Source organism: Lithobates pipiens, unplaced genomic scaffold, assembly GCF_037356315.1.
Source record: "Lithobates pipiens isolate NorthernLeopardFrog02 unplaced genomic scaffold, aLitPip1_a1.2 Scaffold_16, whole genome shotgun sequence".
NCBI classification, from domain to species: domain Eukaryota; kingdom Metazoa; phylum Chordata; class Amphibia; order Anura; family Ranidae; genus Lithobates; species Lithobates pipiens.
In genome coordinates, this window is record NW_027507748.1 from 212,270,073 (window position 1) to 212,342,161 (window position 72,089).

General features: G+C 43.8%; 2 protein-coding genes across 3 annotated transcripts; one reads left to right on the forward strand and one right to left on the reverse strand.

Moving 5' to 3' along the window:
- Positions 1 to 2,284: 2,284 nt before the first annotated feature.
- Positions 2,285 to 21,126, reverse strand: LOC143984124 (CTP synthase 1-B-like). The gene is made up of 7 exons (XM_077484436.1): positions 20,973 to 21,126; positions 17,646 to 17,816; positions 12,749 to 12,919; positions 12,083 to 12,183; positions 9,262 to 9,378; positions 2,560 to 2,643; positions 2,285 to 2,419 (listed from the first exon to the last, which is right to left on the reverse strand). The coding sequence occupies exons 2-7, from the start codon at positions 17,809 to 17,811 to the stop codon at positions 2,285 to 2,287; spliced, it is 774 nt and encodes a 257-aa protein (XP_077340562.1). The 5' UTR covers positions 17,812 to 17,816; positions 20,973 to 21,126.
- Positions 21,127 to 21,291: 165 nt separating this feature from the next.
- Positions 21,292 to 51,364, forward strand: RCC1 (regulator of chromosome condensation 1). 2 transcript variants are annotated; one of them, XM_077480981.1, is made up of 10 exons: positions 21,292 to 21,441; positions 28,324 to 28,426; positions 30,680 to 30,870; positions 30,986 to 31,165; positions 37,384 to 37,480; positions 40,578 to 40,700; positions 46,621 to 46,773; positions 49,333 to 49,452; positions 49,539 to 49,691; positions 50,265 to 51,364. In XM_077480981.1, the coding sequence occupies exons 2-10, from the start codon at positions 28,348 to 28,350 to the stop codon at positions 50,432 to 50,434; spliced, it is 1,266 nt and encodes a 421-aa protein (XP_077337107.1). In that variant the 5' UTR covers positions 21,292 to 21,441; positions 28,324 to 28,347; the 3' UTR covers positions 50,435 to 51,364. The 2 variants fall into 2 exon arrangements, with proteins under 2 accessions (XP_077337107.1, XP_077337108.1); XM_077480982.1 differs by having other exon boundaries at positions 21,309 to 21,427.
- Positions 51,365 to 72,089: the final 20,725 nt, after the last annotated feature.

Here is a 72,089-nt window from a genome sequence, read left to right on the forward strand (position 1 = left end):
AGGATTTTAAATAGTGAGAGACAGAACAAAAATATCCAGAAAAAGGCTTATAAAAAAAAAAAAGTTATGGATTCCAGGAAAGGCCACTTGATTGAACAAAAGAGCGGATGCTCCAAAAAGTGACTGGATTGGCTGAGCAGCACCAGAATCCAGAAATGCACCCAGAAAGAGGGCAGCCAGAGCTGGACAAGGGAACACTAAGGGGTATGATGTTCCACAAGAGGCTTATGTTCCAAAAGACAGGGGCACGTCCTGAGGAAGGGATTGAATCAAGGGGTCTAGGTGTGAGGGGAACCCAGAAAAAACGGAGAAGGTCCACAGTTATGTGCAGAAGCACAGGGACAATGATAAGGAGAAACCAAAGGGGGCATCAGAGCCAAGAGGATAACTTGTGGGCAAAACGAGGGGCTCTTTGCACGTGAGTGTTGGACAAACTATCCAAGGATCCATCAGGTTGCACAATCAATCCCCACCTGTAGAAGTGGAGGCACACCTTTTAGATTAGACATTTAGAAAAATTGGTAGAGAACTTAGATGACCTCTGAGTTAAAACCCTGCAGGCCGAGTGGAAATTAAGCTCTGTATAGAAGATACCTGGGAGCCTACTTCTGCAGAAGTAGAAGAGGGATGGCTTTGTCAACCTTTCCTAGACCTCCTGCCTGGATGCAGAAGCATGCTGTGACCTCCCATGGTATTACTAATTACTAGGGGTGCAACGGATCAAAAAACTCAGGGATCGGATCATTCCTCTGATCAGAGTCACGGATCGGATCATTTTTCAGATCAGCAAATAATTTAATTTGCAAAAACCTGTGAAAATTCCACCACCATATAGTCCCCATTGTAATATCCACAATCTCCCCCACTGTAATATTGGCTGAGCATGGCAGGGCACGGCAGAGTATGGGCTGGCAGGGTATTGCTGGGTACTTCAGGATATGAAGAGATGGCTACTTCCATCCGATCTCTCCCCTCCACTGTACGGATTAGTACAGAGAGGGGAGAGAGGAACCGGCGTCATGCCATGACGCCGGTTTGTTTACAAGTGATCGCTCCGTCTGAGCGATCACAGTGTAAACAGCCTGGGTGTAGAAAGATGGCCGCCGCTTTGGAGCTAGGCCGAAGCCGTGGCCTTTCCTAAGGCCGAGACCGCGGAGAGCGGCATGTGCCAATCCGGGCATGGTGACCCATTCGGATCGCGGATCGGTGACGATCCATTGCACCCCTACCAATTACTGTTCCAGTACAGGACTGTAAAGGAAACATTCCTTTGAAGGTCAAGCGAGTCAAATGCTTCTTCTTAGGAGTGTCGTCCACTTTCCAACAGCATAATCAGAGTGCTTTGCAAAACTGTACAGACATCAGACCTATGTGGACACTAGGCTTGGATCTTGTAACAAGCCATCGTAATTTAAGTATAAGGCTCCAGACATTTGTTGTATATGCTTAAATAATAAACTTGTGGTATGCCGATGGTGGAGAGGATCCTTTTTTTGAGCAAACTAACCCAATCTGACACAGGTTGGCATGATAAAGTCACTGCCAGCACAGGACAGAGGGCATAACCAGCCAGTTCAAACTGGGACTTGAATTATAGTTGTCTGTTCATAGAATACGCAAAAGGTAAGCAAACTTACCTGTACAGTGGTGTGCCTGCTGAAGTGGATCCACAATAGGAACAGACTACCGTAGAATTCCCTTCCAAGGAGAAACGTTCTAACATATGCTCAGATAGGGTCCGAGACCTATCCACAAAGAGAAAATACCCAGCATGCAAGGGGAAGGTCTTTGAGCAATAGAAGCTCTAAAAAAGGATGCAAGGTTGGGTGCAGCAGGCCAATCCTCCAAATGCAGGATACTATGCATTTGGAGGATGCATAGAAGAAGACTTTACTATAACTTTAAGTTTCCTTGGAACAGTATTCTTTTCTGACTGGGCTGTAACATTTTTTATAAGGTACCCTACAGTGAAGTTCATTTGACTAGCTCTTATAGTTTGATGCTGGCACATACTGAGTTCCAGCAGTTTCATATGGTGTTGCCTATACACCTGGCAGCGTTACAAAACTTCTCCAAGAGGAGACATGCAATACATTGCATAAACAGGCTTTTATCACAGTGAACAATGAAGAGCCTGTCACCTTCCATGTCTGAAAGGAGTTAGGCTCTGTTATTCTCTATGGATAAAAAGCTAATCATGTGTGAGTAGCCTGTGTTTCTATCTAGAAAGATCACTAATGGAGCAACGTTGTGGAATTATGCTTGGACTCCATTAAAAAGGAATTCATGAAAATGGCACACTTTTAGTATCAGGTATACAGACAATAGAAAAACAAACCTGCTGCGGTTCCACGTGGCAGAACATGGATATCTTCTCCTTTACAGAGGTATCCAAAGGTGTAGTACACCTACATACAACCTGCAGGAAAGATTAGTAATAAAGCAAAAGCAAGTTAATTTAGTTCTCTCATTCTTTCATAAGAGCAGGGAAAAACAAGCTTTAAAAAAAAAAAAAAAAAAATAATAAAAAAAAAATTAGGCAAAAATGTCACCACATACTAGATCTGGAGAAAGACCCAATCCTCGAAGCTCCCTGACACTGTTCTGAGTGGGCTTTGTTTTCTGTTCTCCCGTAGCACTGGGCTGCAAACACAATAGGAATTATTCACTTAGAAATGTATGATAGCTAGCTAGGTGTCCTACGCAGTAGTTAAGAGACAGCTTAAAATGTATCAACAATGAACGTCATTAAAGAATGGTCATTATCAAGTTATTTACATTATTCTGTGTCCCACGAGACAGAATACATGTAGTACTTTGTCCCATGTAGCTAGGTGCTTTTTAAGTCTAGTCAAGGAGTCTAACCTTTTAAAAGAGATCCTTTTCTTAGTAAGCTGTAGAAAGAACAGGGCTTTTTTTTTCATCCAGCAGGAATGCAAAGTAAACACAGTTCCAGAACCTGTAGCCAATGTATATAATGCAAAGGTGTGCTGGGCTACTGTTGCTGGCTGCAGGGGATTTTATTGCTTTTATTGTTTTTTTAATTTCCATACAAAATTACTTGGTTCTAATTAATGCTAGATACAGAATTATACTTGGCTTTTTTTTTTTTTTTTTTTTATCAAAAAGCCGCTGTGATGGAAGATGAGTAGGGGGTGGAACAAAGACAGTACTTAGAGGTGGGTAGGGGGAGGAGACAAGGGGTTACTCAGGGAACAGGGGATCCATGCAGCTTTTTTCTGGGGGGGAAAAAAAAAAAAAAAGCCATGAGCAAAAGCCCTGTAGAAACACAGAAACCCCTCCTGTCCCCTCTGCATTCCTCTTGTCTCAGGGAAGTATTCTGAACTAAGATATAAGATGCATCTGTCTTATCCTAGCTGCTGTCAGATCGGTCACAGGGGAGGGGAGCAGGCGAGGCTCCACAAGTAGACGTAGGAAGCATCTAGCACCATGGCACAAAGTACTAAATGTATTCAGTTCAATGACGGGGCAGAGCAACGTAAAGAAAATATGATCAGATTTAGGTATGCTTAAAAGAACAATAGAGTTCTCTTAACTGGTCCATTTCAATCTATTACATTCTAATACAGTGCTATTAAACCCAAAACCAACAACAAAATCCTTAGATGTGATGGTTGCATTTGTTATCCATTTTAGGCTTTAGGGCCAAGTCACACCATATGCAGGCCAGTGCATTTTTTTTCTGCATCAAAAACACATGTAAAGTAGGTTAAATATTTTTCAATTGGGTTCCACTAATACTAGTATTGGTGCCGATACAGTATTTGTACGAAGGCAAATGCTCTGATGCTTTATCCAATACCTGGGCAGTCAGGGGATGATCAGTGGAGCACACGGAAGGAGACTGGAGGCGTACACAGGGACAGTCAGGGGTGATCGGTGCGGCGGTGGGTTGAGTTGCAAGCACCAACCCCCATGTATAGATTTCAATAAAGCACCTGACAGCAACTTCTCCTCCTCTCCGTGGCTTCCAGCTGCTTTATTGAAATCTATACAGGGGGAAATCGGTGCTTGCAGCTCATCTGAGGCTTGAGAGCAGAGGAAGGAGCTGGTAAATCCATCAGCTCCTTCTATTCAGGTTAAACAGAGTCTGTTATCACTGACTCTGTCCATTCATGACGGAGCATCATAAACTAGGTTTACGATGCTTCAGTTTATGAATAGAGGGCAGCCGCGGTCTCCTGGCCATTCATCTCCAGTGCAGCTGAGGCTGCTGAGAAAGGACTGGGTAATCTATCCTCAGTCCCTTTCTGTGTCTCAAAAGAGATGTCAGGGGTCAACAGGGCTGATAAAAAAAAAAAAAAAAAAAAGTATAATATATATATATTTTACAAAAACACAAAACCTGACAGTCCACGCATCATCAGTGCCACGGTCACAAAAAGTTAACAGCAATCGGCATTGGCGAGTACTTGGAAAAAAAAAAAAAAAAAGTATCAGTACTTGTACTCGGTCTTAAGTGGCAACCCTAGTTTTCAATAGCATAGTTCACACCAGTGCTTGCAGTTCCAGTAAAAAGTAGAACAAGCTGCATTTTTCCTGCACTGGAGCGCTGTAAATCACATCACTACACGTCCTTATTTAAAGTTAAGAAAAAGAGGGGGTGGAATAAAAAAAAAATAAAATAAAAATAATAATAATGCACTGGACTGCATCTGGAATGCATCAAAAACGCACATGCAGAAAAGCATCTGGACTGCGTTTCTGTGGCGTGAGCTGGCCCTTATTTTCACCTAGTGATATGGTCACTAACATTTCATTTTTAGGGCCAGTTCACACCACGGAAATGCAGTCCAGATACTTTTCTGCATGCGTGTTTTTTGTGCAGTCCAATGCATCCCCCCCACTCTTTTTCTTAAACTTAAGGACATTTGTGCTCAAGTGCGTTTACGATGCTTTTTACAGCATTCCAGTACAGTCCACTGCAGGAAACATGTGTACCACTGACCCCCGAAGGAGTGGCTGGTTTTATTGGACTTACCATTACCTTCTTGACCTCATATACGTCTAGGGGTTTCCCGAGGTAGATGGCCCAAAGATTTGCAGAAACTGACACTGGATCCACTTTTGGGATTTTTATTTGACAACAAGCAGACAAACAGTCTCTCAAAGAAGGGTAGAAGGTTGGGTAGGAAGTTCAGGTACTCTTGGAACTGCAAAAGACAGGAAGTCTCTCACTATAGAAATCCAGAGAATTACCGCTCACAAATGGATTCTCACAGCTACTGGATAGACCTCCTCTCACCAGGCCTAGCAGCCGATGGAGTGTTTGAGTAAAACAAAGTCTCCGCCAGACTTGAATGTAGAACACTTGAACAAAGTCTCTGCCACAGACGGACGTAGATAAATTTAGAGAGCCATCATACGGTACCAGTATCTTGCAGCCGGTCCGGCAATACCGTATGAGTGTAGATTCACTTGGTGTCTTTCAACTGAGCCTCCAGGCTCCTTCTGAGAAACCAGCCTTATGCGTGGCCTTCTCCCAAAGAGTCTTCCCCTGGTTGCTTCTCCAGTTGCTGGGCCTCTCCACAGAAGAGACGGCACCGAAACCAACTTTTGAATCCTCCTCCCAGCTTCTTTGCCTCGGGCTAGCCAGCCCTGAGACTTGAAATTTGATGGATCCACACCCCAGGCCATGAGGGCCATGGAGGCTGGTCAGGAGGACGAGGGCCATGGGGGCTGGTCAGGAGGACCAGGACCAAGCAGACAAAGATCTTCTGGACCGGAACCCAGAAGCACGTTTTGTCAGTACCTCAAGTACCCTCTCCCAAAATGCACAGCAAGATGACACGCCCACTGGGCTAAATCCGAGAATGAATAGCATGCAATACGCCTAGCTAAACTGTGTTCTCACACTTGCCAGTGGTGACAGCGACACCTGTGACCAAGCAGAACCCAGTGCAATCCAGATAGAATGATACTGAAACCATAATTTGGTATAATTAACCCTAAAACTATGGCTTTAGGAACTTCAAATAGAAGGGAAAAAAAAAAAAAAAAACACATAGCGCGCGCTACATATGCAATAATGTCAATTTTTTTCTGGTACTGGAACTGCAAGCACTGGTGAGAACTATGCCACTGAAAACCATATAACTTACTTTCCATGTGTGTTTTTTTTTTTTTTTTAAATGCATCAAAAACACACTTGACTGCATGTGGTTTGAACAGGCCCTTAGAGTGGCTCCATTTCACTGTATGAGCAACAGACGTGCCTTCAAGCACCAACACGGTCACCCTGTTGGATGGGTAGTAGCAGGATTACGGCTTCGGATGGACTTGACTAAACAAAAGTCAAACGTAACACCTTTTAAGATAAAGGTTTTACATGAAGAAATATAAGCTGGTCACTGAGCACGCTGCCAGTGTTAAAGGTTTTGTTTTAACACCGACTGTCACTTTCACTGGACAGTTTAGTCTGGTAAAGAGAGAACAACATTTACTGGCCAGATTAACCACTTAAGGACCGCCGACTGTCAATGTACGTCACCACAATGGCACCGACAGGCACAAGCACGTACATGATCCGGGATGAGGGGGATGGCCATTGGTTTCTGGCCATCCCCTCTCGATCACTCCTGGCGAATGAGAAGCTTCCCCCGCCTGTGTAGTGTAAACACAGGCAGGGAGGAAGTGATGTCATTCTCCTCGGGCGGTCTTTTTAACCAAACTGCAAGGAGAACACATAGTAAGTGCACCAAACACTACACTGACATGTAGGTACACACAGGCACACAAATTACCCCCCGATCACCCATCCCCCCCCACCGGTCACAGTGTCACTGATTGCAGTGATCATTTATTTACTGATCACTGCATTTAGTGTGTTGTGACAGAAAAAAAAGTGTCAGGGCAGTTAGTGTTAGGTCCAGGGTAGCCCCCTACCCCCCCTAATAAAGGTTTAACCCCCAATTGCCCCTAGAGTTAACCCTTTCACTAAGCAATCGTTTTTCTGATCGCTGCATTAGTGTCACTGGTGCTGCTAGGTAGCTAGTTATTTTTTATGTTCACCGCCAGGTTTTTATAGCGTTAGGTACCCCCATATACTACCTAATAAAGATTTTAACCCCCTGATTGCCCCTAGAGTTAACCCTTTCACCAGCGATCACCGTATAAGTGTAACTGGTGACTCTGGTTAGTTTGCTTTTTATAGCATCAGGGCACCCACCATTTATTCCCCAATAAAGGTTTAACCCCCAGATCACCCGGCGGGTGATATCGATTAGGTTTTTAGGGTCAGGGTCTGCGTCGCCTCAGGCAGCGCTAGGTTAGTGCCAGTACCACTAACACCCACGCGCAAAGCATACACCTCCCGTAGGGGTATAGTATCTGAACAGATCAATATCTGATCAGATCTATACTAGCGTCCCCAGCAGTTTAGGGTTCCAAAAAAAAAAAAAAAAAAAACGCATTGTTAGCAGGATCAGCCCTGCGTTTTTCCCCTCCACCCACCCCCACCCAAGTGCAGTATCGATCGATCACTGTCACTTACAAAACACTAAACACATAACTGCAGCGTTCGCAGAGTCAGGCCAGATCCCTGCGATCACTAACTTTTTTTGCTAGCGTTTTATATTTAAATCCTGAAGGCAGGGCTTGGTTTTCGGGGTCCTGTACGTGGCTAGGCTCCCAAAAAGTCCCCCACATGTGGTATCCCTGTACTCGGGAGAAGCAGCAGAATTTATTTTGGGGTGTAATTTCACTTATGCCCATAGCATGTGTGAGCAATATATCATTTAGTGACAACTTTGTGCAAATAAATAGCTTGGGGTGTCTACTTTCCAAAATGGGGTCATTTGGGGGGGGGGGGGGGGGGGGGTTTGTGCTATTTTGGCATTTTATGGCCTTCAAAACTGATAGGTAGTGAAGAGTGAAATCAAAAATTTGCACCCTTGTACTGCCCTGCCATTTTAGCGCCTCAAGAAATGAGATATGCAGTCATAAGTTAAAAGCTATGTAAATTCCAGAAAATGTACTCGTTTGTAGACGCTACAACTTTTGCGCAAACAAATAAATATACGCTTGACTTTTTTTTTTTTTTTTACTAAAGACATGTGGCTGAATACATTTTGGCCTAAATGTATGACTAAAATTTAGTTTATTCGATTTTTCTAATAACAAAAAGTAGAAAATCTTTTTTTTTTTAATTTTCAGTCTTTCCTTTTATATCGTAAAAAATACAAATCGCAGAGGAAATCAAATACCATCAAAAGAAAGCTCCATTTGTGGGAAGAAAAGGACGCAAATTTAATTTGGGTACAACATTGCATGACCGCGCAATTACCAGTTAAAGCAGTGCAAAATTGTAAAAAGACCTCTGGTCCTTAGGCTGACAATTGGTCCGGGGCTGAAGTGGTTAAAAAAATAAAATAAAAAAAAAGGTCGGAATTGGTAAAATTGCAATATAGCAGATGTTCATCTTTCGGTTTATTACCACTTTAAATTATACCATTTAAAGGGTTTTGTGTTTGATAAGTCAAAAAGAGAAATCCTGTTGATCCTAATGGTAATCTTGTGCACAGATAACTTCCTGTGCTGTTATCACTGACACTGTTCTTGGTTAACTTTGAGGATTACAGAACCACGTCCATCTACATTATTGGCAACAGGAGAGGGGTGGGGTGGGGTTCTGTTGCCCTGACAGTATGGTAAAGGAGCACTGTCATTGTAGGACTAAATTGTATTACTAGCCGAATCACCAAGAAAAAAATAAATAAATAAATAAATTAAAAAAAAAAAAAACAACAGAGAAAAGGCAGCTAATGCAGCCACATTAAAGACTGCTGACCTGCAATATATTACCTTTTTGTTTTTGGATTTAAGCATGCTATAATGCAACATTTTACTATTACTTAGTGCCCTGCAAGCTGTACAATCTTAGAATGTCAGATAAAAAAAAGCCAACTGGTTATGCTTCACATTGATCACCACATTTGTGATACAAGATCTGCTTTCGCAAATAGCAGATCATTTCGCTTTTATACAGAGTAAAGATTTAGCAAAAAGGATAACCTGAAAAGAAAAAAGGCATAAATGTGTGCTGATGGAAGCTTATTTAACAGGCTATGAAATTAACATCCTGACTAGGGAATACATTTCATAGTTGGTAAGGTTGAATAAAGACACCAGTCCATCCAGTTCAACCTGAGTGTGTCCACAATTGTCCCTATCCTTGCACACTCAGATCGGTCCCTACCCTCAATGAGCCCATAATATCCCTCATTAGCCATACATTCTTACCTGAGGTACAAGACTGACATGGATATTGCAGAAATTCTCTCTTTTAGCTTTAAACTGGAACTGGCGGAAAGCTTCCACAAATGGCATACTCTCAATATCTCCCACTGTTCCCCCTAGCTGCAAAAAAGTTTATTAGTTGAATAGGAAAACATTAATTTCAAAGAAAATACATGCAACTTTCCTCCAACTGTGATAAGAATACAAAGGTGGAGATCTACTAAAACTGGGGCACGAAAGCTTATTTTAAATTCAACAAGCTAAAATTAGAAGCCGATTGGTTACTATGCACAGCTGCACCAGTTTTAGTAAATCTCCCCCTAAGAAAAGCAGTGAAGCTGTGGAATGGTTCTGTTATTGATAGCAAACTAGGTAGATCATAGCTGGATTGCTAAAATTATCCATCAAATGTGACTACAGTTCTAGGTCTGAAGTAAAAAAAAAAAAAAAAAAAAAAAATAAAAACTGAGGAAGAATGGTTGAGAGCTTTTCAATAACCAGCAAATACTGCCGATCTGAAAACAAAAAGGTGTTAACATTTTTCTTCAGGTGATCTAAGAGTTAAACTAAGACCATGTTTTCATGAGTGCCAAAAGAGGGAGCTTGTTGGGCTCATTCAGCACCTTCCAACAACCACTGGCCTTGAAAAAGTAAAATGAACCCAACAACCACAAATACACACTTATGCATGCACCATATTGATACACTGTAGAGGTCGACCGATATGGGTTTTTCTCTGGCCGATGCCGATATTTAGAAATCATGGCGGCCGATGACCAATATATAAATGCCGATTTTTAATTTTTTTTTTTTTTTATTTGGGCCGATGTTAGGCCGATTTTTAATCTTCCCCCTTCATCTCATACAATCTAACAGAGACCTTTCACACTGAGGCATCTTTCAGGCGCTTTTGCAGGCACTTTACAGGCGCTATTTTTAGCCCAAAACGGCTCCCCTGCAGTCTGTGTGAAAGCCCGAGTGCTTTCACACTGTGGCAATGCGCTGGCAGGACGTTAAAAAAATCCCTGCAAACAGCACGTTTGGAGTGGTGTATACCGCTCCTCCACCACTCCTGCCCATTAAAATGAATAGGCACCACTGCCGAAGGGCATGCAATGCGATTGGGCAGCGGCGCTTCATGGGCGTATTTAACCTCTTCCTCGGCTGCTAGCTGGATTATAAGTGCCCCGCTAGCAGCGTTTTACCGTCAACTACTGCCTGTGAAAGCAGACTTAAGTAATAAGTGATACAGCACATTTCTTACATTTAAAGATTTATTAAACAAAACAAACCTCCAATCAGTTCACTTTTGTGTTTTTAATCTAAATTATACATACAAAAAAAAAAAAAAAAAAATATTAAATACACAAACAGGTAATCAAAACTTTTTTTTTGTCCAAAAAAGGGCTAACTTTACTGTTTTATTTATTTATTTTTTAATTCATTAGTGTCTTTTTTGCACAAAAATTGCATTTGAAAGACCTCTGTGCAAATGCCGTGTGACATAAAATATTGCAACAACCACGATTTTATTCCCTAGGGTCTAAAAATATATATATTAATTTTGGGGGTTCTAAGTGATTTTCTAGCAGAAAATACAGGATTTTTACTTTTAAGCAACAAGTGGCAGAAAAGATTTAGTCTTTAAATGGTTAAACTGAACTCCTACACACAGAGTTCAGTTCATTCATATGTGTAAACATTGTATCACTTTGCTCTTTTCTTGGCAGACTGCCCAGAGAGGAAACAAGTCTTCAGGCAACTTGCATTGACTTCTATTACAGAAGTCATTTGCAAGTGGTGCTGAAGATATATCAGCCTTTTTATCAGCACAATTGGTTGATGCTGATTAATTTAAAAAAACGCCAAATATCGGCCGATATATAATACAGTGACCTAAGTGTTGTATGTGCAGGCTGCCATTCCCTTCAACGTTTCCCCAGGGTGGCTACCCTAATAAAACAAAAAAACTCAGCATTGCAAGCTGACCTCATTTATAAGCATCTTGAAAATACACCTTACCCATCCTCCAAAACATTTTTGTACGCAAAATGCATTTCCCAAGTGCATATGTACTTCATAACACATTCTCTGCATACGGCCCATATTGAGATGTGAACAGAGCCTATGCCATGACAATATTATAGATCTCTAGCATAGGCACTTGGGATTTGCAGATGGCGTCTGTCCAAGGAAGAAGGAATAGAGGAAATAAACGCCAAGACATTTTTCAGACTGTCTGTGACAGTAGTTTTAGAACAGCCTGTACCAAAAAACAAGGTAAGGGCTCAAATACACGACTTTAAAGCATTTATCAGTCATTTTCTTAACTTAAAAAATAAAAAATTGGGTTTTGCGCGAGAAGATTCCAAGATAGTGTTCAGTTCTCCTTTACCAAAGCAGGAGCATTTGCCAAGTTTGAGAACAGATTACCCAGCTCATCGATCAAACTCTGATCAACCCTCGAACTTTAATTGCAAGTATTCTTCCTCCTCAATTCTACCTCATTTCTTTGTGGCTGTATATTGGCTTTATCTCTTTGAAACATTTTTCTGTAGATATTTTATTTGCACCAATTTTGACCTTTTCATTATTAAACCCTTATTTTGAAAAGGGTTAACCTTGCCCCTAAGGCTCTTAATGCAAGCTATAAAAGAACCTGTCTCTTTAAGAGCGCTACTGTCTGGAATAAGGCCTCTGAGCAAACCTGTCTGGTGGCAGTGTTCCTTACAGATGATAAATAGAGTAACGGAGAGATAAGTAGAATGCCTAATACAATCCACAGAACTGATCCACATAGAAATGACAGCTAGGATATGTATACCTCAATGACACAGACTTCAGGTTCTATGCCATCTTCATCCACAGGAATCAAAGCCTGCCGCATCACCCATTCTTGGATGGCATCTGTGATGTGAGGGACAACTGGAAACAATAACCAACCATTATCCATCGTTCAATTTTTAATATACAATTCATTCAACAAAGAATGCTGTTCTAGCAATTCATAGGTGTCAACATACGTGAAAGTCCTGGATAAGGATGAGCTCAGGCGTGTTCGCATGCTCCACATGCAGACCCTGCCATGAAGTCGACGCAGCGCTGCGCTAATCACAGGCAGTGAGACACTGCCCCGGTGCGCGGCTGCAGAGAGCGGCAAGGTCTTGCTGCCTGTGATAAGCACAGCGCTGACTTCCTGGCAGGCTTTGCACGTGGACCATGCGAACACGCCTGAGCTCATCCCTAGTCCTGGACAGCATTTTAAAAAAGGTAAATGTCTTAGAACACTACCAAGATCTACAGCTTTCATATCTGCCACTGTCTAATGCACAGTATATTCAAATTATGCCAGTGTCACAATGCTGCTGACTATAGAAGGTAACTGGCTGGGACTCATAACATGCCACTCCATTCGGTAGATCAGTTCTGGTATATCTTTGACAGCAACAGCTGCACTTAACACAGCAACCTTGTATAGGTCAAACCTCACCTTGTACAGTTTTCCCAAGGTAGTCTCCTCTTCTCTCCTTGTTAATAACAGACTGATAAATCTTTCCAGTTGTTAGGTTGTTGTCCTTTGTTAATCGTATATCCAGAAAACGCTCATAATTGCCAAGATCTAAATCTACTTCACCTCCATCATCCAGTACGAAAACCTCACCTAAAATACAAATAAGATTCAGTTATAGCTAATAAAGTGTTCTAGATATTACACACCTATGACAAGAACAAAATGTCAACAACCAAAAGTAAAAAAAATAAATAAAAAAATAAATAAATAAGAAACAGATGACAGAAAGGAGAATTAAAAAAAAGAAAAAAAAAAAGAAGGGGGGTTATTTCTGTTGGTAAATAAGTATGTTTTCTCCTTCACTGATGGCCACTTATAAGCTGTACTGATGAGGCACTAATAGGCACACATGGGTGGCAATGAAGGCATTGATTGGCATACCTGGTGGTCCTGGGTGGAAATCCTCAGGGGGGGGGGGGGGGGCTTCTTATGCTGTGATTGGACAGCTGATCACATGGTAAAGAGCATACATCAGAGGCTCTTTACCGAGAACGGTGATGCGGTTTGTCAGACTGACAACACCATCGATGGGCATGCGATCACGGCTTATCCCGCTGGACATCCAGTCAGAATAACTTAACCACTTTGCGCATGTCATTTTGCTATATGGCGGGCAGGAAGTGGTTAAGAACTTCCTGCCCGCTCATCTTCTGAGCCCTGCAAAAGTGATCCAGTGGCGCTGTAGAGCAGGGCTGAAACTACTAATCGATTAATTGGCCAGTAACATACTGGGATTAAAAAGAAAAAACTAAAATGAGCCCCTTCCAGTAGTGATTATCTGCTTTTTTGTACTATAAAAGGGCCAATTTTCGTTTTTTTAACCCCATTATGTTACTAAACATCTTAGACCTGGTTCAAATCTATATGTTATTGCTTTTTGCAGAAACGCACTACAGTTCATTTTACATGGTTTCCTATGGGACACGTTCATATCTGTGCTTTTTTCAGCCGCTGCATATTTGGAAAGGGTCAGGGACTTTTAACACAAAACTGTGCTTTTTTGGTTCTATATATTTCAATGGAGAAGCTGCAGAAAAGAATGTAATGCGTTTTTGCAGCAATTTGTTTTTTTTTAACCACTTTCAGACCGGACCAATTTGCTGGTCAAAGACCAGACCACTTTTTGCGATTCGGCACTGCGTCGCTTTAACTGACAATTGCGCGGTCGTGCGACGTGGCTCCCAAACAAAATGAACGTCCTTTTTTTCACACAAATAGAGCTTTCTTTTGGTGGTATTTGATCACCCCTGCGGTTTTTATTTTTTGCGCTATAAACAAAAATAGAGCGATAATTTTGAAAAAAAACGCATTATTTTTAACTTTTTGTAATAATAAATATCCCCCAAAAATATATAAAAAAACATTTTTTTCCCTCAGTTTAGGCTGATACGTATTCTTCTACATATTTTTGGTAAAAAAAAAAAAAAAAAAAAAAAAAAATCGCAATAAGCGATTATTGGTTTGCGCAAAAGTTATAGCGTTTACAAAATAGGGATAGTTTTATAGCATTTTTATTAATAATTTTTTATAATTTTTTTTTTTTACTAGTAATGGCGGCGATCTGCGGTTTTTATTGTGACTGCGACATTGTGGGGGACCCATCGGACATTTTTGACACATTTTTGGGACCATTGTCATTTATACAGTAATCACTGCTATATAAATGCAGTGATTCCTGTGTAAATGACACTGGCAGTGAAAGGGTTAACCAGTGGGTGGCAGTGTAGGGGTTAAGTGTTCCTAGGGGTGTGTTACTAACTGTGGGGGGGTTGGGCTTTCATTTAGTGTACACTGATCTCTGCTCCAATCACATGGAGCAGATATCAGCGTCACTAGTTGCTAGGCAGAATGGAAAAATGTTGTTTATACAGCATTTCCTCCATTCGGCCGCTCCGTGAGACGATCGCGGGGATGCCCGCGGCGATCGAGTCCGTGGGTCCCGCGACCGGACTCAGGGGGGTCCCGACCAGCGCAGGTGCGCTCCCGATGGCACGGCGGCAACGAATATTGGACATACATGTACGCCAATATGCCTGCCCGTGCCATTCTGTCGACGTACATCGTCGTGCGCTGGTCGGGAAGTGGTTAATCTGCAAAAAAAAACGCAAATTGCAGTAAAAAATCACATGCGCAAAAATCAAAACGCACAGCAAGAAGCACTGCATTAACAGTTCAAAAGTAAAAACTGCATAGGTGTGTACCGAGCCATATGCTGGCCTCATGGATCAATTTTCAGGTGAGAATATTCAGATGAAAAATCTTTGTACATTCGCTGAACGGAAGAATTTTGTTTGAAAGTTTCACTTAATTTCTAAACAAAAACCACATACTGTCACAAAATTCCTTTGACCAAGAAGTTTTCTATTATTTCCAAATTTTCCCATCACTGTGGTTGAAAATGAACGTCAATTTGACCCCCCCCTTTTTTTTTTTTTAAGTTCTTAACCGACTAATCGAAACAATCTGCCAACTAATCGATTATGAAAATAATCGTTAGTTGCAGCCCTACTGTAGAGCCACTAAAAATCACTATTTTTACCAGATGAAAAATGTGATACCAGGTTCACAGCTCTAGCTTGCAGCCATACACACCATCTCACAAAAGTGAGTACACCCCTCACATTTTTGTAAATATTTTGATACATTTTCATGTGACAACACTGAAGAAATGACACTTTGCTACAAGTTAAAGCAGTGAGTGCACAGCTTGTATAACAGTGTACATTTTCTGTCCCCTCAAAATAACTCACACAGCCATTAATGTCTAAACCTCTGGCAACAAAAGTGAGTACATCCCTAAGTGAAAATGTCCAAATTGGGCCAAAAGTGTCAATATTTTATGTGGTCGCCATTATTTTCCCAGCACTGCCTTAACCCTCTTGGGCTTGGAGTTCTCCAATGTCAACCTATGAAGCTCTGGAGTCCTCTTTCACTCCTCCATGTCGACATCACAGAGCTGGTGGATGTTAGAGACCTTGCGCTCCTCCACCTTCCATTTGAGGCTGTCCCACAGATGATCAATAGGGTTTAGGTCTGGAGACATGCTTTGCCAGTCCATCACCTTTACCTTCAGCTTCTTTAGCATCCTGGAGGTGTGTTTGGGGTTGTTATGTTGGAATACTGCCCTGCGGCCTGGTCTCCGAAGAAAGGGGATCAGTATGCCACAGTACATGTTGACATTCATGGTTCCCTCAATGAACTGTAGCTCCCCAGTGTTGGCAGCACTCATGCAGCCCCAGACCATGACACTCCCACCACCATGCTTGACTGTAGGCAAGACACACTTGTCTTTGTACTCTTTACCTGGTTGCTGCCACACTCTTGACACCATCTGAACCAAATAAGTTGATGTTGGTCTCATCAGACCACAGGACATGGTTCTAGTTATCCATGTCCTTAGTCTTGAGAAAACTGCTTGCGGGCTCTTGTGCATCATCTATGGAGGCACACTAGCTCATAATGCCTTTGTCTTGCAGGGGTTTTTTTTTTTTTTTTTTTTTTTTTTTATTATTATTATGGGTTTACAACCACTTTAAAAAGAGGTTGTAAATATTCCTGTATTTGTACCTATAGGTAAGCCTTATTCTAGGCTTATCCTATAATTATTGTAAACATCTCCTAAACATGCGCAGTTCAAGAGATATTTACTTTATACTGCGCAGATGATGTCATCGCACATGCGCTCTGAAGGAATGGCCACCCGTGCCAATTTTTCAGGGCCATGTGCAGCAACGTCACAAGGCTCCAGCCAGTCACACAGCTGGAGTCCGCAGCCCCAGAAGGAAGACGGGCAAAGATGTATTCGGCTTGCAGTGGGGACGACACGGGTTTTGTTTGCAGGTAAGTTTGCGAAGCATACTAGTATATTATGCCTTTACTTTGCAGGGGAGGGGGAAAAAAAAAAATATTTGAGAGTTTACTTCCTCTTAAAAGCAGTTACGACCTCCCATAAAAAAAAAAATTTTTTATATATATATATATATATATACACACACTGCAGAATTTAATTATAATTGTTTTTGCATTTCCAGTTTTGTTTTAGTCCCTCTGCAAAGTCCCACAAATACCCATTGATCCTGCAAGTGAAGTACACCTAATGCAGCTTCCTATGATGATCTGGGTTAATGATTCTGCACTGCTCCTGTGGCAGTAGTTACCACTTATGTAGGCTGTGCCTGCTTGCACTACAGTGGGATGAAAACATTTTGCAGGGAGTGAAGCTATCAGTATTGTCACTGCTGATTCACAAGCCTGCAGTTTGTCAATAAGCATCTAGCTGCACCCAGTCATGTTCATTGCTTTCTGGATTGACAACACTGGGAGGGAGAGCGTGTGAGAAAGAATTGAAGAAGGATTTGGCTCAGTCAGGGAATGTGAAAGGAGTTTTTATTTGCTTACTTTATGAGGTTTGTGCATTAAGGCTTATTTTAATTGTCAATTAGGAGCCTTTAGATGTACGTTAATTGTAGGTCTTGGTGCAGGTTCTGGCATCCATGGAGAACATTTAGAATATTGCTTTCTCCCATGGAAAAATTGCAATCATGCTGTGCCTTTTTGAAGAGCCTTCCAACAGGATCACTGTACAAATTACTAAAGAGCATACACACGGACTTGGAAAACACACACTGGCAAAGTTCTAACAACTTTTACTATAGGCAGCTACACCTACGGCTGCCTAGCAAAACCAGTCAGCATAACACATAAGAAACAGGACTACAATTTTAATTTCAAAAAGGACATGCCGCACATTCAAAAACACAAGAGTTGTCTTTTGTAGGCAGACTGACAATCACGCACAAAAAGCTGTTCTACATACCGTGCTCATAAGGAGAAAAAGTTCCAGCATCAATGTTGATATATGGATCAATCTTGATAGAGGTGACATGCAAGTTACTAGATTTCAGGATTGTCCCAACGCTGCTTGCAATGATTCCCTTTCCAATACCAGAGATTACACCACCTGTCACAAGGATATACTTCATTTTGCCTGGGAATAGGAGGAAAAGAAAAAATAAGGTTGGTTAATGATTTTAATTTTGTATCGAAGGACAGAATCCCTGAAATATTTTACCCAAGACCCCTTCCAGGACAGGAAAAAAAAAAAAACCTGCAAGCATCATCTTTGGGGCAGGGCAGGAGCAGTGTATATACACTGCTCAACAAAATGCCCTGGCCATTGAAATTAAAGAGGAAGTAAACCCTGATGAGTTTACTTCCTCTGATTCCCTGCAAAGGTAAAGCATAATGGACTACTATGTATCGCATAGTAGCCCATTATGTGTCACTTACCTGACACAGGAGCCAGCGAAGTCACCGCTGTCCCCTGTAGTCTGAAGCATCCATCTTCTCGGTGGGTCTCGCTGCTCCGCCGCTGTCATTCGATGAAGCCGCAATGACGTCACTTCCACGCATGCGCACGGGAGCCGCCACTCACGGCATATCGCCGCTGATAGCGGCGCACTCAGTGCGCCTGCGTGCTGCTGTCTATGACGCATGCGCCATAGACAGCGGTGCCTGTCTTTCGGCAAATATCTCCTAAACAGTGGCCATATCTACTAAAAATTAGTAGCCTTAATCTAGGCTTACCTGTAGGTCAAAGTGGTTTGTAAGGGTTTACAACCACTTTAATGGGTAAGGCAGCCAAAGTGCCTGCAAATTGCTTCAGCAGCACTGCAACACAAACTTTTAACCCTTTCTTTGGCCACTAGCAGGGTTTAAAGGTGCCGGGTATAAACCAGAGTGTACTGATTCCACTCAGTCACCAAGGCATTCACTGCTTCATCAACAGTAAGGATGAGCTCCAGCATGTTCGCACAGCCCATGTGCAGAGCCCGCCAGGAAGTCGGCAATGTGCTGATCACAGGCAGTGAGAATTGTTCCGATGCAGAGATCAGAAAATGTCTCACTGCCTGCGATTAGCGCAGCGCCGACTTCCTGGCAGGCTTTGCACACATACCTGACCTCATCCTTAGTCTACAGCAGTGGTCTCTAAACTCCCTTTGCTTGCCTTTATCCATAGTTACATAGTAGGCAAGGTTGAATAAAGAAAGCAGTCCATCCGGTTCAACCTTTGTGGGTGTGGAAAATTTTTCTATATCTCTGTATACTGTATTCACCAAGATGCCTATCCAAGAGTTTTTTGAAACTATTAATACGTCCCGCTGACAGCACAGATTGTGGAAAGGAGTTCCACATCCTTACCACCCTGACAGTGAAAAACCCCTAACGCAGTTTAAGGTTGAACAGCTAATCCTCCAATTTCATCATCAAGCGGCAGCATATTTTCTTACACTCCGTGAAACTAAATCGGTTTTTCCTATGCTAGATTCACAATTAGGATTTTGTACACTGCCATCATATCACCTCTGAATGTCTCTTCTCCAGGGAGAAGAAGTTTAATGTATGTAGTCGTTCCACGTAACGAAGGTCCTCCAGTCCCCTTAATAACCTTGTTGCCTTTCTCTGGACTCTTCAGTTCCAGCACATCCAGCCCTTGGGGCACCATTTCTCCCACCGACACCAACCACAGGACACTGCACCACCCACCACAGGGCACTGCTCCTCCCAACACCGACAGGGCACTGCTTCTCCCACCGACGCCAACCACAGGCAACACCATCCCTCTCACCAAAACCAACCATGGGGCACTATCCTTCTTACTGACACAAATGATGGGGCACTATTCCCCTCATCGATACCAATGATGGGTGCCATTGTTACTGAGCCAGGACATTTTCTCCTCCTACTGGCCCCTCTAATATGTGAAAAATAATAAACTGGGCCTTTTAAAAGAAAGTTTGGAGACCCCTTGTCTAGAGAAGAGAAATCTGCCCAGGTTCCAGAACAAAGGTGTTGGAATGCTTCTAGCTGTGGAACCCCCCCCCCCCCCTCTTTCTGGGTCTAGGCCGTATTGGCTAAATAAGTCTGCCTGCCAACAGGTACTTCTAAAACACAATAATTTTCCACAGTGCGTTACATACAGTATATTAAAAAAGTGAGTACATTTTGTAAATAATTTTTTTATTATATCTTTTCATGTGACAACACTGAAGAAATGACACTTTGCTACAATGTAAGGTAGTGAGTGTACAGCTTGTATAAGTGTAAATTTGCTGTCCCCTCAAAATAACAACACACAGCCATTAATGTGGTTGTAAGTTTTTTTTTAAACAAACATGTCATTCTTAGCTTCGCTGTGCACTTGGTTTTGCAGAGTGGCCCTGATTCTCCTCTTCTGGGGTCCCTAGCTCCTCCTCTTCTCGAGTGCCCCAGAAAAGCGCTCTCCTTCGTGGACACCAGTTCAGGCACGCTCTCGTGTCCTGCTGCTACAACTGTGGACATAAACAGCAGGACTCAGCTCTGCCCCCCCCATCACTGGATTTGATTGACAGCAGTGGGAGCCAATGGCTACACTGCCATCAATCAGGACACAAGACACTGGCCAGAGCTGATGTGCTCATTCCCATCCTGGGAATTACAGGGCTCAGGGGCACTGCTGCAGCAAAGGAAGTTTTTCACCTTAATGCATAAAGGTGAAAAAACGGCGAGGGCTTGCAACCGTATTAATGTCTCAACTGCTGGCAACAAAAGTGAGTACACCCCTAAGTGAAAATGGTCAAATTGGGCTCAGTTAGCCATTTTTAACTCCCCGGTGTCATGTGACTCTTTAGCGTTACAAGGTCTCAGGGGTGTTAAATTTGGCGTTATCGCTCTCACTCTCTCATACTGATCACTGGAAGTTCAACATGGCACCTCATGGCAAAGAACTCTGAGGATCTGAAAAAAAAAAAAAAAAGAATTGTTGCTCTACATAAAGATGACCTAGGCTACAAGAAGATTGCCAAGACCCTGAAACTGAGCTGCAACATGGTGGCAAAGACCATAGAGTGGTTTACCAGGACAGGTTCCACTCAGAACAGACCTCACCATATCTAAATCTATTCCTAAACAGCCATAATAAATAATAGAAACGTATACAATCCTGGAAATATTTAAGCCACTTCGTTCTCCTCATTAGAAAGGTGCCCCCTTTGTGTACAATACACTGTGTTGATGGATGGAGCAGTGTCTATGTATTGATCATACACTAATCTCTATTACTAATAAGCCCCTTCCTTCATTTAGCCGCTAGTATCACACTCACCGGAGGAACAGCAGCGAGCCGGTATTCCACCTCACGGTGCTAAATCTCACCGGTCCCACGTGCTGTGGAAGACTAGAAACCAGCGAGAGCACAGTACAAGTATAGAACGCCCCCTCGCCTCACATCCGGGAATATGCAGGCCGAACGAGTGGAGCGCTTGTCACCCGAAGCGGAAAGCAATGCGCGGGCAAATACCTGAGCTATAGGCAACAGCCGCCATATACATATTACACCATATCACTGTAACATCAATACATCGTCTGTGCGGTGCCCCTAGCACAGAGCCAAGAGTATCCCGCCTCATCTTTTACACTAGGCGCGCCCGTCACGTGCTCTTCGGACTTGTCAGAGCGGAGGTTGTCGCGTTAGTTGTACGTCACCAGGGCGCCGCACGTGTTGAACAGCTGCTTAAAGGAGTCGCGCGCGGAGGAGAGGTGAAGAGAAGCTGTTGGGAAGTACGTGGTTGGAGGTTAGTGCCTGGTCAGAGTGCATGTGTGCACAGCTGGGAACGTAGAGGGGTTTCTAAGCTGGAGGCCTGGGGGGGGGGGTACAGGCAGGGGATGTAATTTACTGCTTCCCCCAATGTCCTATTACCTCTGTAGTGTCATTTCCCTCCCCTGGGACTCACACACCAAGTAGCGTTTGGTTCACCGTTTACCCCCCCCCCCCCATTTCTTCCTGTTTTAAAGCTAGACCGAGGCTTCTCAGAATTGTGTGTTTTCCTGAACTGAATCGGGTGTTCTAACATCAGAGAATTGTTGGTGCTTTAGGCCTCATGCATGTTGAGCTTAAAAAAAAATGCCACTTTTACAGGCGTTTGCCATTGCTTTTCATCCTTTAAAAGTGCCTTTGTGTTAGAATGTGTGTATACACACACACACACACACGTTTACAGGCGTAGAAAAAGGGGAGGGGGGGGGGTGTGCTTAGCAGAGGAACCAAAGAGTACAGGAAACACTACAGAAGTCTAACTTTGTGGCGTTAATGGATTCCAATGGTTAATGGCAAATTAAAGTGTTACTAAAAGGAGATCTCTCTCGTATATATATATATATATATATATAATTTTACACACACTTTTTTTTTATTAATTTATGACTAACATTTCATACTTCCACTGTGCAGCTCATTTTGCACAGAGTGGCCTGAACATCCTTTTCTGGGGGTCCCCCCCGGTGGCTCTTGTGGCTACTCCCTTTGGAGAAGCACTCTCCCGAGGGCGTTACCTTGTGAGCATGCTTCCGAGTCCAGCGTTCAGTGCCACATAGAGGCCAAATGCAGGACTTGGCCCTGGCGCCCGCATCATTGGATTTGATTGACGGCAGCGGGAGCCAATGGCCGCGCTGCTATCAATCAAGAGCCAGGAACCTGTGGAGAGAGGAATAGTGGGGATGCGCTGACAGAAATTTGGGGTTCTGGTAATTAAAGGGGGGGTGGGGTCAGTGACTACAAGGTGTTTTTTCATTTTAAAGCATAGGATGCATTGGGTGAAAAAAAAAAAAACCGCAAGCCTTTGCAACCCCTTTTAATATTCTGGTCATTGGAAGAGGAGCTGCAGTCTGCTCACATAATTTTGTAATCAAAAGATCTTTGCCATCCTGAAGCTTCCCTCCGAACGATTTGCATATTATTTTATATAAATACTGTGATTCTGTACTTGCCAAATATGCTGCAGAAATCGTCCTCCACTGAGTCTGCAACCATTCTAACTGTGGGCAGCTGAAGCTGCTGCCTGTTCACTTCCTGGATTTCCACAGAGGCACACCTGCAACTCTCATTGGCCCTTTTATGACTCATCACCCCGCCCTTCCTGGCAAACTCACAAAAGTGAGTTGTGCATGATGGCATAAGCCTAGGCTTTTTTTTTTTTTTTTTTTACTATCCAAAGTTAAAGCAACAAGGGCAGAAGATTTAATAGATGCAAAGTTGAAAAAATTGACTGAAGGTCCACTTTAATACTCATAAGCTTGATGTGTTTAAACACACATACAGTATCTCTGAACAATCCTTTAGGCCCCATGTCCAATCACTGTCCAAATCTTGTCACCTCAAACCCTGCAACGTCTCCAGAATATGCCCCTTCCTAACCAATAACTCCACAAAGCTCCTAGTTCAAGTGTTTGTAAACCACTGGACTTTACCTTCCTGCAAGGTATTTATAATGTGCTATGATGCGTCGCATCCTAGCACATTATGTGAAACTTGCCTTAAAACAAAGCTGTTCAATGTCAGCTGCAGCCACTTCCATTTTCACTCGTCTTACCTCCAGGTTTGTGGGCCCTGTGACTGGCCAGAGCAGCAATGACGTCACTCCCACGCATGCCACCGTTCACGACACAAGGCTCAGAAGAAATGTCACCAGTGGCCCTTCCTTCAGCGCACATGTGCCTGTGATGTAATTGGCTGCATGTAACATCTCCTAAACGTATACATTTAGGGGATATTTACACTACCTATAGGTAAATGTCAACAGAGGAAGTTTACTTCCTCTTTCACTCCCCGGTCATCTCACGCCTGGACTTCTGCAACTCCCTCATTGGATTACCTTTACAAAGGCCACCCCCCCCCAGTCCATCATGAATGCTGCTGCCAGGCTCATCCACCTTACCAATTGTTCAGTGTCTGCTACTCCTCTGTTAATCCTTCCACTGGCTGCCACTCGCCCAACAAAATACATTCAAAATACTAACAACCACTTACAAACCTACCCACAACCCAGCCCCTAGCAACATCACTACCTTAGTCTCAAAATACCAGCCTACTTGTTCTCTGTATTCCTCCCAAGACCTCCGGCTCTCTAGCTCCCTCGTCCCCTCCTTCCTTGCTTGCCTTCAGGACAGGCACTTTATGGTAAGTGGTTAAGCACAGTCAGATGAACTGAACTAGTCTTAAAGTGATACTAAAGGATAGTTTTTCTTAAATAACGAACATGTCATACTTGCCTCCACTGTGCAGCTTGTTTTGCACAGAGTGGCCCCAAACATACATTTCTGGGATCCCCCGGGGCTCCTTCCCACATTGGATAGCCCCCTTGGAGAAGCGCTGTCCCCGAGGGGGTTACCTTGCGGGTGTACTTCCGAGTCCAGCATTCGGCGTCCCATAGAGGCCGAATGCAGGACTCAGCCCTGCACCTCCGGCGCCCGCTTCATTGGATTTAATTGACAGCAGCAGGAGCCAATGGCTGCGCTGCTATCAATCTATCCAATCAAGAGCTGGGAACCCGTGGAGAGAGGGACGGCGGGGACATGCCAGGGAAATTCGGGGCTCAGGTAAGCAAAACTGGGGAGCTAGGGGGCTGGTGACTGCAAGGTGTTTTTTTTTCCTATGCATTAAGGTGAAAAAACACGAGCCTTTACAACCTCTTGAATGCTCCCTCTCCCCTACTAACACCTTTGGTGACTAACCTTTGTAAAAAAGATGTATAATTTTCAGTCCGGTCGCTTGATCCGGCATCCGTGTCAAGTCTGCAGTGGCTACAAGGGCGAGGAGGGAGCTCTGGCAATAGGGGTGCAACGGATCGTCACCGATCCGTGATCCGAACTGGTCAACCCGCTCGGATCGGCACATGCCGCGCTCCGTGGTCTCGGCCTTAGGAAAGGCCACGGCTTCGGCCTAGCTCCGAAGCGGCGGCCATCTTTCTACACCCAGGCTGTTTGAACTGATCGCTCAGACGGAGCGATTACTTGTAAACAAACCGGCGTCATGTCATGACGCCGGTTCCGCTCTCCCCTCTCAGTACTAACCTGTACAGTGGAGGGGAGAGATCCTGAGATGAAAGCAGCCATCCCTCCATACCCTGCAGTACCCAGCAATACCCTGCCAATACTCTAGCAATACCCTGCGATACCCTGGCAATACTCTAGCGCAGGGCTCGACAAACCCTGGGCGCCAGGTCGCACTAGAATTAGCGACCTGGCTCCTGGGCAGCACAGCTGGGGGTATCCTGTCTCCGTGTACCCACGCAACCCCCCCCCCCCCCCCCCCCGTGTGATCGCATCGGCCCGCGCCGCCGCCGGACCGGTAATTGAGGCCTTCCGCGGTCCTGTTTCCTTCTGGAATCTGGCGCCATCTAGTGGCGGCTGTTGATATGACAGCCAGCAATGCTAATGGAGCTTTCACTGCCCGCCCATCTCCTCCACTTTACTTAGAACCCCTAAATATTATATATATATTTTTTTTTATTCTAACAAACTAGAGAATAAAATGGCGGTTGTTGCAATACTGTCTGTCACACCGTATTTGTGCCGTGGACTTACAAGCGCACTTTTTTGGGGAAAAATTATTTAATTAAAAAAATAAGACAACAGTAAAGTTAGCCCAATTTTTTTTTTATTTTGTGAAAAATGTTACGCCGAGTAAATTGATACCCAACATGTCACGCTTCAAAATTGCGTCCGCTCATGGAATGGCGACAAACTTTTACCCTTTAAAATCTCCATAGGCAACGTTTAAAAAATTCTATAGGTTGCATGTTTTGAGTTACAAAGGAGGTCTAGGGCTAAAATTATTGCTCTCACTCTACCGATCGCGGTGATACCTCACATGTGTGGGTTGAACACCGCTTTCCTATGCGGGCGCTACTCACGTATGCGTTCGCTTCTGCACGCAAGCTTGGCGGGACAGGGCACATTTAAAAAATTTTTTTATTTTTTCACTGTTATTTAAAAAAAAAAAAAAAAAATTGTCACTTTTGTTCCTATTACAAGGAATGTAAAAATCCCTTGTAATAGAAAAAAAAGCTTGACAGGTCCTCTTAAATATGAGATCTGGGGTCAGAGAGACCTCAGATCTCATATTTACACTAAAATGCAATAAAAAAACAAAAACAAAAAAACAATTGTCATTTGAAAATAAATAAAATGTCCCTTTAAGAGCTATGGGCAATGACCTGGCTGGCTATCTTCCCCTCACTTGTCTCCATGTCAGGCCAGGGACAGGTCCAGATTGCCATTACGGACCTGGCTCCTAACTTTTTTAGCTGGCTACTAGATTCCAAGCAAATTTGTCAAGCCCTGCTCTAGCGATACCCTGCCAATACTCAGCCGCGCCCAGCCATACTCAGCTATGCTCAGCCGTACCCTGCCATACTCAGCCAATATTACAGAGGGGGAGATTGTGGATATTACAGTGGGGACTATATGGTGGTGGAATTTTCACAGGTTTTTGCAAATTAAATTATTATTTGCTGATCCGATCCGTGACTCTGATCCGAGGAACGATCCGATCCACCCCTATCTGGCAATGAATGGACCATAGGAGCCTATGTGTGATGTCACCGCTTCAGGATTTACCAGCTATTGTTGAGCTATTTCTCCTCTCCCCTGCAGCTACAACTGGCTGGCAGAGGGGATCATGCAATTGGACCAGAGTGGGCTGGAATATGGGTTAGTATATACATCTTTCTTGCATAGGTATTATGAATTGGGAGGGAGCTTTTTTTAAGACTAGTTAGGTTTTTTCCAGAATTCTACTTTTTGAAGTTTATAAACTTGCTTCACAGGATATAATTGACTGTGGAAACAATGTTTTCCCTGGGGCACGTGTTTTTGAGGGGAGCCAAGTTCGTTCTTTGCTTCAGTTAGAAGTAGAACAAAATTTGGCCCCATAGCACAATGTGCATCTGGTGTTGGCTTTATAGTCATTCCAGAAAGCCCTAAATGAGTTCCTTGGTGTCCAGATCTGCTATTTCTAGTTGGATTTGACTGGCTATTGTACAGGCCCTTTAGTTGAGATTTGTTCCTCCCTTTTTAATTCCACTTCACTAGAGCAACAAGTACTTTTTGGGGTTTATGTACTCTGGCTTTTGTCTCTTGAGTATAAATGACTGCAACCTATTCTTTTGTGATTGCTTTCTTGAAGCCCTATATGGTCAATGTATCTGCCTTGAAAGATGCTAGTTTGTCAAAAGACTCTGCAAGTAGCGTGTGTGGTTGGTTTCACCTAGGTTTGTGTTGGCGTGCCCCAGGGTGGATTCAATTTGAATCGCTAGTAAAAAGGCTTAATTTAAATCAAGTCCATTTTTAAATCATAATTTTTAAAGGGCAACTGTCATCTCTGTCCTGCAGTAGCTCCTCCTCTGACCCGCTGTTGACTCACCGACAGTCCCATTCACTTTAATGGGACGGCTGGTGATGTGGCAGTGACAACAAGATGAGGGGTGTGGTGACAGCAAGCGAGTGGATGGACTTATTCTTGCTGGAAGTTAGAATCTTTAATATTTGCAAACAAAACTATTTAGAATAATAAGCTGTCAGGTTAGTAAAACAGCGATTTATCAGAACCAATTCAATCAGTTTGTAGAGTACATAGATTTGCAAAACAATGTATCCACCCTGGTGTGCCCACCCTTTTATGATCTGCTTTTGGACCTCCTATGGTGCCAAATTCATCAAGCTGGAAGAACAATAGAGAAAATTGGATTTTGTACTCCCTGTAAAATTCTTTAAAGGGACTGGCCTTCATATTTTATGTACTTTAAAGTATAACTATAGGCAAAGTCTTTTGCTTTTCATTCTGGATAGAGTAAGGGAGGGATATAACCCCCGTTGGTTTATTTTTTGCCATTGAGGAGGTTTATCATTCTTTCTTTCGTTTGTTAGTGCCATAGCCAAACAGGAAATCCCTGCAAATTAAGGGAATCCCTAGGGGACCCCCAGGCCACCAGAACTAGTGTCCCCTTTGGAAGATTTCCCCTCCATTAGTCTTCTGGGGACAACCCGAATCTTAGGAATTTCTTTTAATGATATTGGTAAACGGGACAAATAGAGAGGGCGAATCTCCATAATTGTGGGGTGGGGGGGGGGGGGGGGGGGCTCAGACAGCAATACAACCTGGCAGGGGTCATCCCTCTCCAAATCCAGAACTACGGCTTTTTTTTTTTTTTCTTGCCTTTTTACTTCTACTTTTATGTCTATTTGCCCTGTTGGTAGCAGTATATTCTTGCATTGCTTAAAGCGGAACTTAGCCCAACAGGGGAAGCTCAGTTTATCTGCCGCATACTCGGGAGGCAAAGCGGAATGTGTTTTTCTGAGTATGGGAATATCACACGTGCCTACTAATACATTGTACATACAGTTGCCTAACTTTTGCAGCTGAAAATATAATTGTTACAGTTTTTAGTTCCTTCATGTGCTGTGATCTTTCTATAGAACTTGCTCTCTATATGTATTGTGGCCTCTTACAGAGAGCTGGACTGAGTGGAATAAGTCTCTATTACTTGTGGTTTGATATGTCTTGTTTGTTTTTAACAAATGCTAAATAATCAAGGCTTTGTATAACAAACATGCAAGCTTCATACTAAAAATACTATATAGAAGCATTCATGGTAACTTTTCACTTTTTTTGCCTTCAGAAATATTATCTGTAACTGACTGCAATGCGTGGAAAGAAACCTTTGAAGAGGAGCGTTCCTGCTGAAGAAAGCAATGGTACTCCTGAGGTTAAAAAATCTAAATGTAAGTATAAGTGAAAACCACGCACAATATAGTTGTATATGAGTTCCATTTTTGAAAAGCACACACGATTAACAGTTTTCATGTAAGTAGGGCCAAAATTCTATAAACAGGTTTGTGTGCCTTTGTGTTACTTAGTGATTTTGGCTGGGTAGCACTTGGGCTATTATTAGAGTTGCCATTTACAAGGCTCGGATCACATCTGTGTTCTCTAAAATGAGTCAAAGCCGGCTCACATCTTTTAATATGTGCCTGTGCAGCTTTTCTAAGGACAATTACCCCCCCCCCCCCCCCCTCTGTTGGTCAACACATTGGTGCCAATAGGCTGAACTGTTTGTGCTGTGATATTCTTTATAGTGGCTTGCAACCAGTTAGGATACAGCTCACCTATAGCTGCCTTGATTTTGCTGTTAGCCTTGCTGGAAGGATGCATGATGTTATTGGGATTTGGCAAATTGTTAAACACTAGTGTTAAGAACATGTAAGCAATGTAAAATATAAAGTGCAGTGGATTTCCCAGGCTGCTTTATCAACTGTATATAGCGATAAGAGTGCTGCTGGTCTGAACGTCATCCAAAAAAATCTAAAATTCAGTAATCCAAACATATAAACGAAATAACACATATGTAATAAATAAACAAACTGCAAAAAATATTTAAAGTGCTAGTGCATGTCAAAGTGCAAAAAAAAAACTTTTGTGCAATATTATTAGAGTGCTGAAATATAAGTCCAGAAAAAAAAATCAAGTACATAGAGCAGTGATTCTCAAACAGGGTTCCTCCAGAGGCTGTTGGGGGTTCCTTCAGCATTGGGCAATTTCTGCCTCTCAGATAAGTTCCCACTTACACCATTGATCTTTTTAGCTATCTGTAAGGAGGTAATTCTTCCCAATGACCACAAGTGTAAGGACCATTCTTCCCACTGACCATCACGCTAATATATCGTGAGTGTTAGATTTCAAATTTTTAGCAGGGGTTCCCCTGAGACCAGAGAACTATTTCAAGGGTTCCTCTGTGTTGAAAATGTTGAGAGGCTGACATAGAGCAAAATAATAAAGCAATTAACTTGTGAAATAAAACATCTTTGCCTATAAATGCATTGAGTGCTCCACCATTGTGTCAATCCTTCACCACTCTAACTAATATGTACTCCCTAGATCGATATACTGGTGAAATTATAAACCAGCTGGAAGACTACAATATCTCCAAATGATCCTCAGTCACAGTATTCTTGTCAGATTTCCCTTTCACAGATCACATGATGTCATGTGGAAGATAAAAAGGGAAGGAGGCTCCCAGTGTTAGAACTTCAGGCTTGTTAAAAAAAAAATATATATATCTGTAATCCACTTACATTTTTGAAGAGTTGCCTGCCTGGCACTAGGGAGTAACTCACTCGGCTGTTTTTAGCCATTCACCTCCGGGCCTGTCATAGACTGTTAGTGTGAACCGGCATAAGCGATGTCGTCAGCGTCCTTGCCCCGCAACACATGTCAAGCATGTGTGGTGGCAACCAGGTGAGGAATGCAAATACATGTATGTCTTGCCTACAGTCAAGCATGGTGGTGAGAGTGTCATGGTCTGGGGATGCATGATTGCTGCCGGCACTGGGGAGCTATAGCTCATTGAGAGAACCATGAATGCCGACATTTACTAGGACATACTGAAGCAGAGAATGATCCCCCTCCCTTCGGAGACTGGGTCGCAGGGCAGTATTCCAACATAACAACCTCAAACACACCTCCAAGATGACCACTGCCTGGTTAAAGAAGCTGAGGGTAAAGATGATGGCCTGGCCAAGCATGTCTCCAGACCTAAACCTATTAAGCATCTGTGGGGCATCCTCAAAAAGACACTTTGGGCCCAATTTGGACGTTTTCACTTAGGGATGTGTACTCACTTTTGTGGCCAGCAATGGCTGTGTGAGTTATTTTGAGGGGACAGCAAATTTACACTGTTATACAAGCCGTACTCTCCTACATTGTGGCCGTGTCATTTCTTCAATGTTGTCACATGAAAAGATGTAATGAAATATTTACAAAAATGTGAGGGTGTACTCACTTTTGTGAGATGCTGTACTTATGCATACTTTCTTCAGATTTGGGGGGGTTCAATAACTAACTGGTTTGTGTGTGGGTTTGTTTTTTCTAAGAATGTTGTGGGAAACCTACAATAACTAGCCTTATATTCTCTGCACTTTGATTTTACAAACTACCACCACCCTTAATGCAGTCTTTGCATGTATTTTGCTTTTCAGTGGTCGCTCATGGCTCCCACAACACTGTTGGTGGTTTGGTGCTCACCCTTGGACAAGGTGATGTGGGTCAGTTGGGCCTTGGAGAAGATGTGATGGAACGAAAGAGGCCAGCACTTGTACCGCTGGAAGAACCAATAGTACAGGCTGAGGCTGGAGGAATGCACACAGTTTGTCTTGCAGTATCTGGCAGTGTGAGTTTCTAATATTGTTGACCCAACAACAACCTAGCAAGTTTGTTCAACCCTTTCTAATTTACATGTATCCACATGATTTATAGCTGATGGTACTCTCTCTTTGATTTCACAGATTTATACATTTGGCTGTAATGATGAAGGAGCACTAGGTCGGGACACATCAGAGGAGGGTTCAGAAACGGAACCTGGGAAAGTCCAGCTGCCAGAAAAAGTTGTACAGGTGTCTGCAGGGGATAGCCATACTGCTGCATTGACGGAAGATGGAAGGGTGTTTATCTTTGGATCATTCAGGGTATGCAACCAGCATTTCTTAGCCCTTTTGCTTGCTCATGTTGTGGTAGACCTTAGAGTGTTACTAAACCCAGTAATGTGAAAATAGTCAATTGGTGTACAAGTGTGTTGATACATTTGGGGGGTAGTGGGTCATGTGTGTGGCAGTGCATTGTTGACACAGGGTGTCATGCTCACCCAGGAGTTGAGAGGGGGAGCTAGACATGCACTCCTCTTACTGCCTGGCCTATAGCAGAGTATGTAGTGTGGTGTTAACCTTCTTTGACATAAGAGCCGCTGTTGATTAGCATCTTTAAAGTAGTACTGCTGTAAACCCGTTTTTCACTGAAGCTCTCGCTGCTGAACCTAGCAGAGGTCCTGCCTGTCGATAAAACCCAACTCTGGCACCATAATTTTTAACTTGGGATAGCTTTATAGTTGGTACCTCTACCCTTAATGAACTGTGAGTTTTCATGAAACTGCTTGTATATACTTTATTTACCCTCCTTTATACATACTTTGCCAACCTCAAAAAAAATAAAAAAAATAATGAGCGATGGCCTTTTAAGTTGATGTTACTAGAGTTGCCACTGCAGTTAGTAACCATACTCTGCCTGGCTGGGCCAACTCTACAGTTGGAATCCATCACTGCTTCCGTAACGTCTGCGTTTTGGCCCTGATACTAGTGATAGCAGTAATCCACGTATGTGTGCAGTGGTCGCTGACTAATTTCTAGAGTCTTTTGCTGCGTAAACATGGTATTGTCTGTCGGAACATATGGCAGCAGCATTCAGGGTAGTGACCTCATTGTGCATGCATGTGTGGGACCTTGCTGCCATCATCCCAGCATCAGCTACTGTTTCCCCTTCTTAAACAAAATTTTATTGAACAAAAAGAAAATGTGTGACATACTTCTGACAGAATATACAGCAACATATTTCGATATCGCACTGCAAAATCCCTCAAATGCACTCTATTTTGTGTTTTGTACTGCTGTATTCTTCAGTCCACCCCCACACTTACTACTGGTGCAGAGACCAGTGTGGAGAAGAGTCATGGCCCACTTATCCCCTGTTAAACATAAGTTTCAAGAGCCTTAAAGTGGTTGTAAACCCTCCCCCACAACTTTGTCCCATGTAAATCAGCATAAAAATCCCTAATGAACACTGCTTCTAGATATGCTTAGTATTGTTATCCCTTTTTTTTCTTTAGAATGATGTCACTGAGCATGCCCAGATCTCCCCTGATTTATGGCACACTCTGTCTTCTCTGTTATCAGGACTTCCTAGGGCACAAGCTGAACTCCCAGGAGGCTTCATAATCACTCAGAGCTTTCTCCTACACACCATGTGACACATGCAGTATAAAGCATGGCATGGGACAGCATTACTGCAGTCTTATAAGCTGAAGCGAATAGGACTCACACAGGCAAACGCTAGATAAGCAGCACAAGTAAATACTATGAAATAAACAAGTAAGCTATGAACAGGGAAGCAGGGTTACCATAGAAACGTTGGATTGAGACCGAGGCTTGTTTAACAGTACAGGAAGTGCTCAATGTAAGGGCGGAAATACACTCCACTGTGGACTCAGAAAATAATACTTAAGATGGAGCTGCCTATCCCCTGGAAACAAGTTTTTTTATTTTTTATTTCTTTAAACAGTAAGTAATATTGGATTTTGGGCTGGATTACAGTGGCTACAGTTTGGTAATTGTTATAATGGACTAAATGAAAAGAAGTATCAGAGTGGGAGAGTTTACTTCCTCTTTAAGCCACCTATCCCAGATCCGTTCATACTTCAAGGGAATATATACATTTCTTATAGGGTAGTGTATTATTAACTTCTACTATCCAGTGTGAGAGCTCTGGCGGATTGGGTCTCATCCAAACTCTAGCTCTAACCTTCCTTGCGGAAAACAGGGTTTCATTCAGGAATATTTTGGTAAATTTTATCTAGTTACAGCTCAGGAAATATGCCTAAGAAACACGGCTTGGGTTGTAATGTTATAGGGGAGCCTATAGTGTCATGCAGGAACTGTATCACCTGTGTCCAGAATGTCTGAATCTTGGGGCATTGGCATAGCAGGTGATAAAATGTACCTGTAGCTTGGCTACACATTGGACAATTGGAGGACTGGTCTTGCTTGTACTTGGAGATTTTAAGCGGTGTGAGGTATGATCAATGTTTTATAAAAACTTGTAAGTTGGTCAGCCTGGGAGAGACCAATTTACATCACTATATTCCTCATCTGCCACAGGCCCCCATCTCTCATTCCTATCTAGTCTTCAAGGCGTAGGGTGACGTGGTTGCCTGGGGGAGTGGTAGCATGTTATAATATTGAGAAATTAGTTTTTTGGGGTCGGGCATTTAATTGTTTCCATTAAAGTGGATGTAAACCCACCCTCATCCATTCTAAATTACTACAATTCTAAACTACTGCCATAGTGGTGATCTATAAGGATATACATGCCTCCTGCATGTATCCTTATCTGTTAAATGCGCCCCCCCCCCCCCCCCCCCTTAGCTGTTTGAAACCCCAAAGTCCAGATTCAGTGGGCGGGTCTGTTCGGCAAGTCATCATGTCAGCAGACTTCCCGCCCATAAGATAGGATTCCGGGAGATGTGGGTCCTTAACAGGTTTGGGAATCATTGCTTTCCTCATGGGTACTGGTAGTTCCAAGTCTGTAAAAATTAAGTGGAAGTAGTTTAGGAGCAAGTAGTTCAGAGTATGTGGAGTAGAATTTCACCAGTAAGCCATCCGAGCCCGGAGCCTCGGACCTGGGGAATTCTGCTATGGCCCCAGAGATCTCATCCACCGAGAGTGGCGCCTCCTAGTTCCTCGACCTGTTCCTCAGTCAACTGAAGGATATGTAGTCCAGAGAGGAATCACTCAATCATGAATGTATCATCTGGATCTGGGGACAATGATGTATATAATGAGGCAAAAAAAGTTTCTGAATTGTGTTGACCTGGCTAGGTTCTGTTATTTGTGCATTTCCAGGAGAGAGAAGTGAAATCGCTATGGGCGGCCTCTCCTCACAATGCACCAGATAGGGCTGGAAAGCTTTTAGCCTTTCCCTGTGTTCGAACGATTTTTGTCTGCAGAATTTACGCCTAGAAATTTCATAGTGCATCAAGTCTACTGTCCTAGAACGCAGTTTGAGATTGGCTCTATCACTAGTGGGGTCTTCTAGAAATGCCCTCTCTGCCGAGAGCAAGCCCTCCGTAGCTTCAGCCATTGGCTTTTCTGAAGTAAGTTTTAATCCTATTGATGCGCATGTGTCATGCGGGCGTGGGTTTTAAATGCGTCCCATACTATCTGTTGTGATGCAGTACCTTCGTTAGTGGCTAGGTATTGTTCCCATTCAGCTGTTATGTCATCCCCCTCAGGGAACAGTGTCAGCAAGAAGGGGTTTAACCTCCATGTGGCTGGGAGGTCTGTCGTGTGGCAGAGATGGCGTGGCCCAATAGGGACAGTAATCGGAAAGTGACCTAGGGGAAAATCCCACGTCTGCTAACGGAGGTAGAATAAATGGATAAGGTCTATTCGGAAACATGGTGTGATGTAATGAGGAGAAGCAAGAGTAGACTCTGTGGGATTCTTGTATATCCAAGAGTCTACTAGATTGAAGTCTCTCAGCAATCTAGCAAATCTTGTCTGGTGGGGAGATGTTGGGGCAGTCTCGGGCCTACATAGTCTATTATAGTGTTGGTCTAGGATGTTATTAAAACTGCCCAGCCATATCACTGGGATGGAGGTGTGAAGTGCCATAAAGCTAAACCCAGCTGACAGTGTGGCAGAGTTAAACGGTGGTGGTACATAGAATGCCATCAAAAGTACTAGATCTCCATGCAGCCTGGCTTTTAAGAATGTATATTTGCCCTCTGGGTCTCTGAGTCCTGGAGCTCGAAGTGTGTGTCCTTTGCAATAAGGACTGAAACCCCTCTAGAGTGAGTGGTGCAGACTGGGTGGTAAGTCCACCTCACCCATGGACGTTTAATTGTCCGCAATACTGGGCCCTCTGCGTAAGTTTCTAGTTTCTACCAAAACTGTCACATCTGCCCTTTGTTTTTTGAGGAGTGAAAATATGGTCGACCTCTTAATTGGGTCCCTCATGCCCCAGACATTCCATGTGAGGAATTCAAGGTGGCCATGGGTTAGAAGGAATAGTTTGCAGAACTCCTGGACCCAGAGTCCACCCAAAGACCCCCCCCCCCCCCAGTAACTGTCTCGTGTATATGTGCACTTCTTGGGAAGACCTAGCAGTACAATCCATTTGTCATAATAGCAAGTAAAAGAACCATTAACGAAGTAAGTCGGCATGTCATCTTTGAGCAAAAACATAAATCCCTCCTCTTCCCCCACCCCACCCTGCACTGTCCCTAACTGGTGCGGGCATGAATCCCTAACTGCCAACATGGCATAAACGTAGTCCAACCAGTGAAGAAAGGGTTAGTGGGCAGCAGGTCATTCACAGGAGCAGTTCCGATGTCTGCATACTGTTCATATTTTATAAAGGATATGTGCAGCTCAGCACTGGGCAGCCTGTGCCATCGCAGGTTGCTTGCTGTATTGAGTGTGGTGAAACTTCGCTATGTAATGTAACACATTATAGGACGTCGCTCACTCTGAGTGAGCTCTAGGGCCAAAACGAATTGATTGATCAACAACTAATCGATTATGAAATTAATCGATCGGCCACTAACATAATGGGGTTAAAAAACTAAAATTAACCCTTTATAGTACAAAAAGAGCAAATCGCTACTGTAAATATTTTCACTGTCCCATTGTAAATGACCACCTTACAGTAGCGATTTGCTCTTTTTGTACTAATTTTAGTTTTTAACCCCATTAAGCTATTAAACATCTCAGGCCTGGTGCTTTTTGGTGCTTTTTGCAGAAACGCACTACAGTTCATTTACATGGTTTCCTATGGGACACCTTCACATCCATGATTTTTTCAGCTGCTGCTTATTTGGAAAAGACGAGGACTTTTTGCGTTAAAAAAAAAAAAAAAAAAAAAAAAAAAGCTGCTATTTTGTTGTGTTTTTTTTTTTTTTTTTTGTTCAATATACTTCAATGGAGAAGCTGCAGAAAAGTATGTAATAATGCATTTTTGCGGCAATTTGTGTTTTTCAATCTGCCCAACAACGAATTAATTTTGTTTTTTCTTTTAAGGTTATGAACCGATTAATGGAAACAACATTCGACCAACTAATTGATTATGAAAATAATCGTTCGTTGTAGCCCTAGTGAGCTCTCTAGGGTGATGTCTTCCTCTGCCAGTAAATACTGGTGAATGAAGAAGTTTGTTCATAAATGGGGGTATTGGAGATGAACCGAGCCTAAGGCTGGATTCACACCTATGCATTTTTAGTGCATTTTGCAGATTTGCACTACAGTCCATTTTAACGTGGTTTCCTATGGAACGCGTTCTATAGTGCAAATCTGCAAAATGCACTAAAAATTCATAGGTGTGAATCCAGCCTTAGACAGGCGCATAAGACCGGAGTCATTTCATCAAGGACAGAGGCGGGAGGGGAAGGTAAGGGCATGCTGTTGTAATGACCCCTAGTGGCAACCATGCCTCATCTCAGAGGGAATACTGGGCTAGGGCTACACTCTAATGTGGCATTCCTTGAGTCCAGATCCCGAGATGACTATAATTAGAACTTCATGTGTCAGTCATTGCACTCAATGCCACTTCAGGGGGGTGACGGGTAGAAATGATATATAGGGATCAAAAGGGTAGAGGGGGAATGAATAAACAAGTGTTTACTTATCTGTGGGTCTCCCTCTGTTCAATCCACGCAATGGCAGCCTTGGGGTCCTCACAAAAAATAGCTCTGTAGGTTCACGGACTTCTGGGAGTGCACGGTATAATAGGATTAGTGGTTAAGGATATTCAGCAGGCAGAGCTCGAGTCCCTAGCATCCTATCTCATGCTGCTCCAGGCCACGCCCCTTTTTAAAAGTGAGTTTTTAATTAAAATAAACGTTTTATCTCTAGTCAATTGATCCAATGTTTCTTTGTATAAATGTTACCGATGGGTAATGTTTGATAATGGTAATCTAAGGTGGAAACACTTTATTTTACTTCCTATCATTTATAATAGCTAGGAAAAATACACGTATAAAGTGTGTGTGTGTGTGAGTGAGTGATCTATATAATTGTATAAAATGTACTCCTGACGTGCATATGGTTGCTTATTGTTTTATTTTCCTATTTGCTAATAGGACAACAATGGTGTTATTGGATTACTGGAGCCTATGAAGAAGAGTGTGGTTCCAGTACAGGTCCAAATAGATGCTCCTGTAGTGAAAATAGCATCAGGTGAGTGGATTAAGGGCTCATTCATACGTGCAGCTTGGCTTCTCTGCTAGCAAGAGTTTGCGGTGGAGAAACTTCTGTCTCATGCACATGTTGTACATATGGCCATATTTGTTATTAATGTAGTTATTGCGATTAGAGCTTCTGACCTTTTTGGTTTTGGCCACAGCTAATTGACCTGTGTGTGTGCATACACATTTAGCTGCAGCTGAACTGGGAATGGTCCTGCTGCCTTCTGGGACCTGTGACATGTCCCAGAAGGTTGGGGATAACTTATGCTCTGATCACCTACCTGGTGGGAGCAGGTACCTGCTAAACAGGGAGGATAAATAAATAGTTTTTTTTTTTTTTTTTTTTTTTAATGCTTTTGGGGTTAAAATTTAAAGATGGGTTTCTATGTAATAAATATATATATATATATATATATATATAATACAACTAAGCTCCATTCCAAGCTGAATAAACACAATTATGTAGCAATATTGAAATTTTTTGGTTAACTCATTCAATAAATGCAAGCTGAGATGACATGCACTGCATCGATGCATTCACATCATTTCACAATAACCATGAGATAAAACAAAGTTCAGGAATATGCCTTTATACCATTGTTTTGCAAATATATGTACATTACAAACTATATGATTTGAAAAGACCTGCATATGTACCAGGCTCTAAGTGTGAGGGGGGGCAAGCAAGTAAAAAGTGAAACAACATTCTAATCGGCTTATAAACCTTGTGATCTTTCTGCACATAGCTTGAAGTGCTTTATTCCTCCCTTGAGGAGCAAAATGGCAGTGAGCCGTAAAAGAGACCCCATTTTGGGAATATTTACTAACCTGACAGCTGCTTATTCTCAATGGGGAAACCTTAATTTTGTTTGCAAATATTAAAGATTCTAACTACCAGCAAGAATAAGTCCTTGCATTTAACTACTTCCCACCCGGCCAATGTACATATACGGCCGGGTGGGAGCTCTCTACTTCTGAGTGGACGTTCCTGAACATCCATCAGAAGTAGGGGGATCGCGTGCGTGCCCACGCAGCGGCGCGATCCCGATGCGCCTGTGTCACCCAGATACGGCGCATCTGGGATCGGCAGGAAAGCTCTGTGATTGACCCTCCTGATCACATGACAGCCGTGTCCAATCACGGTCATCATGTGATGTAAACAAACAGCTGGTTGCTGGGCAATCGGCTCCTCCTCTCCTCACACGGAAGTTGTCGCTGAGGAGAGGAGAGCAGATCGCTGCAGCCGGCTGGTGATCAGTGAGTATGAGCTGTTTTTTTACTCGCTGATCACCAGTCTAGTGAAAACACACATCACCACACAGTATAAACACAATGTCCCCACATATATCCCCAAATAACACCTGTCCCCAAATAACACAACATATGTCCCACTAAAATCACATGTCCCCATGATTATCTGTACACATATGTGCATGATCATTTGCGTACGTATGTCTGTGATCACACAAACCAATGATTATGCACTTAACCAAATTTTTTTACCAGACATGTAGCAGAATACATTTTGGCCTAAGAGCCGGTTCACACAGCGGGCGAGGCGACACGACTCGCCTCGCTCTCGCAAGTCGCCCCCGTTCTGTACAATGGAACCGTTCTGAGAGGAGCGACTCGAGTCGCTCCGACTCAGAAAAAAGGTTCATGTACTACTTTTGGGCGACCTCGGGGCGACTTGCATTGACTTCTATACAGAAGTCATTTGCAAGTCGCCGCCGAGGCCGCTGCAGGTCGCGGCGAGGCAAGTCGGAGTCGCCTCGCCTCGCCTGCAGTGTCAACCGGCCCTTAATTTATGACAATTGGTTTTTATTGGATTTCTTTTAAAATAGAAAGAAGAAAATATTGTGTGTTTTTTTTTTTTTTTTTTTTTTTTTTTTTTTTCCCTTATATTGCAAAAAAAAAAACGGAGTCGTTAATAAATAACGCCAAAATAAAGCTCTATTTGTGCAAACAAAATGATAACAATTAAATTTTGGGTACAGCGTAGCATGACCGCGCAATTGTCATTATAATTGCGAGAATGCTGAAATCTGAAAATTGGGCTGGGAGGGAAGGGGGCGAAAGTGCCCTGTATTGTAGTGGTTAAAGAACACCTGTCATTTCAGATCCATCATAGTAGCACCTGTTAGCGGGCATCCACTGCTGCCGCCATGTCCCTCACCTTGCGTCACTGCCGCATCACCAGCTCTCCCGCTAAAGTGAATAGAATTGTTGGTGAGTCAACAGCGGGTCAGAGGAGGAGCCACTGCAGGACAGAGATGACAGTTGCTCTTTAAAAATTATTCTTTAACACAAATTGATTTAAATCGAGCCTTTTTACTAGTGATTTAAATTAAATCCACCCTGCTGCTAAAACTAGGAACTTTTGAAGGTGAAATTCCGCTTTAAGTTCGATTTACATTGTTTTTAGAAGTATGCAATATACTGTGGCTGTCTGTGTACAATATATTGACTTAAAGGGATTGTAAAGTGAATTTTTTAGTTTGTTATTTAAAAAAAAAAAAACATGTTATACTTGCCTCCACTGTGCAGCTCATTTTGCACAGAGTGGCCCCGAACCTGCTCTTCTGGGGTCCCTCGGCCGCTGTCTCAGCTTCCTCCCGCAGGTACTTCTCACGTTCATGTGAGCTTCCTCGCATGTTGAGAAGCACCTGCGGGCGCGTTCCCGTGATACAGCTATAGCCGCTCGCTGTATCGCACATCCCTGTCCACCACCCCCCCCCCCCCCCCGGCGCTCCGCGTCAGTGGATGTGATTGAAAGCAGTGCGAGCCAATGGCTGCGCTGCTTTCCATCTACTCCAGCTAATCAGCTGCCAGGCTGAACGGTGAAAAGGACGGCGGGGGCATGCGCAGGATTTTTGAGGGGTGAGGTAAGTAAAACGGGGGGACTGGGGGCGCAGGCAGTGTCAGATGTTTTTTCACCTTAATGCATTAAGGTGAAAAAACATTTACCTTTACAACCCCTTTAAGCCTTTATGTAAACGCAACGTAGCAAAGGAATAGCGTTTGTTTTGTTTTTTTTAATTCAGAGGTTTTTAATGTAACAAGTGTTGTATTTGGGTTCCCTTTCTCAGGAAATGACCACCTTGTGATGCTTACTGCCGATGGTGATCTGTATACATCAGGATGTGGCGAACAGGGACAGCTGGGTCGTGTACCAGAGCTATTTACTAACCGTGGAGGACGCAAAGGCCTAGGTTTGGAAATTTGTGCAAAATTCAAATCATTGCTATGAATTTTAGTTCCCTGAAAATTGGAAGGGGGAGGGGGGGGGACCAAAGGCGCACTCGGAATAAATCCACGAAACACCCACCTGACGGCTCCTTAACCTGTTAGAACACACTTAAACCTTTGATCACCCCCTAGTGTTATCCCTGCCAGTGTCATTTTTACATTGATCAGTGCATTATAGAATTGATCAATGGAATGATGTCACTGGTCCCCAAAAAGTGTCATTTGGGGTCAGATTTGTCCGCTGCAATGTTGCAGTCCCGCTAAAAATCCCAGATCACTTAGTACTAGTAAAAACAATAAAAAAAAGTTCCTATATCTATCCCCTAGTTTGCAGGCGCAAAAACTTCTGCACAAACCAATTAATATATGGCTATCACGTGGATATATATAATATATAATTTTTTTTATTTTTTTCCCGAAAAAAGTAAAAATATTTAATCGGCCTAATGAATTTGTATGTGTTATTTTATTTCTTTGTTTTTATAGCACAAAAAAATAAAAACCGCAGAGGTGATGAAATGCCACCAAAAGCTCCATTTTGTGGGGCGGGGGTGGGGGGGGGGGGGATATCAATTTTGTTTTGGTACAGCGTCACACGAACGCGCAGTTGTCATTTAAAGCGGTGCAGTGCCGTATTAAAAAAAAAAAAAATGGCCTGGTCATTAAGGGGGCAAATCCTTCCGGTCCTTAAGTGGTTAAAAGTTGTAAACCCTCCAGGTTTTTCACCTTAATGCATTCTTTCACATATACATTTAAAAACAAACAAAAAGAACCTTTAGACCTTTAACCACATCAGCCCTGGGAAGGTTTGAAAGCCCCCCCCCCCCCCTTATGACCAGGCCATTTTTTTTTTTTTTTTTTGCAAATATATACGTTTATTCAAAATTTTCACACATATAGGGTAGAGCCCCCAAACAAAAAGGGGCAACATAGACAGTGAAGGTCGCAGCCTCCAGAATGTGCTGCATAGTAACAGGAAATACGACCACCAGCTTCATATTACACCGTAAATAGTGAATCGACCCCACCAGGAACCCTCCCTCCGCCAATTCCGGCAAAAGGGGGGCCAAAGATATACCAAGTTCAGTGAATATCCCAAGGTCCAGACCCACAGGCCGAAATCACGACCGCTATGAGCAGTCAGTAGGTCGCATGTATAAGAAAAGGTTGGCAATGGCGCATAAACAAAAGAAAAAAAAAAGGGGGAGGGTGAAAAATGCAGAAAGGGGGGATGGGATAGGAGAGAGAAATAGTAGGAGAGGGGGAGGATTAAGGGAAAAGGAGGATAAGGGAAGGAGGGGCAAGGGAGAGATTAGGGAAGGGGAGTGGAGGTGATTCGGAGTACCCCGCATGAACGCCTGTTAACCAACCCAACTCCCCCTAGTGCCCGAGAAGGGCTCTGCCTTCTGTCGAGTACACAAACACATTCTAAAGGGACCAGGTCTTTCGGTAAATTTCCTGCCTATCCTGGGCAGTCATTATCAGATCTTCCATTTTGTTAATTTCTTCCACCCTCCGTAGCCACATGACCACGGAAGGGGGAGTTTGTTGCTTCCAGAGCAGAGGGATACAAGATTTGGCCGCGTTGGTGAGATGGCGCAAGATTGACCGTGCATATTTCCCAGGGGGCAGGTCCGATATATGTAAAAGGAAGAAGGCCGGGTCATTCGGGATTTGCCATTCCGTAAATTTTTGGGCAATATTTCGGACTGCTGTCCAAAAGTCCAAGAGCTTGGGGCAGGACCAAAAAACATGTATGATTGTACCTCCATCTTCCCTGCAACGCCAGCAATGTGCAGACGCGTCCGGGAAGATAAGGTGGAGGCGGCTAGGAGTCATGTACCATCTCGTGAGGATTTTATAATTCAACTCCTGTGTCTTGGTGCATGTTGAAGATTTCAGGGTGAACCGTAGAACTTGTGCAATCTGCGCAGGCGTGAAGGTGTAACCCAGGTCCCCCTCCTATTTCGCGAGACTAGAGATACGGTGCGTTGGTGGCGGGGCATTTAGTAAAACATCCATTTTAGAGAGAAGGCGGGAGATAGGTTCCGTGCCAGAGAAGTGTTCCTCAAACACAGTCAGCGGTCTAGAATAAGCAGTGGGGTTCGGGATGGACTGAAGAAAGTGATGTAGACGCGCAGCGTCCCAAAAATCTAAACCGTAGAGACCCCTGTGGTCCAGGCCATTTTTTTGCGATCTGGCACTGCATTACTTTAACAATTGCACGGTTGTGCGATGCTATACCCAAATAAAATCTTATATAGATTCGTTACACAGAGTGTTATACAGTTGTGCTCATAAGTTTACATACCCTGGCAGAATTTAATAATTTCTGGGCCTCCAGTTCCTGTAAATTTTTGGGCTATCTTGCATGAACTGCACGTTTTGAGATTTCCCCAGAGTGGCTCAATGATGTTGAGGTCAGGAGACTGAGATGGCCGCTCCCAGACCTTCACTTTATTCTGCTGTAGCCAATGACAGGTTGACTCTGCCTTGTGTTTTGGATCATTGTCATGTTGGAATGTCCACATACGCCCCATACGTAGCTTCCTGGCTGATGAATGTAATGTTCCTCCAGTATTTTTTGATAACGTACTGCATTCATCTTGCCATCAATTTTGACCAAATTTCCTGTGCCTTTTTGTAGCACGCACATCCCCAAAACCTCAGCGATCCACCTCCATGTTTCACAGTAGGAATGGTGTACCTTTTCTCATAGGCCTTGTTGACTCCTCTTCAAATGTAGGGTTTATGGTTGTGGCCAAAAAGCTCAATTTTGGTCTCATCACTCCAAATGACTTGTGACACTGTGCCATAAGGTTTGAGGCTTGTCTCTGTGCTGTTTTGCATAATGTACGCAGGATACTTTGTGGAATTTGCGCAGTAATAGATTTCTTCTGGTGACTCGACCATGCAGCCCATCTTAACGTTTCATTTTCCAGCAGGACTTTGCACCTGCCCACACTGCCAAAAGTACCAATACCTGGTTTAATGATCATGGTATCTCTGTGCTTGATTGGTCAGCATATTTGCCTGAGCTAAACCCCATAGAATATCTGTGGGGTATTGTCAAGAGGAAGATGAGACACCAGACCTGACAATGAGGACATGCTGAAGGCTGCTATCAAAGCAACCTGGGCTTCCATAACACCTCAGCAGTGCCACAGGCTGATCACCTCTTCCACGCTGTATTGATGCAGCGATTCATGCAAAAGGAGCCCCGACCAAGTATTGAGTGCATACCGCACTGTACCTGGATGTACTGAAATTCAACTTTTTTTTTTTTTCTCTTGGCTCTTATGTAATCTAATTTTCTGAGATGCAGTACTGGGTTTTGGGTTTTCACTAGCTGTAAGCTATAATCCTCAAAATTTAAAAGCGAAAAATGCTTGAAATAGATTACTATGTGTGTAATGAATCTAGACTAGTTTTCACTTTTTGAATTGAACTACCGTATTTATCGGCGTATAACACGTACCCCAAGTTTAAGAGGGAAGTTTAAGGAAAAAAAAAACTTGCATTTAAATGCCCATCAATGCAGCCTTATCAGTGTCCATCTGAAGCCTTGTCAGTGTCAAATGCAGCCTTGTCATGCAGCTTGTCCATCATTGCAGCCTGTCTATCATTGCAGCCTTGTCCATCGTTGTCCCCTTGTCAGTGTTATTTTCAAGTTCTATTTTTAAAAATGGTGCCCGGTAGTTCTCTGCGGTTTTTGGCTGCCGAGAAGTGCCAAAGGCGGCTTAGAACTGCCCAGAAGCTCAAAAAATCACGGAGGATCAGTGTATAACACGTACCCGCAATTTTTTCCCCCCTGATTTTAAGGGGGGGAGAAAAGTGCGTGTTTTACGGTACTAAAAATTCATGTTCAACATCGGGTCTTCGGGGTCTACCGGGTCTTCTGTCCAAAATTGGCCCTAGTATATGAATGGGGAACCTTGGATTGTGGGCTCCTTGAGGGTAGGGATGTGTGATGAGTGTACAGGGATAGAGGCAATTGTAGACACTCACTCAGGTTGAACTGGATGGACTGGTGTCTTTATTCAACCTTACTAACTATGAAACATTTGAAAAGAGAGGGAAATGGGACTTTGAATGAGGCATGTCACTGAATGGATACTTTGATTAAAATTGTTTATTAAGTACAAATCACATCATGAAAAGTGTCACTCTCGGATTCAGGACACAATTTACTATAGTACACTTGTTTTAAATACATTTGTTTAAATATACCGTTATTGTACAAAATATAATGCAACATCATTAACAACAATGCAAATGCATAGACAGACTCATCCATTCATAAAACCAATAAACATAAGCAATTGCTCATAGTAAGTCAAACTGGTCTGGGCATCAGTTGGATATATACTCGACGCACATTTCATGGGTCTTGCCAATCATCAGGAGTAAAAATGCTCTGAAAATCAAGAATATCTGTAAATATGGGATAACCTTTAAACGGAGAACCATCTCTCAAGAAAAGAGGGGGCTATAACTTACTATCTGGCCCAAAGGTGATGCCCAACATCTGTCCAGGGGATGCAGAGGACAGGAATAGCGATCTCCCCTGGGGCTGAGGTGAGGAATCGCATCTAGATTGAGGATAGCAGCTGAGTAAAAACCAGGTGACCATGTCGCAACCATAAATGTATGATGTCTGCTTACCAGGCCATACTGTTCTGCAGGAATATAGAAATAAGACCTTGTGAAGTAAATTTACTATTAATGGGACAAATCCATACTTGTAGGTGAATGAAATTAATGATATGCAATAATTTAAAAAAATGGATTTCACGATGTGATTTGAACAATTTTTTAATATCCATTCAGTGACACCCCTCATTCAAAGTCCCATTTCCCTCTCTCTGCAAATGTTGAACACATATTAGGGATGGAGGCTTGCTGCTGCTACTAAAGGTTGTCAGGTCACGTTATATAATTACAAAAAATTCATTTTTTGATATTCAGATGTTTTTTGAGATGCACCTGTAATATCTGTAGTATTTACTTGTCTCACTCTGTGTGGCTTCTCTCTGGTGCTTTGTTCCTCTGTTAGCATGAGTTACTTCTGATAAGTGCAACACATGAGATAACATGAGCTGTGCCTGAGGGAGATGAGCAGGGAGCTAGTCTACATGTTTTGTCCCTCTGCCCATGTGAAGGGGGGGGTTGTCTTTTTCCTATCGTCGACTCTCAAACAGTGTAGGTATACTCTCCACCCACCCCCAATGTACTGCTGAAAGATTTGTAACTAGATCTGCACCTTTCAAAGGGTGTAGAGAAGGGAAGATGGCAGATGCACAAGTAAAACTTACGTAGGAGGATTTGTTTAATCTCTGTGTATCCTTTGAGGGTTTACAACAACTTTAAGGCTTAATGTACAGGGGACATTTTAAATCTCCTAAATGATTTACCTTGACAGATAGTAACGGACATTTAAAAATTTCCATTTTGCCACAGTTACGTCCCGAGTTTAGCCGCATTTGCGTTTTTTAGAAGCCCCCCCCCCCCCCCCTTTCTGCAATTTGTCAAATCAAGAAAACGTGTGTAATCAAAATGTGAGTTACCGTGTTTACAAGCTGTTACAGACATTTTTTGAAGGGGGTGGGGGGAATACTTCTAAACTCAACTGCTTAGAAACAACTATAAATGACCCTGTGTACATGTACTGATAAGATGACATAGAGAGTTCAGAGGCAGCTGAAAAAAAAATGGCCAACTACTCTTAAATGTCCACTTACCAGCAGCAGTGTACATAAAGCCCAAATGTGTTCTTATTATTTTCTTACATTTTTACTTTTTAAAAATGCTCACTATAGAATAATGAATGCCTTTTTCAGGTAGATTTAATATGCTTAGATTATTTTATTTTTCCTGCTGCAGAGAGGCTGCTTGTTCCTCAGTGCATCCGACTTAAGGAGAAAGGTTGTGGACGTGTTGCGTTTCGAGATGTTTTCTGTGGTGCTTATTTCACATTTGCTGTGTCGCAAGAAGGTCATGTTTATGGATTTGGCCTCTCCAACTACCATCAGCTGGGTGAGTGGATAGGGTCTTTAATTGGCTTTGATGCTTCCTTATTTTTAAATTCTAATCTGTGCTTAACTGTTTTTTATTTTAAATTTGGGAGAGTAGGCGTACAGTTATGTCACTGTATAAAATCACGATGACCTCTTTCTCTGTATGTGAAATGTTAGTTTAAACTTATTCCTGGTTCACACCAGTGCAGCTTTGAAATTGTACTATAAAAACTGCACACTGATGCGATTTATTTATTTATTTTTTACACAGCTGATTTCATTGTAACTTCATTTAACTGAAGTCTATGCAAGTTGCAATGATATCGTCAAAGTAGTGCAGGAACCTTTTTCATAATTGCTGTGACATGAGCTGTTCCTTTGCCAGCAATAGGGTATGACTTGTTATGCAATTTGAAACTGTCAAATTGCATGACAATTTGCACTGCTGTGAAAGGGGGCTTATGCTAGAGAAAACAGGGTCAGGATACCTTTGTGACCTGCTTGGCTTTATTTTTATTTTTTCTGGTACAATTTTTAAAGAAGGTAAAACCAGAAAAGCTTTTGGCTATACATCTCCTAGTTAGTTCTGCATGCCTGTGAACCGTTTTCAGGCAACAGCTGGCTAAAGCCCTCTGCTGACGTCGCAGAGCATGTTCAGGCTCAAAAGTTCCCAACCATATGATTGGGATTCGGCTGCTGAGAGGCTGAGCTAGCCACTCCCACTTCCTCCACATGCCACGGTGCAGTGAGCTCGATGAGCAGAGAGCCGGTCATTGACAGTTACTGGCTCTCTTCAGGCTGAGTGATCAGTGGTCTTTGTTCTCTCAATTCTCAGTCTTGGAGGTGGCGGGGGGCAGCTGCAGCCATTTAGGGGATTATGATTGGTTTAATTTTTCTCCAACCCCATACTTCTCTCTTAAAGCATATCCATGGTCAAAATGAAAAAAATCATATTCATTTTCACATTGAATTTCAATAATTTTTAGCCTAATCCTAGGCTATTTTGAATGATCCTGAAATTTTGTAAACTTTGTGAAAGAACCCCCACATTACCTTTTGGATTTTGTTACACATAGGCATTGCTGTGTTGTGGAATTCAGAAGCCTGCTCTCAACTGGGGGAGGGGGTACAGGAATCGTTTGTTTGCAGGCAGGAAGGTACCAAAGGATATGTAGTCCTAGGAGAAGCTGCAAAGCATGCAGGGAATCCAAAAAGTTGTATAGAGATGACCAGCAGACAGATGTAAGCTTTTATATTGGATTGTCAAACCAGAACTATTGTTACAATGCATTAACTGGTTCACGTGTATTTACGGGGACAGAATGGCTCCCCTGCATGAAACCTCTTACGGGGTTCCCTTAAAAGCCACCAGAGGCAGCGGGTGACCCGATGTGTGTGGTCATGTGCACAAGCACCAGCACAGCAATTTGTATGCATGTATGTAAACACACAAATCCCTGTGCTGTCAGAGGAAAGGAGACATGTTTGTTCCTAGTAAGTAGGAACAGCGATATGTCTCTGCTCCTACTCAATCCCATCCCTATACAGTTAGAACACGCATTTAAGCCCTTGATCGCCCCCTAGTGTTAAACTGTAATCGGTGCATTTTTATAGCACTGATGACTGTATAAATGTCAGTGGTCCCAAAAATGTGTCAATTTCGTATGGATACATTATTGCATGATTTTGCAATTATCAGTTAAAGTGACGCAGTGCTAAATTGTAAAAAGTGCTCTGGTTAGGAAGGGGGTAAAACCTTCCTGGGCTGAAGTGGTAAAAAAAAACCTTCCCTAAGCTGCATTATTGCAAACCAGCTTAGGTGAGTTTAGCAGTGATTAGTGTTTTGGGCATTTATTTCATTGATCAGAATTTTGAATTTATTCTTGCCATTGAAATGAAACCCCTGAAGTACTAAATGCACCTGGCATTTGGGCAAGTTTTGCCACATTTGGCGTTTTTATGCCCAGCTTGTGTGTGTGTGTGTGTGTGTGTGTGTGTGTGTGTGTGTGTAAATCTAGAAATTAACATGTAAACAGTTCTCTCCACTAACTATAAGGTGCCTGAACGTTCCCATTTAATTACATTAAACACTGTACATTGCAAACTTCCAAATATTCCACACCACGTGCCCAATATCTAACACTCCTTTTGCACTCACCAACTCCTCATGCTTATCATATTACTGATGAGCAATAGCGTTTAAGGGCTTGCCATGATTTCATATCCAGTCAGCTGTTTCCCCTTTTTTAAGGGATTGCTCAGGCAGTTCCCAATGAAGAGAAAAGATGAATGGTGTGATTCCTATTGTAGTAAAACTATATATACCAACCCCCAAAAAAGTCTAAGATTAAATAGTGTGTGCAAGAAGCTTGCTGAGTAAACTGCATCTCACCTGATCCACCCATCTGTGACTAGCGCTACTTTCCTCTCCCTCTCCCATTGTACACCGTCTTTGCATTTCATTGACTGGGTGTGACAAAGATGAGGAGTAGAGGCAGGGGGTAGTTTTGGATTTAAAGTTTTGTACAGTAGCTCTGTGCTTATACATGTTTTAATATGTGTAATTCTTTTGCTGCAGGCACCAAAACTACTAGCTCATGCTTTGCACCCAAAAACTTGACCTCTTTTAAAAACTCTACAAAGTCCTGGGTGGGATTTTCTGGTGGACAGCATCATACTGTGTGTCTTGACTCTGAAGGTAAGTTTTAAGGAGGTTTCTAAAACCTGTAAATATATTAAGTACCTTCAGCACTGTACTTTAATATTGCTGGTTTAATTTTGTAGGAAATGCATACAGTTTGGGGCGTGCAGAGTATGGGCGACTTGGCCTTGGAGAGAACGCTGAAGAGAAAAGTGAACCAACACTGATACCCGGTCTCCCTAAAATTGCTTCTGTGGCATGTGGAGCTTCTGTCAGTTATGCCGTATCTCGAAATGGTAAGGCCCCCCCCCGTGAGATTTTAAAGTGATGCAAGTGTCCTTTTTGTACTGCCTCTTCAAATGTGTTTTTTCTTGAATTTAAAAAAAAATAAAGATTTTACAATTTCTTTATAAAGAAAAACACAAAATCCACCCCCCTACACCCCCCCCCCGCCCCACATAGCACGACCTTGCTACATGCAAGTAGCAAACCTGTCTTGATAACAACCCACTCTCCCTTCCCCTGGTCCCTAGGCCTCCAGGCAGAAGAAGTCTGAAACCTAACAATGCTGTCTATCACAAGTAAACCGATTTAAACAGTTTGTGTTATGGAAATTATTTTCTGAGCATAATGGCAGTACACGCATATCAACACAACATAGTAGAAAAGGATTTAATATACAATGAAGAGACTCCTATGCAACCCTCTTGGTTATGATCTAATTCAACCAGGTGAAACTTAACATAGTTTCTAAAAATAAAAAATGTATTTCTTACTATGTGAACTTTATTCATGTGATCGAATGGCCAGTTTCATGTACACGTGACACATTTGACATTTTGTTTTTCGTTAATGTTTCTCTTCTACAGGCCGTGTCTTCTCCTGGGGTATGGGAACTAACCAGCAACTTGGTACAGGTGAAGAGGATGATGTTTGCAGTCCTTATGAGATGACAGGAAAGCAGCTTGAGAACAGAGATGTGTTGTCCGTGTCAAGTGGAGGTCAACACACTGTCCTATTAGTGAAAGATCACAGCTGACGGACGCCATCATGAATTAGCAATTGGCTAAATGGAGACCTACTCTAAGCCTCTTGTTCTTCAAGCCGGCCACCTTTGGACTTTTTAATCAACCTTAAATTAGCAAAATCCTCTTTGTGAGAGGCTGCCTTATCTGACATCAGCTTCTATTGTGTTTTGGGCTTGTCCACATGGGAGTTTTTTTTTTCACACTTCAGAAACACCAGCTATCATGTGTTCCTCAGACTTCAGAGGGAATTCACCTTGAATGTATGCCTGTCGTCTTCTTTGTTTGTTTTTTTTTTTTTTTTTTAATTCTCCTTTTTGCATGAAAAAATGTCTGCACCTATTATCATATTTCTGAAAATTGTAAAACACTGTAACCACTTTTTTTATTAAAGAGTTTTTATGAAAAATTGTTGAGTGTGACAAAACACTCATGTGGATATAGCCATACGGGCATACTTTGTACAGCTTTGTAAAGGGGTAGTGATGTGCACTGTTCTTTAGCCCAAAGCTGCCAGTCAGATTGGTTCCTTTTGGGTTACTGTAGTTTCCACACAGATCCTCCCCTTAGCCCGGTAAGTGTGGCTTTATTCTTGTGTGAGCCCAGTGTTTAATACAGTCATCTTTTTGCCCTCTGTCTCCATTTAGAGTTAATTTTTTCATGTATTTTTAACATTGTTTTTCCTTTACTGTGACCATGGCTCATCCTTTTTGTCTTACTACTCATTAAATCACAGAGAGGAAAATGTCTGCCCTGCTCCTAAGTCTCTGGGTTTTGTTGACCATGCTAAATAGCTTTATTTTTTTAATACTCAGTGATTGTCAAAGGCATGGGTGTGTTTGACTGTAGATTATTTTCCATTGCTCTTTAAAAGTATGATTAATTTGCTTGACAGAGATTAACATTTTTAAAATAAAATCTTTGGAATAAATCTTTTTCATAAATTGTTCTGGAGTCTTCTATGCCCAGGTGTAACTGAAAAATGTAGCTAGGTGTTAATACTGAATTCATAGATGTGCTACATTAGATTAAAAAGGCCTAGAGTTGACTGCATATTCATGCAGCAAACCCTCCAATTATATTCAAATGTGAGGCAATTCTGACCGCTGCCTACATGAGTATTTGATCCCCAGCTTTTCACATGTGTCCCCTGTCTACTTAACCCTTGTTTTCTTGATGATTTGATGATTCACAACAGTAGCATTAATAGCTGTAAGGAAAACTTGGCATTAGGCAAGGGAGGAGCTTCAAGCACACACTTTATCCAGTTTTAGCCCCATTTAAAGTGGAATTAAACCACCAGACTAAATGAAAAATGTTGGAACCCCAGGAGGTTTTTGCACATTATGACAGACTTGCCTAAGTGCACATCAATGTCTGCACTCTTGCTGGCACTTTCAACTTCACCCATATTTGGTATGCAAGACAAGTTCCTAGCACATGCCCTTTGAACGGAATCAGATGCTCGGTTGGCCAAGAATCTGATCCTGTGTACAAGGCTTAACCCGAGGCTTAACCGTGCTGGCAGGCAGGCAGATACATCTATGTCAGAAGAGATATATAGTATCTTCTGTTAAAAAGCCTGCCTGTCTGTACTTTTTAACAATTCCACTTAAGATTTTGCCTAAATTCTTCATATACCACTTGAATAAAAAGATGGAGTTACTGATTTTGTAGATAACATAATGGTTGTGCTAATGTAACCCAAATCTCAATGTCTTTAAATGTAGGTTGTGGGTTATAGGCTGGTGCAATTTCAGGTGATTGAACACTGGCAAAGTATTCAATGACATGCCCCCTCTGTTTCTCCCCCCATTACCCTACCCCATTCCATGAATTGTGGGACAGACCTTTTCCCCCTTCTGGAATATCATTCTAAGCTTACTTTATTTAACTTCAGTCTCTTTAACCACTTGAGATCCGCGCTATAGCCAAATGACGGCTACAGCTCGGATCTCCTTTTCCGGGACGACGTCAATAGACGTAGTCCCGTGTACAAGCGGCCTGCGCGCCCCCTGAGGGGCACGCGCGGCACGCTCTGTGATCGGCGAGTCCATGAGACTCGCCTGATCACCGATCCGTGCAAGGGGGTCGATCCCAACCCCTTATCACGTGATCAGCTGTCAGCCAATGACAGCTGATCATGTGATATAACGGAGCCGGTAATCGGCTATTATTCCTCCTCGCGCTGACAGCGTGAGGAGAAAAAGAAAAAGCCGATCACCGGCGGCCGTGATCGGGACATCAGTCCCGATCACGGCCAGCCCTGCTAGCGCCCACCTACCCCCTGCAGTGCCACCCAGCAGTGCCCACAGTGCCACCCACAGTGCCCACAATCTGCCTCAAAGGTGCTGCACCCCAGTGCCACATATCCGTGCCCATCAGTGTCATCTACCAGTGCCCATCAGTCTCATCTATCAGTGGTACCTATCAGTGCCCATCCGTGCCATCTTATCTGTGCCCATCTTTGCCCATCAGTGCCGCCTTATCTGTGCCCATCGGTGCCGCCTTAACTATGCCCATCAGTGCCCACCAATGCAGCCCATCAGTGCCCACCAGTGCAGCCTATTGGTGCCGCCTAATCAGCGCACTTCAATGAAGGAGAAAAATTACCCGTTTGCAAAATTTTATAACAAACTATTAAAACATGATTTTTTTTTTTTTTGCATCTTTTTTTGTTTATTTAGCAAAAATAAAACTCCGAGCTGTAACTAAATACCACCAAAAGAAAGCTCTATTTGTGGGGAAAAAAATGATAAAAATTTCATTTGGGTACAGTGTTGTATGCCCACGCAATTGTCATTCAAAGTGCATCAGCGCTGAAAGCTGAAAATTGGTCTGGGACTGAGGGGGGTTTAGGTGCCCAGTAAGCAAGTGGTTAATCAACTCACTGTCTTCAGTGCATTTAAATCTGTTCAACTTAGGCAACTGTACGTTGACCCTCTTCTGTTGGGCCTGTTATGATGCTTTTGGGCATTGGGCCCCTGTTCCATCCGGCTCTGAGTTTAATCACTTCAATACCGGGCACTTAAACACCTTCCTGCCCAGACCAATTTTGAGCTTTCAGCACTGTCGCACTTTGAATGACAATTGCGCGGTCATGCTACACTGTACCCAAATGGAATTTTTATCATTTTTTTCCCACAAATAGAGCTTTCTTTTGGTGGTATTTGATCACCTCTACGGTTTTTATTTTTTGCGCTACAAATAAAAAAAAAATACAGAAAATTTAGAAAAAAATGTTTGTTTCAGTTTCAAAACTTTGTCAATAAGTACGTTTTCTCCTTCACCGATGGGCACTGATGGGGCTACACTGATGGGGCACCAATGATGTGGCACTGATAGGTGGCACTGATGGGCGACACGGATGGGCACTGATAGGTGGCATGGATGGGCGGCACGGATGGGCACGGATAGGAGGCACGGGTGGGCACTGATAGGCGGCATTGTATTTTATACTGTACTAATGGATGCCAATTAGTGCCAAACAATAATGCTTGACAATCAGTGATGCCCATTGTGGGCACTGATTGGCATCCATTATGGGCACTGACTGGTATCCCTGGTGGTTTAGGGAGGATTACCTTTTTGCTGTGCATCCCTGGTGGTCCAGTGTGGGCATCCTCGGGGGGGCTGTGCTGATAATCGATCAGCACAGACCCCCCCCCCCCCAGTCAGAGGAGCAGCCGATCGGCTCTCCTCTACTCGCGTCTGACAGACGCGAGTGAGGAAAAGCCGGTCACCGGCTCTTCCTATTTACACTGTGCTCAGCCGTGATCAGAGACTCTTTACCGAGATCGTAGTTGCCGGGTGTCAGACTGACACCCCGCAACAACGATCGCCGCGATGCGCACCCCCGGGGGCACGCAGCGGCTCATAATCCTGATCACGTCATATGACGTCCGATCAGGATTATGCAACCACTTTGCCACCATCAATTGCCTATAGGGCGGGCAGCAAGTGGTTAATGGCAAGGCTGTTGAAGCCAAGTTCTTGAGGGACCGTGGGTCTCCAATTTGCTAATTTCTTTTTAGACTGTAAGCTCGAACGACTAGGGCCTAATGATTCCGCATGTATTGAATTGTCATTGTACGGTTTGCCCTCATGTTGTAAAGTTCTGCGCAAACTGTAGACGCTGTATAATCCTTTCCATTTTGCTATAAGCAAGGAAAGTCACTTCTAGAAAGATCTGCTGTTGCACCTGGAAATCCTCCTTTGCTTGGTGTGAACATAGGCACTTAAACCCCAAAGATTACTCTGCCTTGCATTATGGCCTTCTTCCATTAGGCACTTGACTAGAACTTGGCCTTAAGGTGTTTGTAAACACACATACACAGTGAAGAGATCAGCCACAGGCAGTACACAGGGGTGAAACAAACCCTCCTACATAAGTTGTATCTGTTTTTATTTGCAATCTTCTCTCTCTCCTCCTTCAGTTCAAAGTACATGATTTTACACATGTCTGAGCTGGTGATTAGAGGAGTCACACCCTGAAAAGTTGATTGGAAGGAAGACGCACACCCCCCTCCACACAACCTATAGGAAACGTGAAGAGCTGAAGCTGTCAATCATATGTTCTGTGCTGGAGTGTCTTCCCCTGTCCCCCTCTATTTCTTGGAGTATGTGCCTGTAAATAGAGAAAAATTACATTACAAGAAAATGAATGCATTTGCACCTGAGCGTCACAAGTTTTTCAAAGCGTTTTAAAGCTCTGGCGTTTTTATATTTGCTAATACAAAAAATAGCATCTGTGAAATAGTTTCTTGTGTTTCTGCTTCCTGCGTTATTTTCAATAGTTGCTACGGTGCTAATGCACAAGTCGTGGTGCATTGCACTTTATTGAAATGCCACACAGTAACCTTTCCTTAAAGCGGGAGTCCGCCGGGAGTTCCGCCGTTTTTTTTTTTTTTTTTTAACCACTTGCCGCCCGCCCTATTACAAATTGACGGTGGCAAAGTGGTTTCATAATCCTGATCGGCCGTCATATGACGTCCTCAGAATTATGAGCCGCTGCGCGCCCCCGGGGCGCGCATCGCGGCGATCGTTGTTGCGGGGTGTCAGTCTGACACCCTGCAACTACGATCTCGGTAAAGAGTGTCCGACAGAGACTCTTTACCACGTGATCAGCCGTGTCCAATCACGGCTGATCACAGTGTAAATAGGAAGAGCCGGTAATCGGCTTTTCCTCACTCGCATCTGTCAGACGCGAGTAGAGGAGAGCCGATCGGCTGCTCCTCTGACGGGGGGCCTGTGCTGATCGATTATCAGCACAGCCCCCCCCAGGATGCCCACACTGGACCACCAGGGACGCCACCAGACCACCAGGGATGCCCAGGATAAGGTATGCCACCCTAGACCACCAGGGATTCCAGTCAGTGCCACAATGGATGCCAATCAGTGCCCACAATGGGCATCACTGATTGGCATGCATTATTGTTTGGCACTGATTGGCATCCATTAGTACAGTATATTACAATACAATGCCACCTATCAGTGCCCATCCATGCCTACCTGTGCTGACTACCCATGCCCATACATGTCGCCCATCCATGCCAGCTATCAGTGCCAATTTGTGCCACCTATCAGTGCCCATCCGTGTCGCCCATCAGTGCCACATATCAGTGTCCATCAATGCCACCTCATCAGTGCCACTTCATTGGTGCCACCTCATCGGTGCCCATCAGTGCCGCCTTATCATTGCCCATCAGTGAAGGAGAAAATTTACTTATTTACAAAGTTTTGAAACTGAAACAAAAAAAAACATTTTGTTTTTCAAAATTTTCTGGATTTTTTTATTTGTTTAGCAAAAAATAAAAACCGCAGAGGTGATCAAATACCACCAAAAGAAAGCTCTATTTGTGGGGGGGAAAAAAAATGATAAAAATTTCATTTGGGTACAGTATAGCATGCCTGCGCAATTGTCATTCAAAGTGTGACAGCGCTGAAAGCTTAAAATTGGTCTGGGCAGGAAGGTGTTTAAGTGCCTGGTATTGAAGTGGTTAAAAGCCAGCAGCTACAAATACTGCAGCTGCTGACTTTTAAAATAAGGACACTTACCCGCCCAGCGCGCCCGCGATGTCGGCACCCGAAGCCAATCTCTCGATCGTCTCTCGGGTGCTGCCGCCGCCATCTTGGGTATGGAAATCAGGAAGTGAAGCCTTTCGGCTTCATTTCCCGGTTCCCTACTGCGCATGCGCGAGTCGCGCTGCGCAATAAGGGTGGACCCGCTGCCTCTGGGATCTGTGTGTTTTCCAGCAGGCAGCGGGGGACTTTCGGAAAGGGGCGTAGTCTACGCCCCTTTCCGCAGAGAGCTATCCCGGAAGTGGGTGCAGATATCTGTACTGTACAGGTACCTGCACCCCCCTCCCCCCCGAAAGGTGCCAATTGTGGCGCTGGAGGGGGGGAGGATTCCAATGAGCGGAAGGTCCACTTTAGGGTGGACCTCCGCTTTAAGTTGAATTGGCTGTCACGCTGTGCGAGTCCAGTGGATTGCCTTGCACTGCTGTGAAAAAAAAAAAAAGTACAGCCTGGTGTGTACCAGGCAAATGGAAGACATGACATTTTCCTTGTCTTGCAGTGCGACCGCACTGGAATAGTGGCCTAACACTGCCTAGTGTGAATAGGCCCTCAAAATAGTTTCAAGTGGGTCAGTAGTAAAAAGGTTAGGACAGAATGTATAGACCTCATAACAAATTAACAGGGGAAGTTGGCCACAAGTGATATGTATAAGGCAGTTGTATTACAGGCTAAGTTGAGGTAAAAAAAAAGTGCATTTATTTTTTTTTTAAATGGGAGCCTGCAAAATTTTGCACCCACAATCAGCAGATCACAGGTGCAATGTCAGGCTCTTGTGGACACTGCCTACAACTGTATGTCTGTACCTGTATGGGTTGTCCGTTTTCAGAGCTACTAATTGGCATGCTCACAGTTCATTTAAACGACAAGTCCATCTGCCACGGCAACATACACGGGCCCTATACGCCTGCACTGTTTTCAAAATGAGACCGTGGGTGTGAGGAGAAGAATCTGTCGCACTGAGGCGGAGGGTTGGAACTAGAATAAGTTAGATGTAACATTCTAAAAGGTGAACATGGGATTCAATTGCATTGTTCTCTTCAGTTTATATGAATTAAAAAGGGTGGGGGGGGTTATACAGTAATAACCAAATACATTAAATTGATATTTAAAGTAAATTAAAAAAAAATAAACGTGTTATACTTGCCTACTCTGTGTAATTGTTTTGCATAGAGCAGCCCAGATGATCCTCCTGGTCTCCTTCCAGTGCTCCTGACTCCTCCTCTTCGAGTGCAACCATAGGAAGCAGCTTACTCCTGAGCCCCGCTCTGTGCCCATAAGATACATAGGGGCTAGGCCCTGCCCCCTCTCCTTCCTTACTACTGTTTACTTACTGAGGAGCAAGAGACCCAGGAGAACAGCCACTATTGTGCACATCGCTGGATCACAATTGGGCTCAGGTAAATATTGGGGGGGGGGGGGGGGGGGGGGACAGACTGCATAATGATAATTTACCTTCATGCATGAAGATAAAAAAAACTTCAGCCATTAGAACCACTTTAAGGGTCTTTTCACATGGGTGTCATCTGTTCAGAAAAACTTATGAATATGTATTTAGTTTAAATCAATTTGCACCGCCGTGTTCAGTTTTCATTTGTTTTTGCAACCATTTATACTTTTCTCACCTATGAGACAACTAGAAAAGAAAACAAATGTTTCTCTTATATTCACTGACCGACACAGCTCCTCTCTGTAACAAATGGATTGTTAGCCTTATCACTAGGAGAATACTAGGCATAGTTGTAACACAACACTAAGGCCGCGTACACACGGGCGGACTGTTCGCCCAACTTTGTCCGCTGAACAGTGTTTGGGCGGACAGTCCGCTCGTGTGTGGGCTTTCAGCGGACAGTTTCAGCGGACAGTTTGACGAACAAGGTTTTACGGAATTTCCGAAAAACTGTCCGCTGAAACCTTGTTTCAGCGAACAGTCCGCCCGTGTGTAGGCTTGTTCGTCAAACTAAGTTCCGCGCATGCTCAGAAAGGATTTACACGCCGAAAGTTATAATGCAGTGTATAGGACGTCGTATTTTTCGTCCCGTCGTACGTGCCGTTCACGTCATCGTGCACGGTTTCAGCAAACTGTTCGTTCGTCGTGTGTGGCCATGTCCGTCCATGCTAATTTTGAGCGGACTGTTTGCCGAAACTGTTTGACGAACAAGGTTGGGCGAACAGTCCGCGCGTGTGTACGCGGCCTCAGAACTCTTAGTTCCACCCAGGGGGGTGGTCCCTTGGGCTACAACCCTCCAGTCTGCCAGACAGACCTCAGTTTTATTTTGCCTAGTGAAGGAGAAGGACCTAGGAACCCTGCGGGCCCATCGGTCCGTGCATTTTTTTTTTTTTAATGCAGAAGCTTGGCTTTTTGCGCAAGATGAATGATCCTGTGATCAGCTATCAACAGTCGGCTGGGTGACAGCCTGGATACCCTTATCCTTGTAGTCTCCCCAGTCCGGCCATCGAGTATGTGCAGTTCGCAGCTACGGCTTGGCAGGCTACGACGAAATCTCCGCTCCAGAGGTAGTCGGTGAGCTTTTATGCTCTGGGGCGTACATATGACCAGGCTACTGATGTCTGCGTCACTTTCGGAGGTCCCTCACCTCCCTCTCTTCTCTCCCCTGTCCCAACCTTCCCCTCCCCCCCTCCCTGGGGGGATGCTGCATGTGGCTGCTGAGCGGAGTATGTGTGCTCTCTGGGCTCTCATCTTGGATGGGGGGGCTGGCTAGCGGTGTCCTGGGTTATCTGTGTTAAGCTCCCGGAAGGTGCCTGTGAGGGTCTGCTGTGGTCAGGTGCGGCGCTGTGTCTGTCACATTGCTTTCTTTCTGTACCTCATGGAGCTGCTGGCGACCATTTTAGGTGTGGGCAAGGCAGCATGCCCTCCTGGGCTTCAGCAGCCATTTTCCAAGTGATCTCCTATTCAGGACACTGGCGGACACTTTCTGGAAGCCTGAACACGTTTTTTCAGTGTTCTCTAGCAGCAGCATGGCTTAGGTACTCTCTCAGCCATTTTCCCTGTGTTTCCTGTCTGTGTACTGGACGCTGGGCGGCCACTTTATTGAAGCCTGAGCACGTTTTTCAGAATGTTTAGCTCTCTTTCTGGCGGCTGCCACCGACGCAGCATTTGTTTCCTCTGCAATTGGGAGCACTCAGGGTCTATAGGCACTACTTGTGAACAGCGCAGAGCTCCTCAGGATGGTGGGAAAGAGCCCCTCAGTCAGCGGCAGCAAGGAGGGTGGGACTGTCACTGTCCTAAGTCCCCTTTGGGTGGCAGACAGGGTAGGGTCAGCATGGCTTCAGAAACTAGTGTTTCTTCCCCCGAAATCCAGGCAATTGCAACAGGTTAACCTGCGGACTGTGCCCATGGACACCCTGGTCCTCAACTCGTTTGTTGCCAAGATGGAGGCGGTGCGTGGGAAGAAAGGTGCGTTAAAGAGGCCCCTGCCCCCCCCCCCTCCTCTGGGGAGAGCTCTGACACAGACTTGGGTCCTGCTGAGGCCGGTGATGATCCCTGGTCTGTCTTGTCAGGCGACACTGACCAGGACCATTCGGACAGTGATGAGTCCGGGTCAGGGGACGACAAAGCGATTGTTGGAGCACTTATCACAGCTGTGCGTGATACCCTGAAGATTCAGGAGCCAGCGGATCCCTCTGCTGATGTACCGGTCCCTTTTGGGTCCCGCAAGCCAGCACGTTCACATAAGGTGTTCCCGTATTTGACCTATATTGACAAGTTAATTTACAAGGAATAGGGTCGCCTGCAACAGACCTTTTCGGTCCCCAAATGAATGGCGGTGCGTGCGTTACCCTTTTGAGGAGAGCCTTCTCAAAAAATGGTCGGCTCCTCTGGTCGTGGACCCCCCAGTATCCAGACCATATAAAGTAACCACGATCCCGGTTGAGGGGACTCCTGCATTCAAGGATCCCACGGACAGGAAGGCCGAGGCAGTGGCTCGTTCCTTGTTTACGGTTGTGGGGTCAGCCAGTACCGGCATCCGGACTTGTGTCATAGACACTGACAGAATGGGCAAAATTTTTGCACCGTGAATTGGGAGAGCAACAGGCTTCCCCTGTCTGCGTGGAACTAGCAGACCAACTAGTGCCAGGCCTTAAGTACGTCTGTGACATGGCCCTGGATACTCTCCCTCTGCTATCTAGGGCTTCAGTGTCAGCTGTGGTGCTGAGGTGCCTAATTTGGCTAAAATGCTGGTCTGCTGACCAGGCATCCAAAAAAGCCCTGACGGATCTTCCCTTCCTTGGCGACCGGCTCTTTGGAGCCTCATTAGATGACATTATTAAAAATGCCACCGGTGGTAAGAGTACCTTACTCCCACAGGCCGGAGCTTCGACGAAACTCCCCCAGCACGACAGGACGCCCATGGATGGTCAAAAATGTCCCCGGAACAGCAAGCCTGTGAATAAAAGTGCTACCGCATGAAGGTTTTCCCCAACCCATGTCTCGGGTGGGGGGTCGCCTTCGGGAGTTTGCAGCCCGGTGGTCCTCCGGGTTATCCGACCAATGGGTTTGCGATCTGTTTTTCACAGGCTACAAGATAGTTTCTTTCTTGGCCGCAAAACAGATTCTTCCCCTCCAGCATACCCGTATCCCCGGCTCACTGGGAAGCCCTGTTGGGGGCGGTAAAGGAATTTCTGAATCGTGGGGTGATTGTACCAGTTCCAGAATCGGAACGCTTCCAGGGATTCTACCTCAAATCTGTTTGTGGTTCCCAAGAAGGAAGGGTGACGTCCGATCTTGGACCTAAAGGCCCTCAATCTCTTTGTAAAAGTGCAGAGGTTCAGAATGAAATCGGTTAGCTCAGTAGTTGCTGCACTCCATCAAGGGGACTTCCTGGCGTCCTTAGACATCCAGGATGCGTGCCTGCACATACCCATATGCCTCCGGCATCAAAACTTTTCTGCAGTTTGCAATTGGGGAAGCTCACTACCAGTTTGTGGCTCTTCCCTTTGGTCTGGTTTCAGCCCCCCGAGTCTTTACCAAGGTATTGGCTCCAGTCTTGGCATTGCTGCGGCAACATGGGATCGCGATCGTGGGATACCTAGACGATCTCCTCCTGAGGGCATCTTCTGCCTCAGAGTTAGAGGAGGATGTGGCGATCACCATGCAGACCCTGCAAGAATTTGGGTGGCTGTTGAACCTAAAGAAGGAAGTCGGTGCTTGTGCCGACCCAGCGGCTGGAGTACCTAGGCTTGCTGCAGACTCTCTGATCCGCGGTAAAACTTCTGATGAACCGCAAGTGGTCGTCGCTCCACTTTTGCATGCGAGTACTGGCACTCATGGTAGCATCCTTCGAGGCAGTACCCTATGCCCAGTTCCACACCAGAGTCCTGCAGAAGGAGATTCTGACAAAATGGGACAAATCTCAGTTGTCCCTGGATTGACAGATCCAGGTGAGCCAGTCAGTCAGAAACCCTCTGATCTGGGGATTGAGGTCCTCGGTGATTCAGTCCGGAAAGGGACGGTGATCACAACAGACGCCAGTTTATCCGGCTGGGGTGGAGGGATGGGGGTTCAGTCGGCTCAGGGCCTCTGGTCGATGGAAGAATCCAAGTTGCCGATCAATCTGCTCAAATTGAGAACGATCAGGCTGTGCCTCTCCACATGGTCGATGAGACTGCAAGGGCATCCGATCAGGATCCAGTCGGAAAACGCCACGGCTGTGGCATACGTCAATCACCAAGGAGGAACAAGAAGTCGCTTGCATACTTTGGTGGGCAGAGCGACACGTACCGGCCCTCTCGGCCATTTACATTCTGGGAGTGGAGAACTGGCAGGCGGACTATTTGAGTCGACAGATGCTGGACCCAGGAGAATGGGCATTGCATCCAGAGACATTTAGGATGCTGTGCCTGAGGTGGAGCACACCAGACGTGGATCTGCTGGCCTCCTGTATCAATCGGAAGGAGCCAAGATTCGTGTCCAGGACAAGAGATCTGTGGGCCGACACGTCAGACACGCTGGTGGCCTCGTGGGATCAGTACCAGCTGATCTACGCTTTTCCTCCACTGAAACTGTTACCACGTCTGCTTCACAGAGTGGAAGCCGAGGGGATACCAGTTATACTGGTTGCCCCAGATTGGCCTCGGCGTCCTTGGTACGCAGACCTGGTGCGTCTGGTGACAGACGCTCCCTGGCGACTGCCGTTGCGAGAGGACCTTCTGTCTCAAGGTCCAAGTCTCCATTCTGCTTTAGCATCGCTGGCTTTAACGGCATGGCTATTGAGAGCCAGGTGTTGAGGAACCGGGGTCTGTCAACACTCGGTGATCCCAACTATGTTAAGAGCATGGAAATCTTCTTCTCTGAAGATATACCATCGTACCTGGAAGGCCTACATCTCCATGTGTAAGGAGAAAGGATGGCATCCGCATTCCTTTTCCATATACAGGATCCTGCTGTTTCTTCAGCAAGGAGTAGACCAGAAATTGGCATTAAGCACCATCAAAGGGCAAATTTCAGCGACCCCTGGCATCACACTCCTTAGTGAGTACCTTCGTTAAGGGGGTACGACATGTAGTCCCTTTGGTGCGTCCACTGATACCCCCATGGGATTTGAACCTGGTGTTGGTACTTCAAAAACTGCTGTTTGAAAATAGGGAGATTCCCCTGTTGACTCTTTCCCAGAAAGTGGTCTTTCTAGTGGCCATTACCTTGGTCAGCAGGGTTTCAGAGCTGGTGGCCTTGTCCTGCAAGTCGCCCTATCTGGTTATCCACCAGGATAAGGTGGTGTTACGTCCGCAACCGTCTTTTCTACCGAAAGTGGTCTCGGCTTTTCATATCAATGAGAACATTGTATTGCCATCTCTGTGTCCTAAGCCGAAGCACCCTAAGGAGGTGGCCCTTCACGCTCTAGACGTGGTTCGGGCTCTGAAGGTGTATTTGTCTGCCACGGCTCCTTTTCGGAAGTCAGACGGTTTGTTTCGGTGGCTGGTCCAAAGAAAGGCATGGCGGTCTCATCGGCCACCATTTCCAGGTGGATCAGACAGATTGTAGTACAAGTCTACGCCTTGAAGGGGCAGGTGCCCCCCTTTTCGGTCACGGCCCACTCCACAAGGGCAATGGGAACATCTTGGGCCTTCTGACACCAAGCGTCGGTCGCTCAGGTGTGTAAAGCGGTGACCTGGTCATCTGTCCACACGTTTACCAAGTTCTACAAGGTAGACAGTGCATCGGCTGATGCCTGTTTTGGCGACAAAGTTTTGCAGGCGGTCGTATAGTTGCAATTGAATATGCAATATATATTTCCTTTTTTCCTGGTTTTCGATAAAAACACAGTACTGTTAAGTTAATGCGCTGTTGCATTCCGTTCCACAGTTTTTTGTGCGGTTATGGGTAGTCACTCCTGTTGAGGGTACCCTGGTTTTTGTGGTGTTTTTTTTTCCCACGCACTGTTGTTTTTTGTGGGTAAAGTTTCAATAGTTCCCACTTGCCATTGTGAATGGAGTTTCTATGCTGTTTTTCCCACCCCTCGTTTGGCACTTCTTGGGGATGTCCCATTTCTTACAGAGAGGAGCTGTCGGTCGGTGAATATAAGAGAAAATAGGATTTTTTGTACTCACCATAAAATCCTTTTCTCTGTAATTCACCGACTGACACAGCACCCGCCTCTCCTTTTATCTTTACGTTATACTGCTTGTTGACGTACTGAGGTCTGTCTGGCAGACTGGAGGGTTATAGCCCAAGGGACCGCTGTGTTGTCTATGCCTAGTATTCTCCTAGTGATAAGGCTAACAACCCATTTGTTACAGACTGGAGCTGTGCCGGTCGGTGAATTACAGAGAAAAGGATTTTACGGTGAGTACAAAAAATCCTATTTTTGTGCCTAAAAACAGGTATATATGGAATAGTGGAAAGTGATGAGCAGTAATATGAAGAGAAACAAAGCGGGTGTTCTAAGAATGGCCTGCTGGGATTTACATGATTGTTCAATTACACACAAAAAAACTTATATATGAAAATACAAAGCTTTTATTGTACAGCAATTAAAAAAATAAAAATAAATCTTAAAAACCATATACAGTGATACCTTGGATTGCAAGTAACGCGGTGTACAAGAGTTTCACAAGACGACCCATAAAATTCATATATAAAAACAATCAAAGAAACAAAAGGAGAAAGTTCACTTTATCTCAGATAATGGGGAGGCAAAAACAAAGTCCAAAAAAGGAAGGGAGCCAGCCCGTCTTCGCAACTTATTTCTGAGCGGTAGTAAAGTAAAGGCACCCTACTGGATCACCAGGCAAAATATAATTGCGCAGAATTCTGTAACGCAGGGTTCAGTGCCAACTGGTAACATTACAGGCCATCCCTGTGTCACATCCATCTTCATCCGGTATTGAGTACAGGTACCATCCTCTTGCCGATTATAGCCGTAGGTACAGATCTGGATAGGCCAGTCTCCTAATCCCTTTTGAACTGTTGAGAATCTGGTAGAAAGTGCCCATCACCTTCAGCAGTGACCATCACCTTCATACGCTTTCCAGCAAAGGAGGGGATATGTCTGGGAGAGGACTTCCTGTCTTTTTCTTTCCGGTGTCCATACATCTGTAGGTGGCATATAACCCTGTTAGTGAGGACTACTAAGCTGCTCTGTGTCAGGTGATGCAGGATAAAGAAATCTATATAAACTACATTCACAAGCCTCTCTCTTTCCAAATTGCTGCTCACTTTCCCATAGAAAGTTAAATGGTTTGTCTGGAAAGAACAATCCTTCATAAAGCAATGTTAGTTACTACTAATACAATTTTCGCTGGCAAATTCTGGATATGGTCCCTAACCAATGCTTCCAATACTTTTTACACCATTGTTGCTAGGCTGACTGGTCTGGAGTTTCCTGGTAAATATTGGACCCTGTTTTGATGATTGGTACCACATTTGCTTTTGAAAATTAGTTGGTACCATTCCAGCCAGAAACACTAGTTTCGCAATACAATGGCTAGGTTCTTTGAGGACTCTCAGATGTAATCCATCTGGTCCTGGTAATGTATCCACATCAAAGTGATTGTAAAGTCTCTTTTTTTTATTTCTAAAACTAACAAACATGTTATACTTACCTCATTGGTTTTGCACAGAGCAGCCTGGATACTCCTCTTCTCGGCTCCCTCTTCGGCTCTCCTGGCCCCTCCCTCCTGTCGAGTGCCCCCACAGCAAGCAGTATTAGGGGGTGCTGGAGCGGCTGCTGCACACGGAAGGTTTTTTATCTTAATGCATTAAGATAAGAAAACCTTCTGACTTTACAACTCTAAGTTTTTTTAGTCTTTTTTTGAACACAGATTTATGTCTACCACAGAGGTACATTCAATACAATGTTACTAACATCAGTGCCCTTTCACTTGGCCTTCAGTCTGGATCCTTCTGTCAATTTATCAGACTTCCACTTAGAAGATGTATTAAGTAAATCATGGGGGTGCCTTAGCACACACTGGGAGTTATGAAGATAATATACCAGGAGGTCACCAACCCAAGTAAATAGCAAAAAGTAATAAGAGAAACAAACAGGTGTTTAAAGTGGTTGTAAACCCTCCCCCACAACTTTGTCCCATGTAAATCAGCATAAAAAACCCTAATGAACACTGCTGGTAGAAATCTCCTTATTTGCTTAGTATTGTTGTAATCCTTGTTGTTCTGTTGAATGAAGTCACTGAGCATGCCCAGATCTCCCCTGATTTAAGGCACACTCTCTATGTCTTATCTATTTTTTATCAGGACTTCCTACGGCACAACACTGAACTCTGCTAATCACTCAGAGCTTCCTCCTACGCACCATGTGAACTCACATACAGTCTAAACTTGGCCATTACTGCAGTCTTATCAGCTGAAGCTGATAAGTCTGACAAAGGGAAACATTAGACATCGGCACAAGTAAATACTATGAAATAAACAAGTAAGCTATGAACAGGGAAGCAGGGTTGCCATAGAAACGTTTGCTTGAGAAGGAGGCTTGGTTAACAGTACAGGAAGTGCTCAATGTAAGGGCGGAAATACACTCCACTGTGGACTCAGAAAACAATACTTAAGATGGCGCTGCCTAACCCCTGCAAACAAGTTTTTTAACGTTTATTTAAACAGTAAGTAATATGCGATTTGGGATGGATTACAGTGGCTATAGTCTGATAATGACTTATTATAGTGGACTAAATGAAAAGAAGCATCAGAGTGGGAGAGTTTACTTCCTCTTTAAGGGGGACCTGCTGGTATTTAACCACAGTATTAACTGCTACACAATCACTTTCCTCCAAGTCAAATCAGCCAAGCTCATTTTCAGATACAGAGAATATGTCCTCACAAGCCCACTTCATCTTTGGCTTGTGAGGACATAATTTCTGTATCTGAAAATGAGATTGGCTAATTTGACTTTCTGACTTGGAGGGAAGTGAGTGTGTAGCAGTTTATAATGTGGCTAATATCCATGAGCCCTTTTTGCACACAATCATCAGCTCTACTTTTGGAGACCCCAGAACATTTAACCAACACATAGGACTTTGGATATATTCATCTACAGTATCTCACAAAAGTGAGAACATCTTCACATTTTTGTGAATATTTTATTATATCTTTTCATGTGACAACACTGAAGAAATGACACTTTGCTACAATGTAAAGTAGTGAGTGTACAGCTTGTATAACAGTGCAAATTTGCTTTCCCCTCAAAATAAATCAACACACAGCCGAAACCGCTGGAAACAAAAGTGAGTACACCCCTAAGTGAAAATGTCCAAATTGGGCACAATTAGCCATTTTCTCTCCCCAATGTCATGTGAGTTGTTAGTGTTATGGGAAGCAGGTTTGTTAAATTTGGTGTTATCGCTCTCACTCTCATACTGGTCACTGGAAGTACAACATGGCATCTCATGTCAAAGAACTCTTTGAGTATCTGAAAAAAATAATTATTGCTCTACATAAAGATGGCCTAGGCTATAAAAAGATTGCCAAGACCCTGAAACTGAGCTGCAACTAAGTGGTCAAGACCATATTGTGGTTTAACTGGACAGGCTCCAATCAGAACAGGCCTAGCCATGATCGACCAAAGAAGTTGAGTGCACTCGCTTAACGTTATATCCAGAGGTTGCCTTTGGGAAATCGATTTATGACTGCTGCCAGCATTATTACAGAGGTTTAAGGGGTGGGGGGGATTACTGGAACCATGTCCTGTGGTCTGATGAGACCAAGATAAACTTACTTGGTTCAGATAGTATCAATCATGTGTGGCGGCAACCAGGTGAGGAGTACAAAGACAAGTATGTCTTGCCTACAGTCAAGCTTGGTGGTGGGATTATCATGGTCTGGGGCTGCATGAGTGCTGCTGGCACTGGGGAGCTACAGTTCATTGAGGGAAACATGAATACCAACATGTATTGTGACATACTGAAGCAGAGCCTGATCCCCTCCCTTTGGAGACTGGGCCAGAGGGCAGTATTGCAACATAATAACAACCCCAAACACACCTCCAAGATGACCACTGCCTTGCTAAAGAATCTGAGGGTAAAGGTGATGGACTGGCCAAGCATGTCTGCAGACCTAAACCCTATTGAGCATCTGTGGGGCATCCTCAAACAGAAGGTGGCGGAATGCAAGGTCTCTAACATCCACCAGCTCCGTGATGTCTTCATGGAGGAGTGGAAGAGAACTCCAGTGGTAACCTGTGAAGCTCTGGTGAACTCCATGCCCAAGAGGATTAAGGCAGTGCTGGGAAATAATGGTGGCCACACAAAATATTGACACTTTGGGACCAATTTGGACATTTTCACTAAAGGGTGTACTCACTTTTGTTGCCAGCAGTTTAGACATAAATGGCTGTGTGATGAGTTATTTTGAGGGGACAGCAAATTTACACTGTTATACAAACTGTACACTCACTACTTTCCATTTTATCAAAGTGCAATTTCTTCAGTGTTGTCACATGAAAAGATGTAATAAAATATTTACAAAAATGTGAGGGGTGTGCTCACTTGTGAGATACTGTATATCTACCCTACATTTAAGCCCTTACTACCACTCAGCAATAAGTTGCTGAGATGGACTGGCTCCCTTCATTTTTGGTCTTTGTTCTTGCCTCCCCACAACCTAAGATGAACTGAACTTTTTCCTTTTGTTTCTTTGATTGTTTTTATATATGGTTTGTATTGTCTATTAACTATCACAAGCATATTTGGCAATGTTACCATGAAATGCGTAATTGGACATTAATTCTTCCTTTTTCTGTATGGTTTCATATGTGGATCCAATTTTATGTTTTTAAGATTTTTTTTATTTGCTGTACAATAAAAGCTATGTATTTTTATATATAAGGGTTTTTTGTGTGTGTGTAACTGGGCAATCGTGTAAATACCTGCAGGCCACATTTAGAACACCCTCTTTATTTCTCTTCATATCACTTTTCGCTATTTACTTGGGTTAGTGATCCCTGGTATATTATTTTCATGACTTTCAGTGTGTGTTAAGGCACCCCCACGATTTACTTAATGCATCTTTTAAGTGGAAAATGATACAGCCCTGTTCCGTTTAAAAAAACGAACCTGAGCAGACACAGATCTATACAGATGATAATCCATTTACATCTGCCTACTCATAAACATACACTGGTGTTCAGTTTGAAAACTGACAGAAGGATCCAGATTGAAGGGCCCTGTTAAAAAGAAAAAAAGGGACTAGAAAATTAGAATGTGGATACATCACCAGGACAGATTACACCTGACAGTCCTCAAAGAACCTAACCATGTTATTGTGAAATGATTGTTTCTATTTCTTTTAAGACACCTTACTGACTGAAATGGTATCAACTCATTTTCAAAAAGCAAATGTGGTAAAAATCATCATAAAAAGGTCCACAATCTACCAGGAAACTCCAGACCAGCGGCCTAGCAACAATGGTGTAAAAAGTATTGGAAGCATTGGTTAGGGACCATATCCAAAATTTGCCAGTAAAAATTGTATTATTAGTAGCAACCAACATTGCTTTATGAAGGATTGTTCTTTCCAGATGAAACCTTTTAATGTTCTATGGGAAAGTAAGCAGTCATTTGGATAGAGAAAGGCTTGTGAATGTAGTTTATATAGATTTCTTTATCATACCTGTACATACATCACCTGAGCAGGTTAGTAATCCTCACTAACAGGGTTATACGCCACCTACAGGTGTATGGACACTGGCAAGAAAAAGACAGGAAGTCTTCTCCCAGATGTAACTCCTCCCTAACTGGAAAGCGTCTGAAGGTGATGGTCACTGCTGTGCAGTTCTCTTCACTTTCTATCAGATTCTCAACAGTTCCAAAGGGATCAGGAGACTGGCCTATCCAATAATGTGGCTGGGGGTGGTTTGGGGGGAGTAAGGTATAATTTTTTTGCGCCTGTAGAGGAGCAGAGATTTTCTTTCTACCCGGCCCCTGCTCTCCCCAGGATCCCGCACAGCACATGCACGTGACGTCACAGGGAGATGGGACATTGTGGCATCTTTTACCTTGTGGAGTCAGAAATTCACACTGAGTGATGTGGATAGCTACAGAGTGGCTACTAACTGAGAGGCAGTCAAAGGAGGGCAGCAGGTTGGATCTTCACTAAGGGCAGTACCACAAAGGGGCACAGCAGGTATTCCTGTTGAATCACGTCCACACACCTGGGGGCAATGGGAGCACTGTATATCAGTGAGGAGTACATCTCTATGGCAACCAGCGCACTTGTGTTTTTTTTACATAGTGCCCTCTCTGACTGCCTCAGGACAGCACAGGCCCAATTATTTACCAGTCGACAGGCCACATGTCTACAAAAGGGCAGAGAGGTGGGGTGAGTGGTCTCATATACTCCTAGGCAGGGAGGAACCTATATGCAGCCACCCTGGTAAACTGTCCCCTGGAGGTCAACCTTTTCCTTGCAGCTGTGGCCCCCTTAATTTTTAGGGCAGTTCTGCTGCTTCTGAGGCACTTGTCTATAGTTCCTACATGACATAGGAGGACCAGTTGTCTGCATTAGTGGGGATGAAACAGCTTTCTGGTATTTTAGCTGATTCTAATGATCAAGGTTACAAGCGCAAGCATTGCCCCTCTCTCTTTATAATGAAAGAGGACCTCAGGGAGGATGACACATACAAGGATATCCCTGTGGACGGGGATGCGGAAGACCCCTCCTCTAAGGATTCTGCATCTGAAGCAACGCAGAGTCACAATTTAACTCTAACCCATAAGGTATTTATACAGTCTTTCACGGAAATGGACCATACTCAATTAAGTCTGCTATTACCCAAATCTTCTCAGAGAGTTCAGCCCTTAGGATCATGGCATCCATTGTCACTTGATCATCAATCCTTTCTGATGCATCCTGACCTTACTGATGTTCTATATGCAGACAGAACCCATCCCGACAAGGTGTTTGCTCCACCACAGCAATACCTGTGATGAATCAGCTAAAATGTCCATTTTCTATTTCTAGCTTTTATACTAACAAAGTCTATATTTTTCTGTATATAAAAAGTGCTTTATTAATTCTTTGCTCAAAATGGCTGCTAGCAGCAGGGTCCCATCAAATGAAGAATGTATAACTAAGATGGCACCTCCGTCCAGGATTACACCCAAGGTGATGACACCTAGATCCAGGAGGAAGTTCACCACATAGCCAATCAGAGGCTACAAGTATCTAGATAAAGCTGTGCTAACGATGTACTCCCTCACAGCACAAGTCGTTCACATATATAAAACCCCATGGAACCAGGAAGAATAAAGAATTATTATGTATCTGAACACAGGCTCAGTGTGGTATTTCATTGTGCATGCACCCAGATTAAATAGGCCTAATCAGGACGGGGACAGATACTCACCAGACTATTGGTCTGATCCATTTCATACCCAATGGAGGAAGACTTCACCAAGAGATAAGCAGTTTTTTTATCTCAACAAGAATCTGACTTGCCCGTTGGACAACATTTCAGTTTTCAAGGAGACTTTTGACAATTAGAGCCAGTGATTACGATTTTTGGAGTCAGAGCCTTAAGGTTGGGGCAAAATGTCTCTCCAGAGAGTTGGAGTTCTCTAATGGAGATGGTGATGTGGGCCATCTGGCAGAATTTCCTTGTGACCTCTGTTTCGCTTTGGATGCCTTGAAAGATTTAATTCAGAGGATTTCTTGTCTACTATCTGTGAACATGCGCAGGATACTTTGGCTAAAGTGTTGGTCAGTGTATTTTCCCTGCAAAAAGTTGTTGGCAAGTTTTCCATTTCACAGGGAAAATTTTTTGGCCCCGACCTTTCGAATGGTAAGAGTACCCTTTTTCCTTTTAAGAATGGCAAGCACACACCTCAAATATTATCTGCTCTGTTCCTTTCATTGCCCTTAGGCCTTGCCCAATAAGTCCAAACCCCAAACCCAGGTCAAGCAAAATCAGATGTGAAGTAATCTTCCCAATGAAGTGCTTGAAAGTTTTGCTGAAGTTTGGCAGGCAGAGATAGCAAACGAGTGGGTAACGTGTCGTGACCCGTGGCTACCAAGCTTTCCCTTTCAAGCTTTCCAGTGTTTCTTTGAATCCACAGAAACGTTTGGATCTTTTGCAGGCCCTGGATCATCTTCTTGTTGAGGGAGTGATCATCCCAGAGGACCAA

Bases quoted from the DNA above. Each gene is read 5' to 3' on its own strand.
- LOC143984124 (XM_077484436.1), bottom strand. From the start codon at position 17,811: ATGAAGTATATCCTTGTGACAGGTGGTGTAATCTCTGGTATTGGAAAG. The intron at 12,920-17,645 runs GTATGTAGAACA...TTTGTATTTTAG, and splicing joins TTTTTCTCCTTATGAGCACG to GTGAGGTTTTCGTACTGGAT. The intron at 2,420-2,559 runs GTATGTGGTGAC...TCTTTCCTGCAG, and splicing joins TGGGTCTTTCTCCAGATCTA to GTTGTATGTAGGTGTACTAC.
- RCC1 (XM_077480981.1), top strand. From the start codon at position 28,348: ATGCGTGGAAAGAAACCTTTGAAGAGGAGCGTTCCTGCTGAAGAAAGC. The intron at 46,774-49,332 runs GTGAGTGGATAG...CTTTTGCTGCAG, and splicing joins CTCCAACTACCATCAGCTGG to GCACCAAAACTACTAGCTCA. The intron at 49,453-49,538 runs GTAAGTTTTAAG...TTAATTTTGTAG, and splicing joins TGTGTGTCTTGACTCTGAAG to GAAATGCATACAGTTTGGGG.